The 72,089-nt window shown below is 31.4% G+C and overlaps 2 pseudogenes; both read left to right on the top strand.

Annotated features, from left to right (window-relative positions):
• The first annotated feature begins 38,675 nt into the window (after positions 1-38,675).
• Positions 38,676-40,278, top strand: LOC146888438 (uncharacterized; annotated as a pseudogene).
• On the top strand, positions 40,278-41,791 carry LOC146888437 (uncharacterized; annotated as a pseudogene).
• Positions 41,792-72,089: the final 30,298 nt, after the last annotated feature.

The raw sequence follows: 72,089 nt of genomic DNA, 5'->3' as shown, positions 1-72,089 counted from the left end.
CTCAATAAGATAAGATTATTCCAATTATATATTGTGAATTGACTTTATTTATAATAGATATATTTAAAGTCACCTTTAAATATGATTCAACCTGATTCAATTCTTTTAAGAAACATTAAATTGTATTCATTATTTATGATTTTTCTGTACAAATAAAAATTGAGAGTTTGAATACACAAATAACGAAATTCTAGGCGATTAAATCAGATTCGAGTATTAAAAGTGAAATTCTAAAAATTAAATCAGATTAATTCAAACAACAAAACAATATGAAAATCAGTTTTCCATATATTTCATTCAAGTTTGACTATTAATCAATTAAATTAATTTATACAAAATTAAATCTTAATATCATTCAACCCAATTTGGATTAAGTTATCAAATCAAGATTTAATTTTTAATCTGAATTCTAATTTCAAAGACACAAATTGGTATGACAACAGCGCAAAGAAAAAAATGAAAAAAGAGAAGAACAAACTCAAATCGATGAATGATAGTGCAGAAATCTCATTTCATGTTATTGATTTTGGTTTCTTTGAATTGATCTCTCAAATTTAGTTTTATATTAGAAAATAACTAAAGCGCACAAAAAGAATCATAGAACAATATGAAAAGGCAAAAATAGATAGAAAAGGAGAAATTATATAACCCTTGAAATTATGCAATTGTTAATTGTATATTGTTTTGAGCATAAAGCTTTGAACCGAAATCTTACTTTTTCAAACTCGAAAAAAAATTATGGATCTCATTTGAGCCTAATCAGGTCTAGAAGCCTAATTAAAAATGTGTAAGAAAAAACAAGTAAAAATAATAAAAATTATGCAGGGTTCTCTTTTCAAAGATTCAGGAAATCTCCCTCAACTTCTAGAAATAATAAAAGTAACAAAGGATTCCAAATCTAAATATATATCCATTTTAAAGTCCTAAAGATATGGAATTCAATCGGTTGGTGATGTGCAAAACATTAAATTGAGTGTATTAAAACTAAACTCTTTTGAATAATGATAGAAGAAACATAAAAACTAACTTTTCCAAAGTAGTGAGATTCACTTTTAAAAATAAAATGTACTCACAATTGTTGATTAAGAAAATTAGTGGTTGATAATCATGCTAAGATCAAAGACATACATCCACCATTAGTTTTCTAATAAATTATGATGAGTGCATTTTATTGAATAAAGTGTGTTCTCTTCACTTAATCAGAATCGTTTTCTAAACAACACTTTTAGTGGTGAGAAAGATGTTCTTGTCAAAAATCTTATGGGTAATGTTTTTATTCTTAACAAAACTTCACCTTACACTTCTTGGTGAGAAGCTCACTTTAAAGAGTAAAGTAACAAATCTTAATGATATAATGATGAAACAATAAACAATTAGTAGTACGTGTATTTACATAATAATAATAATAATAGATTAATTACATACTATTGACTAATTTTTTAATCAACCACTAACATTAATTACTCTAACTTTTAAAGCAAGTTATGATCACTTTAGAAAAGTTAAATCCTCACTTTATAGATGAAATGAACCTTTATAAAGGTGAAAATATTTAATGCAACTGTGTGTCACGTGATGTGGAGATGTCCAAAGACAATAGTTAGATGAGAGATTAGGTGACACCAACATATCAAAGATTTTTATCTTTGTCTAATCATCCGAATATCATAGGAGAAAATAAGTGAGTTTCATGTTCCATGAAAATATTACTCATTGTGAGTAGTTTGGGAAATAATGTGAACTTCAAAAACTATAAATAATGTTGCGGATTTTGGTGTATACGAGGGTAGGCAAACTCACCTCCTTAATTTTGTTCTCCTAATTCTTTACTTTTATTTTAAAACAATTGGATTGAGATCAAATAATTTTTAATTGCTCCATAGCTAAGCCAAGAAAGATAGTTGGACTTGCCAAGGTAACTTTTTTTTTTTTTTATTTAATGGTTGATAGTTACTTGTTCCAAATCTATTAACCAAATGGCTTCAATAAAGAGAAGGAGAAAATTGGATTCTTTTAAATCTGTTGTCGGTACTCGATCTTTAATATTCAATAATATTCGCATTATTTTATAATATACAAAAAGAAACCAAAATTAGTTAGTCATTACAGTGACCAATTTAGATATCAATTTATAAAATTTAAATTATTGGTTACTAAAATAGTCATTATTATAAATAAAAAATTATAATTAGTTACTAAATTTGTCACTAATCACTTAGAGACTAATTTAGAAACTAACTCCTTTTGGTAGTCATAACTTAGGTAGCTAATTTTTAGTGACCAATTTCGTTTGGTAGCTAAAACTAAGATAGCTAATTTTAAAGACCAATTTAGTAATCAATTATAATTTTTTATTCATCATAGTAACTATTTTAATAATCAATAACTTTTAATTTTGTAAATTAGTATCTAAATTGGTCAGTATAGTTACTAATAATTATTGGTCACTAAAATTGGTCATTATTTAGAAATTTTCTTGTAGCATTCGACTCAAGTCCAAATCTAATATCAAGAGCAAATGTAAACATATACTAGTAGTTAGCTAGGTTTATGAATGAAGAATGCTAATATTTGGAGAAACTAAATTAGGTTCACTTTGTGAGTCATGTATAAGATTTTTTAATAAGTCGATGTATTAAAAGAAAATAAGTTAATAATGTTAATATGCGTGAAAACCTTACTTGAGATTCTTTTCTCATAACATTGGACCTAGTATTTGGTTCTAATTTTCATTTTGAGTCTTTCAATTTATTCTCTTTATTTTAATTTTTAATTAAGTTCGTTTTTTATAAAAACGTCTCAATTAAGTCATTTTTTATATAATCTTTTTAAAAATTTTAATTTTTTTTTATTTAGTTTTTTTGTCTTTTAAAGTTTTTGTCATGTGTCAGGTTATAGTCATGCTATGTGACAATATCAATGTCACGTGTCGGTGTTAGTGTCATGTGTTAGTGTCACATGACATTGTCTTGTATTTAAATTCGACCGTATATTTACATATTTTATTCAATTGAGTCACAATATTTTTTAAAATGGAACAATGGTTTTCCTTTCTAAAAGGGGACAAAATTACTAATTAAACCTAATTACAACTTATATATAATATTAAAATAATTTTTTAAAATTTATACATCAAATCACTATACTTAAATATTCAAATTAATTATAATTTTTAATTGAAATTTTGAAAAAATACATACTTTAAACTTACAATGATTTAAAATATTAAGGATGTAAATGTAAAGTAACACTTATAATTATATTTATTATTTTTATTGAAAGGCTTTTTCACTCCTCTCTTGAAGTGCTTAACCCTAGAGCAATTCAAGTACGTGTTGGTCGAGCTTCATAGAGATCTCTGTAAAATGCATTCAAGAGCACAATGTATGGTTGCTAGAGTTATTCGAGCTAGAACAATAGCCAAATATGTGTCAATCCCTAGGCTCACTAAGTGCTTATAAAGTCTAAATAATAACTGAATAAACTCGGTTAAGTGCGAAAAATGACTTATAAACCCGTTGATTTAATAACTTGGTTCATCTGCAAAAGTTATCAACTTTTGAGCTCCGAAGGCTTGTGTACCTACCTGGCCCATTATTATAATACAGTGGTATAATTTGTCAAGGGCCAAAATAGGCTCAATCTACAAGGATCTAATAATAAGATCCATATGATACTTTGGTTGTCTGTTAATATATTTTATGAGATTATATATGATAATATTCATGTGATATAAACAAAATTCATTCATAATTAATATGTAGTAAGCATGTATCATATATGTTATTATACTCTATATATCAACAAACCTATAATGCATATAAATACATGTTATCACAATCATCTCATAATCACTCTCCCCCACAAATACTCATCCATATTTTCCTTGAGCATTAGAGTCTTTGTATGTGAATTTCTCCTTTTTGTGGTAATTCAGAGCTCGACCATACATCAACCCACTTCAAAAATTGATCGACCAAATTCAATAAGAAGACTTAACATTTCTTCGATCACATAAATGTAAACAAGTATATCTCGAAGATGTACTTATTAACTCATTTCACTTGAATTGAAGTGTACTTAAAGTTTCTTGTACATGACAAGTAACCTATAGAAATCCATATACTCCAACAAATCATCCCTATCCAAACAACACGTCTCCATAAAACCCATTCAAAGAGAAGAGGAAAAAAAATTAAAACCTTGAAAAAAAAAATTTATATACTTACGAAGCTCAAAAGTTGATCGGTCTATACTAATCTCTACCGTTTCCAACCATAGGAACAGTAGTAAAAATCATTCTCTAAAATTAAAAAAACTTTAGAGGGGTCAATTTTTGAAATAAAATAAAAAAATGTCTAATTTTTATTTAAAAAATTTCAAATTTTTATTTACTGAAATTAATTTTAAAATAAAATTTGGATTTCACAATCTACCTTCGTTATGGTTCTCCACACGGTTACCCTAATCTCATAAAGGACAAGACAAATCATCTAATATAATTTCCCAAGTTCGCAAATCCTATCATTTTATTTTCTACGCTCATAAAATAATGTTATTTGGTTATTTCGTATACGATTCAAATCCTCCAGAATAAATTGTCAGAACTTCCTTTATACAAGGATTTGGCTCAAATAAAAAGGATTTATCCTTTCTTATCGGGTTCAAGTTCTTATGTATTGATTATATGTATTAATTATCGTTTGATATGACGAATAATATTAGTATCTATTTGATCGTGATACGTTCAGGATTTTTTTTTTCATTCTTAAAATTGACAGAAAAAAAAAAAAACCCGTAAAATTGGTGTATGTGAATTTTTAATAAAAAAAACATTGGAAGTGTTTTTTTTTTTTTTTTTTTTTTTTCTGATTCAGGTGAGTATTTGATAGTGAGAGACCCAATGGATCAACTGGGCCGTAACATGGGCTTGATTTCTTCACTGAAACGTTGTGAAAAATTTGTAGCACATGGATTGTTCATGTTGAAATTGATGATGATGATGATGAAATAACGATGCATATGTGCTTTCTCTTTATTGCTACATTTGGTTTTCCGTTCCTTCTACTCTAAAGAACCTTCTCTTCTGCAAAATCAATCAATGGAATCTGCAAAGCTGTTGAAGCTTTCTTTTCTACAATGCATGAAGCTAGCCAGCATTGATTCCTGAAACTCCTACCCATGTGCTATTTATTCTCTTTATATAAAACCTAATTGCTTGATGAACAAGAATTTTCTATTACAATTCGCAATGCTGTATTCTTTTTTAATATTTCATTTTTGTTTTCAGCGTGAAATAATGTAACCTTGATTTCTTACAAGTAAATTTACAAATATCATATAATATTTATTAAAATGTTATGAAAATGTCAAAAAATAGTTTAAAAACACAAGGTAGGATTACGACATCATAAAAAAAAAGTATAAAATGAATATTAGTATGTAAAATATCGCGTATTCTTGATTTGTAAATAAAGCTTTAATAACATAGTAGTAAATAAAAACTTGGATATCATACTGTTGTGAACTTTCTTTATTTCATTTATTAATGGAAACTATTATGTACATGAAATTTAGTTATATTATTCAGCGAAATAAATCAAATAATTAGGGAGCCAGAGTTATGTTTTGTGAGTAAAATTAGATTTGGGTAAATATATCAATATAAAAGTCATAATGAAAATGTGGAATTTAAATTATGATGGAATTTGCAAGGGAGAGAAAAACTTTATAAGGTTTTTATTATAAAGAAGTTATTTCGAAGATCAAAGGTGTGTCCTCATTCTTATAGAAAAAAAGTTATGAGATGAGATTAATATTAGTATTTAAAAAATGTTCCAAGGAACATAGAGAGTTAAAACTCCTAACTGTATTTACTTCTCCGTATAAACATGGACAAGTGGGCCTTTAAACAGGGTAATTCTATTATAAGAAAATGTTTTCTATTATAAGAAAATGTTATATTAACAAGCAATTTTAATATTATAAATTTTTAGTCATTATAGTGATCAATTTAGATATAAATTTACAAAATAAAAAATTATTAGTTACTAAAATAGTCATCATTATGAATGAAAAATTATAATTGGTTTATAAAATTTAACTACCAAAGTTTTAGCTACCAAAGAAAATTGGTTATTAAATATTAGTTACAAAAGTTTTTGCTACCAAAGGAATTGGTTTCCAAATTAGTGTCTAATTAATTAGTGACAAATTTAGCGACCAATTATAATTTTTTATTCATAACAGTGACTATTTTACATATCTTATAAATTGATATTTAAATTGGTCACTATAGTGACTAACAACTTTTGGTCACTATAATTAGTTATTAGTGAGACATTCTCTTATTGTGTAGGCATTAAACAATTAAAAATGATTAAATAATGATTAAAAAATTTACACACACACACACACACACACACACACACACACACACACACATATATATATATATATATATATATATATATATATATATATATATATATATATATATATATATATATACATACATGTGTATATACATGTATAAACGAGAAAATATCGAAATAGTAACCAATTTTAGAGACCAATAATTAAGGACTATTTTACATATCAATAATTTGTAATTTATAAATTAGTCACTGAAAGTGACAAATTATTTTTTGTCTCTAAAATTGATTGCTATTTTGTAGTTTTTCTTATCAAGGAGAGGATGTATAATAGATGAAAGTGAAGAATACAAGAGTTGAAACATACTCCTAACGATAAAGCTTGTAGATAAAGAATTGTAAATCACAGACATATAGAGACACACAGAGACACATAAACACACACAAAGACACACAACAAAGACACACAGACACACACAAACACACATACACAAACACAGACACAAACACAAACACAAACACATACACAGACATAAACACACACAAACACACACACACACACACACAAACACATAAACACAAACACAAACACAAACACACACAGACACACACACACACACGCATACAGACACAACCATAGACACAAACACACAAATACAAGCACAAACACACAAACACAAACACACAGAGACATAAACACACAGACATAGACACAAACACACACACACACACACACACCAGTGGCAGAACTTGACCAAAATTTTAAGGGTGCCAAATTATATTTGTTATATATAAATTATTTTTTCAATTAAAAAAAATTAATTTCTTTACATCAATTTTTTATTCAAAATAAGCACTCATGACAATAAAATTCAAACAATATAACAATAATATATATGAAAAAGTAACATTAAGTTCATCATCAACAATAATATATAAAAAAACAAAAGTTACCTTTAGTCAGAGTGCTCCTGCAACTTTTAAAACCTATAAAAAAACATTCGAAAAGTTAAAACATGTTGATGACAATCAATTTATTGACAATTAGAATTCAATGAAAATAAACTCAATTACTTGTAACAATGAAAACATCTGAGTCAGGTCATCTGCTCGATTTTTTACTAAAAAGACAACACAGTAAGCAATATGCAGCATCTTTTAATGGCGAATATTCTAACCATGAAGGAAATAAGCTAAACCATGTGTACTGAAATCTTCTTGGATGATCATCTTTACCAGACAATGAATAATTTTCTAGATGCATTTGATATGGACCCCATTTTAGATAAGCCCTTCATACCTCATCAATTTGATTTGGTGGATATTGCCAAATTTGAAGACGCTTCCCCAGATCACATTCTAAAATATTTTCAAATTCATTATATGTAACTTTAGGAACCATAGAGAGTTATTTTTCGTTTTCTTCAATATTTGGATTCTCATGAAGTTTCTCAATTTTAGATGACGTAGATGCATTTTTTTCATCTTCATCACAAGCCTTCCTCTTGAAAAAAGAATCAATTCTTTTACTCTTTATCATAATTTTTCTGATATAAATTTGTCACCTCTCACCTATTTACAAAAAAATAAAATTATGAATACTCCAAATTAAATCTTAAAAGCAAGACTCAATATTTTAAGAAACTAATAACTTCTAAATGATTAGGTTCCCTTACCTTAGAGTAGATTCCTAATCTTGTTCTTTCCTTTCACAACTTCAAAGCCTAAAATAGTCCTATTTACACAAAGAAGAGTTTGATCAACAATTAAAGCATGATTTTATGATCTCTAACAGATATAGATATGTCTAGAGCATAGAAAAGCCACATGCAAGAGGGAAACAAATTGCTTCAAAAAAAAAAAGGGAAAAATGAACTTACTTAAAATAAGAAATTGTTCGGTCCAAAATGTTCATTAACTCTTCAATTTTATCGTAGTGCAATTTGATTTTGAAAATAATAAGAAATTGATAGTGAAAATTAAGATGGAAATAAAAAACGAGAGAAAGAGATGGAGGCACGAAAGAGAGAAACCAAATAAAAAACTATAAGAAATTATAATAGAGAAAAAAAACGTGATTTTTAAATTTTAAAAAACATTTTCCAAACTAAATTAATATAAATAAAGTAATAATATATAAATATTTTTTTTAAAACATATAGAAAATAAAATAAAATAAAAATCAATTAATATAAATAAAGTAATAATATATAAATATTATTTTTTAAATAAATAGAAAATAAAGAAAAAAAATGGTTGGAGGAGTCGTGGCTCCCCTCTATCACAACCATCTTCCGCCACTGGACACACCTAGACATGCAAACACACACACACACACACACACACACACAGACATAGACACAAACACACACACACACACACACGGAGACACACACAGACACACACACACACACACATATACACACACAAAGGTAGAATATCTTTCATTACATTACCTTTAACTTTGTTCATGTGTTTGATTAATTTTGAGATCCGTTAATTCTTAAGAAAACTTCCTATAATGTTGTTAAATGTAACATCCCAGGTTTTACCTACATGATCTATACAGCTAACATGAATATCCCTATTCAATTACATAATTAAAAATAAACTTTATCACTATTTTATTTGAATCTCAATGAAAATTATTATTTTACAACTAGAAACGTTACTAAAAATGTAAACTAAATGTATAACATAAGACTATAAGCTTGCACAAACATATCCTGATTTTTACCATTCTCTCTTGTGTTGTGCATCACCACTTGAGTTATCGTTTGGTCCCATGTATTATACATGATCATCATATAATCAAACACAAAAATAAACAAATAGAAAGGTAAACTAACATAATGAAACATAAATCATATCTTGAAAATATAAGTCACATGGATCAAAATCCAGGCCATACAAATTTGCATAAAATATAAATTTTCAGAAAATAAAAATTTAAATTTGCATAATTTCATTTAAACTCAAAACAAAATCACCGCTCACACAGACCTACCAACTTCCTCGACTATGGAACAAATCTTGTTCTCACAAAGTTACAAGCCTCCCTAGTTATGGAACAAATATTTGAAATATCATGCATTGCATAATGGATCAAATGTTAACTGAGACATACTCATATGCATTCCCATTAGTGTTTATGAAAACCCACCACACACGCACATAACAAGTTCATAAAATCACAATTTCCTATTCTTTTAATACACATTATTGCCCCACAAGCAGCACATCAAAACAAATCCCAAACTAACTTGATATCTATATCAGAAAACACATATTTCCAGCATATGATCACAACACGAACTCAAATCAACACACATGTAAAAATCTGGTTAGCTTCCCTCATAAATAACAACAAACACAATTCAATACATGAAATGAATAATATCACACGTTCTTTATCCCATCATAGTAACATAATTCCAAATTTAAATATGTAAGAAATTGATAACACGCAATTAATAACATGCATTTTCACCACATTACAATATATGAACACAAATCACCCATAAATGAATGATAGAAAACTAGTTGGCCCCTTACATACACATGAAAGAAAAACTAGTTGGCTTCCCTTACTTGACCTTAAAGAGTTATCCCTCCGTGATGTAAATAAAGATGAAAAATAGCTTGTTGAAGAAATATAATAAGAGCTTTAAGGAATTCAAACAAGAAGCGTGGCAAAGGAGAATAAAGAAGAAAAAATAAAAGGAAGATTCTCATGAAGGCTAATAAGAGGAAAACTCAAGGCTTTGGAGGATAAAATTAGAGAAATTGTAAAATGAGTAGATTCATTGATTTGAAAGGAACTTGAGAGAGGTTAAGAACTTAATGGAAGCTTGGACAAAATATAGAGATTAGAAGTGTCTTTTAGAGTTGATAGACTACCGACATGCACTAATTTCATGAGCACATGGGTAGTTTGAATTTCCATTCAACCCTTTTAACTTCCAAGAGTCTTGTTATGCCTTTTAAGGCACTTCTTAAGCGCTACGTGGAATGTATTAGTCTAAATCATCATTGCTTTCCACTTGTAATCATTACATTTTCCTAATTTATAGGAACTAACCATGTGCATTCCCTAATTTTGCGGTGTTATGTGTTTTAATCATCATTAGTGGAATTAACTCTTGATTAGCAAAGTTAACTCCAAATTTTGGTCCCTTCTTTTACCCAAGGTTGAGTTCCTCCATTACAAATAAAAGTCTCCTTCATTTGTAAAACACAAGTTTAGTTTGGAATGAAATTCTCCATTGAACAATTTTGAGAGTTAGAGAGTTCTATTCTCTTGTTTTGGTTCTTATCTTGAGAAGTTTTCTCAAGTGGTGAATCTCCATGAATTTATTCTTTGGCTCTTGGATTAAAGGTGGTGTGTTTTTCTTCATTTTCTAAGCTAAGTTCATTTTTACTTTCATTTCATTACTTATTCTTATAATTTCATTCATCTTGTTCAATTCACATGACTCGTTCCATGGTTGTTTTGTGCTTTCATCGTTGTTACTCTCTCCTTCCCTAGATTTCATCTTCCTTACACCTTCATGAGATGATCAAGATCCTTCCAACCTTCTAAGGTTCATATTTCTTTATACATCTCTTGAAATATACCTAACAACGCTATGATCTTATCAAGTTATCTCTTTGTTTTGCTTTAACTTATCCATTAGCATTCTATCTAAAGGTTGTAACCCTATTTTTTTATTTCCTCACGTTTTATTTCTTTACATCCACAAGGTATCGTCTAATAGTTAAGTTGACCTGCTATTATTTACTAGAAGGCATCATCTAATAAAAGGAAATCTAACTCATCTAACCATTTAAATGAATCATTTGCTCAATTTGATTTCTTAATGATAAGGAAAAGATGTTTCAAATATTATGATTGCTTATGAAAATATAATACATTGGGTTCATCAATCTTAGACATTACACCACCATTTGAACATAAAGTTTAAGGGTTTAGTTGCACATTAGATTCAACTTAAAACATTAGAAGAGAACTACCCCTTTGCTATCCTCCATAAGCATTTAATCCCTTCCCAATAATGCGCTAACCTTAGTTCTATCATCTACTCCCATGTAAGACACGTTTAGAACAAGATAGTGCCAACAAAACACAAAAAGAGGGTCAGCTAATCATGAATAAAACATGATTGTTCGTCATGTTATTATACTCAAAGCACACACAAAGCACCACTTAAGCTAAGCTCATGTGAATAGTTATACGTGTGATTTTTTAAGTATTCATGAATCATAAATTTACTTATGAAAGTGTGAATTGAATTGGAACCACATATAAGCCATGCATTTGTTACATGCTTTAATCAACGGTAATTAGGCCTCCTTGGAGCTTAGTCCATATTGAACAAGCAACATATTCCTAGGGTGTCGTCGCGATGGTGGAGATCTGGTGAATCAACATTTGTGACGAACAACAAATGGCTGCTTTGAAAGATAAGGTTTTGGGGCTTCAAAATAAGACATACAAGAGTTGAAAAGTAAGGAAAAAGTGAGGATTGCTCTGTAGGAGATGAGAAGAGTAGGAACTTCGCGAAAAGTGAAAAGAGGGTTTCACGTGGTAAAGAAAAAGACATATTAGATCGATTATTTTTTCTAATTGGTCTAATATGTACATATTAGATAGATTCCTACTACAATTGATCTAATATAGTTCTTAGTATTTACAAAATTACAATTGCATTTGGCATTACATTGGTCAGAACCTGTTGGCCAATCCGGCCTATCACGGGTTTGGGCTGGGTTTGGTTTGAAATATTTTTACAAATGTCAATACGGATCAATTTTTGACCGGCCCACCAAGAACTTGGCTCACCCGGGTTGAACCTGTGGTGAGCCAGGTTGGCCCACCAACCCGTATGGTCACACACATTATGTTAGGTTGTTTTTTTAACCAAACACATTAGTGGGTTGGCAAATGAAAACCTATCTTCAACTCCAAATAGATAAGGATAAAGAAGAAGCTTCAAGAGATTAAAATATTATGGATCTATCCATTCAAGACTCTAATATTATAGCTGGATAAGTGACAAGAATGCTTTGATCTTAGATAATAATTTGTTTTTTTTTTTTAATTTTGGTTTGTATTGGAGTTTAACATCATTTTGAATTGTACTTAGATTGTATTGAAGTTTATTTAAATTTTAATCTGAATTATAAGTTATAACTTAAGAAAAAAAATTATATTTTATTTTAATTAAGTGGGCTAGTGAGCCAATCCGTTTAATCCACCAATCTGTGGTGGGCCGGATCGGGTTCGAAGTTTTTCAGCTCGCTTATAAGTGAGTCGGGTTGGGTTGGTCCACCAAGTGACCAACCTGTGGTGGGTCAGGCCGGGCCGGGCGGCCCATTTTGACAGCTCTATTTTTTTCTTGTCTTGGAATAAATTTTAGACTCATAATTACTATGGAAGTCAAATGTTTCAAGAATGAGAAACTTTTAAAGACTTTTAATAAAGGAAAAAAAATTAGAGGTCAAAGGAGTGTTCTCATGAATGTATATGTAATAAGAGGATTACTTTTTAATGAATCAAAAGGAAGGTTTCATACTCATTTTTAATTGAAGAGATTGAAAAGAATATAGGAGAGTTAAAACTCTCATTGGACCTCTCTTTCCACCTACAACGAGTATTTGACAAACCTAATGTAAGTATTATGTAATTAAGAGTAAATAAATAATTATTTAAAAAATCTCTTTCTCTCTCATAAAGGAATGAAGGAAGGATTAAATGAGATTACAAAATATGAAGAGTTCCCATATTCCGTATGCTTATAAACCACTTGAACAATATTGTTCTTTGATCCAAATGCACATATTAATATATATACACATAATTTCCCAAATCAACTACAAATCCTGACACATTGAATTGTCCTTTTTTTCCCATTAAAATGTGACATATATATTAATGCTTATGTTGTTAATTGTATAATAATGGGTTCTTGATAACATATGTCTTTAATTTTATTCCAAACTACTTCTTCCAATTTTCCAGGTTGAAGTTCCTATATAATATCTCCTGCAAAAATGTAAAACATCAACCATAACAAAAAAATTGTGAAATCAATACAAGTAATTTTGTTTACCAACTTTGTAATAAGTTTCTTATAATTACAAATTTAAGTATCAAATTGAAAGTCACAAATAACTAAATCTCCAATACTTATAGTTTTCCTTTTACCCCTGATATTCTTTTTCCTTTGTTCATTACTTTCCTTTTTATTGTTTCGATCTTATTTATATAAACGCTTTAAGTGGATTTCTTGGTGATTTCTTTTTATTATTGTTTTATGTTTAAAATTTCCTTTCAAACTACTTTAGATTTTGATTCAAGATTGTGCTTTCTTCATCATTTCAATTTCTAATAACCTTTTTAAGAATAAAGTTATTTTATTTATCTATTTTTTATTCTGATAATTTTTACTATGAATTTTATGTTTATGTACATTTTAAATGTCTAATAATGTCTTATCAAAATATTCATAAAAGAGTTTTTTATATAGAATCGATCTGTATTATATAACTTTAGTTTGCATGCATTTAGATAAAAAAATCTCTACAAATTACTAGTTAAAAAAAAAACATAAAAATTCATTTGTCTTAAGTTCTAATAATTTACTTCATATTATCAAAACTTCAACAAACGAGTTTACATTAGCTTTATTTTCTTCACAATGAGAGAAACAAAGTAGATTGAAAATCATTTTTTCATTCTAGCTATTAATAAAAAAAATTAATTTCATTTGGGACACCATTCCCTGCTTTGAAGAAATTAGGTCAACAACTGGGCATACATGTAATAATGAAAAGAAAGAGAAGAAGCTTTGGACGCACATACTTTTCTCTTGTAATTCTTTAAAGAACTGACAGGCACTTTCTTCCACTTTGCCCTAGTGCTGTCAAGATCATTTATCATTATTTTTTTTTGGATGTTCTTCAAAAAATGAATTATGTTCATTGCTATATGAACAAAATTCATATGCTTAAAGAAGTGCAACACTAATGATAGAAAGCAAGACTGCAAGTGTTCAGTTCATTGAATCAAATGGTGGATGCAAAGTTCTCATGTTATTAGCACACGAATGAATGAGTAATATATAAAAAAACCTGTATATTTATTATTTCAAGATTTTGAATAAGAAAAAATGTATTAATTTTTTAAAAATATTAAATTATGTCTTTGATTTTCATTTTTGTAGAGAAATTTTAATAAGATCTTTTTTTTTTATGTGTCTCGATTTGCTCTCTATTTTAGAAAATTTGACGCAATCATCCTTTCATTAGTACTATACTAACAACATTAAATAGGTGTCATTTGTCAGTTCATTATTATTTTTTAATTTTTTTAATTTAAAAAAAAATTGTCACATGTCAAATTAATGTCGTGTTATGTGATAGTATTAATATGATGTGACAGTTGCAATGTCACGTGTCACAATCATGTCATGTATCATTACCTTAGTCTTAGATTGGCCTATCTATTTTTTCATTCGGTTCTAATTTTTTTTAAATTGATTAATTTCGCTTTTTTAACAAATTTAACTTTTATATAAATTTTATATAAATATTTTTATTAAACTTTTTTAATAAGATTAAGTTTATTTAAATTTATATTTTACATTGAATGTAAGGCCCATTAAGAACATTTCATTTATTCATGCCCTAAATTAAAGGGGTTGCCCTTGTAAGTGGGCCTAAGGGCTGACCCAGTAAATAAAATCATCCTTCGTTGCCCTAAGTCACACTTTCCTCTCATTTTCACAGAACCTAGGACTGCAGCCGCCTTCTCTGCTATGGTTCCACGGTACCTTCAGTTCCCATTCAGCTTGGTCGTCCTTAGCTCACGTAAGTGCTCTCCAACTAGTAGTTTCCCTCCTTGGTCTATTTTCGTAACGGTTGTCAGGGTTCGGTAATGACCCGCTCTTACTCACTATTTTCCAGCTCTGAGTCAGTTTCTGGAAGTTGTTCGTGCTCCACAGTTTGGGTGTCGAGGTTCCAACTAGCTTTGTCTAGGTACGGGAAGCTAGAACCTCTTTGTTTAATGTGTTTGCGAGCTGTTTTGTGGTATATTTTTATGATCCTTGAACTAGTATGTTGCTGCGAAGGTATGAAATGGTTGATGTTGTTGTTGGTATATGGAAAATACGAATGATACAGGTACGACAGTGGCGGAGACTGTTAAACTCGCCCAAGCGAGCTTGTCTCGCCTAGGCGAGGTGAGCAGAGGCTTGCCCAGGCCTTCTCGCGCAAATGGTCGCCCAGGCGACCCACTCAGTTTTGAGCAAGCGAGCGTCTCGCTCAGGCGAGGCGAGTCTCGCCTAAGCGAGAACGTGCAGAGGCCACTGTTCTAGATTTGCGAACTCTCGCCTAGGCGAAGAGAACTCGCCTGAGCGAGAGTCTCTCGCCTGGGCGAGGCTCCTCAGCCTGAGCGAGGGGTTGAGCAAAAATGTGTTTCAGCTTGGTGTTCTTCTTGTCTTTTGATGGTTGGGCTGTACTTTATTGTACTATTATATGATGGCATGGGGGAAATGAATATGCATGATTGGGAGGGGATTATTTGTGGGGAATTGTGAGCTTGACATGATTTCTATATGAGTTGTACATGAGAAGTTGGATACATATATATGTGCGTGTGGTCACAATTTTGGAATGAGCAACAATGGACCTTGATGGTTGGTAAACCAGTGGCATGGTATTGGTATGAGAGGAAGCATTTTACTCATGATTGGTAACGACGAATTGGTATGGATTTAGCCGTGAGAAATGAGGATTTGTTTATGGATGTTGGTATGAAATTTATGTGTAATGTATGTGTAAATTCTTGGTGGTTATATATGTTGGTCCGTGTCAGTGCGTAATTCCTTGGGGTCTCTAGGTGAGACTCTTAGGGTCGCGCTTCAGTGGTCGGAACGTAATTCCATAACCCTTGTTAGTGGGTGTTCATGGTGGTGCCCCATCTGTATAGTCTAGTAAGGATTCAAGGTAAGGTTGCATCCTGACACTCTAAGGTGTTAGTTAGTCTCACTTAGAGCGGACTGACTCCTGTGGTAAGAGTAGCAGGAGGCCTGAAACTCATTAAGGGCTAACCTTGTGGTGAGGGAAAATGATTCATTGTAACACTTGTAACACATAGCTCGGGGGTGAGCAGCTCGAGGGTGAGCAGAGGTATCCACCACGAGTGCAAGCATCCGCTGAATCCGACCAGACTATACGTATCCGGATGAGTCGAGTCAGGGTCTAGTGTATTGTTTGAGAAGTCAGAACATGTTTGGGTGATATATGAAATGCTTGAATTGGGTGATGATATGTATCTATTTGATGAACTGTTTTACTCTAGCTTACCCTATTTGTTGTATGGTTGTCTTGTATGTGGCTCTTCTTTCTTGCGATGATCATCAATTTAATTGGTGGGAGCAGATGGGTGAGGTTCTCACGGTCAACAAGGAAATGGCGATTCCGCTGCTTAGCCATCTAGACTGGACTTTATTTTTTTTCTTCTTGGGCTTTCTTTAGGGCTATGGCCCATGTATTGCTTTATGCTTTACTATTCTACTCTCATTTGTTAGACTTTTATCTGGTTTCCGTTGGCATCGTGGTGTGCCCAGTTTGTAGGGGTTGTGTTAAAGACCCCAAGACTACTCTACAGTACTATTTTTATGTGATGTTTCTTTTAATTTCGCTTAATAATTAAATGGAACGTTACATTGAACTTTATCTAAAATTCTTTTAAATTTATTAATAGAAAGCATGTAAATAAAAAGAAATCCAAAATTAATTTCAACTAACAAATATGCTAAATTTGTTTATCAATTGCCTTTCATAAAATAAAATAAATTTATCAACTTTTTCGATTCTTGTAAAATTTATCTTTTACATTGAACTTTATTTGTATTGATATTTTATTACATCATGTTTTAATATTATTTTTTATTTCAAATGATTGAATATTTTAAATAGTGTAAAATTCAGTAATTTTATTATAAATGTTTGAATTGGTTTAAAAAATAACAATTTTATAAATTTAAATGTCAAGTCTTAAAATAATTTTAAACAATTTTATAAAAATTTAAAAGAAATAAATATAAAATTTGAAAAAAAAATTAATGTAAAATATGAATTTAATTGTAGTTAATTTTGTTAAAATTATTCAATTTGGTAAGGGATGGAACTGTACAATTTTAAAATAAATTGGAACGGGATTGTCCCAAAATAAAAAATATAAGGATTAAGATGAGACTGAGGTAATAACACATGACATGATACGGACACAAGACACTGTCATAGTCACTATCACACTGTCATTATCATGTGACATAATGTCAGTTTTACACATAACAAATTATTATTTTTTAAAAATTTAAAAAATAAATAAAAATTTTAAACATTTTTAAAAAGAATTAAAGAAAAGTAAAAAAAAATAATGAAATGTGACACATATTTTCAAAATAACACAATATTAACGAAAAAGATATAATTGCACCAAATTTTCTAAAATAAAGACTAAATTGAGAGGCATAAAAATAAAATAAAAAAGTAGTTGAGATTTTCTAACAATAATAAGACCAAAGATATAATTTTCAAAATCTAATATATATTACAATGAAATGAATCCAACATGTGAAATCTTAATAAAGGAAGAATAATATATATAAAAAGGGAAGACCATACATTGTTTTAAAAGAAGATTCACATAAGATTGATAATAAAATGTAGTAATAACCTATCATGCTAATGTAATAACATCTCATAATTAAAACTGGAGTTAAAAAGTATAAAAATCGATACACGAATAGAAAATCTTTGATAAGGCTGGAAAAATTCACAGGCTAGATTTGATACATAACTTTATTATAGTACATTATTTTTAAATATGAAAGGATATAACAATTGCATTTTCCAATATCCTTCTCAATAATAGGAGAGAAGAATTTTATTTGTTGAATCACATTAGTCTGAGGTCAAACTGTGAAAGATTGGTGATATATGTGCATAGATAAAGAAATAAAGCAAGAATCAATTAGTAAAATTTTACTTTTTATTAATCAGGTTAATATGAAACAAAATTAGTTACGATTTATTATACTAGAATTTTCACTTTGTCCAAAAGCGAAAAAAAAAAATTCTATGAATAGAACATTACTTTGACTTCTAAAATTACAAAAGTGTTGTATTATAGATAACATTTAACTATCAACGTACGTAAGATGGTTTTGGTATTGTTTACACTAAAGGGGACAGAAAGTGACTCCAAATTCAATGCAAAGTAGTTCAATGGATTTCAATTATATTTAATCTAGTGTCTAAGAGTTTACTACATCCATGTAACTCTCATTTTTCTTGGTAAGGTAAGAAGATTCCTTTATTTAAAAAGAAGGTTAAAATACTTTTTTTATCCCAAATTTTTTTTTATACTTAAATAAGTTTCAATTTTTATTAATTTTATTTAATTTAGTCATATTTTATTAATACCATTTAAATTAATAATGACTATGAACGATCATAACTTCATAGTTTTTAATTAACTTTTTTTTACTCTGCCAAGTCTTTAAAATGTGCTTACAAACACTAATTTTAATCTTTAAAAATATATTAAATATTTTTTAATATATCAATATTGGTGCAATTTGAATACCCAGTAGAAAAACAATACCAAAAACTCCTCAGAGAATCTAGTTTCATTATCAACAATGAAATTATCCAGAACTCCTTCAAGCCTGAAATACATTATACCTAGTTTCATTATCCATAAGCATTAAAGTATTATGTTTGGTTGGAGTAAACCCTAATTTGATTGAACAACTCATTCTTCAAGCATTAAGGTTGGGAGGTGAAAGCGCTTAAGTAAATTGTTGGACTGAAGACAGGACAACATGCTGTCAATCAAGTGAGAGCAATATAACCAACCTACTATCAAAACCAATAAATTTTACACAAAATGGTTGGCACAATGTCATACCACAAGAACATTATTATGCTATTTGATCATGAACTCAATATAACAATATCCAAATTCTTCTGACAAATCTAAGACATTATTCACGCCACCATCAAAAGGGTTAGAACTTTATGTAGGCGTGATCTTATACATGTTAGGTTGCACTTATTGAAGCTTATTCAACTCTTAAGAGTCTGTGTAGAACATCATAATTGTTTCATTCTCCTTTGCACATTCTTTATCCCTATTTTCATTCTCTAACATCAAGAGATTTTTCTTCTTGTAATATGTTGTTGTTATTTGTGTTTTTGGAATTCTCTTCCCGTGTTCTAGATGCCACAAAACATATATGCTATATGGCTTGGTTGTTCTTTGGTCTTTGTAATTTTTTTTTATAATTATTTTCATATTCAATTGTTCAAATTTTAAAATGTATGTGAGATTCATTCAAATCCTTCTAATGTTGCATCGTTACTAAACTCTAACCTTGTGTTTGGATGGAGCATTTCAACAATGCTTAGAAATTGAAATGTTTTGCATTTGAATTGCTTGCAATTAAATTTCATTCATTTTTTAAATAATTTGTTTGGACAAGGAAATTAAAATACCTTACATTTCAATTTCATGTTTGAAAAAAAATTGAATTTATTGTGAGATAAAATTTAATTTAAAGATATTTATTTTAGGCTTAATTATGTTTTGAGTTCATGATACATTTGGAAACATACTCGGCAACCCAGATGGGTCGGGCAAACCCAACTACACAACCAGATTGGTTAGACCCGATGACCCACCCGAGCTGGAACGACTGGGAAGCCCAAACAAGCTGGGTGGCCCGATGATATAGAGGCCTGTCCAGGTCGTCAATATGGCCCGGTCCAACCTGTCTAGGTCATTGGCCTAATGCTCCAGATGGGTCCGATGACCCGAACGGGCCCGACGATCAAGACGGGCCCGACGACCTGGAGGAGCCCGATAATCTGGACGGGGCCTAATATCCGGACAGGTCTGAATACCCAGACGGGTCCAAATACCCAAACGAGCCCGTACACCTAGACGAGCCCATACACCCAAACGAGCCCGAGGACCCGGACGAGCCCGACGACTCGACACGTTCGACGACTCGGACATGCCCGATGACCTAGACAACTTGAACACGTTCGACGACTTGGACATGCTTGATGACCTAAACGGGCCCGACAACTCGTACGAGCCCTTTCAAATCGTCGGGCCCGTCCGGATAGTTTGGCTCGTATGAGTCCTTGGGCCCGTTCAGGTCGTTAGGCCCGTTCAGGTCATCGAGTCCGTCTAGATTGTCGGGCCCGTCCGGGTCGTTGGGCACGTTCGGGTCGTCAGGCCCGTTTGGGTCATTGGGCACGTTCGGGTCGTCAGGCCCGTCTGGGTCATTGGGCACGTCCAGGTTATCGTGCTCGTTCGGATCGTCTAGAATGTGAGGTTGAGTGGGAAGAATTTCAAATTCCACCTATTTTGAGGATATTTGAATTTCTACTAATTTAGCTAATTGAAATCCTTCAAAAAAATACTTGAATTTGAAATGCTTTTTAATTTCTCTATCCAAACAAAGCATTTCATTACAAAGAAATCTAAATTCTTCAAAAAAATGAATTGCTTCATTAAAATACTCTATCCAAACACACTCTAAAAGTAAAAATGTTGCTAGAAATAGAATGCAATTTTGTATTTTTTTTCTATTTTACTTAATTATAGTGTTGAAGTATTGAATTGATTCGTTATTTACAAGTGCTATATGTTTTATATTTTATTTTTATTTCAAGTAGACTTAGGAGACTATATAAGTCTAATTCTATACTTTATTAATAATCTTATTAATTATATAAATAATAAAATACACATGCAATTCCTTCTATGCTTTTTTATTTTATTTTTTAAATAAAAATAAAGTTTTACTTCAACAATATCGGCAAGATCTTTGGTACAAACGTTTCCTTATATACAGTACTAAAATAAACCCTAATTTTTAATTAATAGTAACCCTAAACCCTAAATATCTTAATTAGCATGAAATTATTAAAATATAATTAGTGATTACAATTTACAAACTATATTTTAACAAGAAAACTTTTGTCATCAGTAATAATAAAAATTGTCTCTCACAAAAAAAATGTACAAAAGAAAAAAGAAAATCAAAGGAAGTTGGTAGTGCTATATATAATTAATCTTTCTGAGCTTTGTAATGGGTCCCATACAGTAGTCTACTTTATTACCATTTGCAAATTTTCAGGTGGTTCAGGCAAGGCAAGCATCACTGAAAAAGAATCCAATACCAGGTACACCACCACCACAATTCTTCTTAATTATGCCAACCAAGAAAACAATCTCATATATCCTTTTCTTTCCTTCTTTTTTCAAATAAAATTGCTTATTATATATTTCTAATATTTTTTTTTGGAACATCATGTCTATTATAAGGTCAAATGAATATTTCTTTTATGAACTACATATTATTCCAAAATTGATAATAAAGAATTAGTTTGTACTTAATAATTTTAATATTGCGAAAATTAATAAGGCAAGCACCATGCGAAATGAGGACAATGAATCGTAATTGTTAAATAAGAAAAAAAAAACCTCACATCGTTAATACAGTTTATATAAATTTTAGCGAATTGTGAAAAGAATTAGATAAATGTTCGTAACTTTTGCTTGCTAACTTTCTTTGATTTACCGAATTTCATCGTTAATGGCTTTTTCTAGTGAAGCATCAAATATATCCCTAAATATTATGTCACGCCTGTATTATTTTTTTCACATCTTTTTTGTTCGTTAAAGTTTTGTTTATAGAAATAATTTCACATGGGTACAAAACTTATAAAGGGCATCATGGATACACAAGCATCAAATTTTCTATCTTCTTTCTCTTAGTTCTCTATAAATCTACCGTAGTCGTTCTTTTGTTTGAAGATCTAAGAGCATCACACGAGTTCATGTGTTAAGGACTATCATTTTAATTGATTAGAAGTTAAAAATGGAAGTAAAATACATGTACTTGTGAAAATCAGATAGTTTGTAAAATTTGTGAAAACTACACAGTTTAAAAAAAAAAATTTAATAAAAACTTGTGCAAGATTTACCAAGGGAAAAGCAAATTTGAAAGTTGTTGTTGATTCATAGAATTGTGTTTCTAACAAAGTTGGGATTAGTTATAAACATCTTTCTAAAAAGAAAGTCAAGAAGTTTTCAAATTTCTTCTCCACAAACCAATTGAATGAAATGCCTTTTGTTTCATGATGTCATTATTAATTAAGAAAAGGTCATGTTGTTAAGAACTGCAATATCAAAAGATTTGATGTTCCTAGAGGAGTTCTCAATTAATGGATTCCAAAAAGAAACGAGAGGCAATAAACCCTATTGGACCCAATTTAGCAAAGGAACCACATCTTGTTTGAATTTGTTTTGCAAGAATTAAGTTCATAAAAGGATCTTTGATACCTTGATAGTGGTTTTTCTAGGCACATGACTAGTGATGCTAAAAATTTTGCAAAGTTAAGCTTTAAAAGTGAAGGTTATGTCACTTATGGAGATAATAACAAAGGTTGAATTCTTGGATCTAGAACTATCAGTAACAAATATGCCTTCAACATAAAAAAAGTGCTATATGTAGAAGGGTTAAAACACAATTTGATCGCTATAAGTCAGCTTTGTGACAAAGGACATAAAGTGGTGTTTGAACCTGGACATTGCCTCATTTGTGATGAGAAAATTGGCAGCGTTGTTCTTGTTGGTAAAAGAGTGAACAATATCTATTTACTTTATCTCAATCTTGTATCATTTAGTGTAAAATGTTTTCTTACTAGGGAAGATAATACATGGTTATGGCATAAAAGACTTTGTCACATACATATGGATCGTTTGAATTAATTAAATAGAAAAAAAATCTAGTTAAAGGGTTATCGAAACTCAAATTTTTGAGACAAAATTTTCCTTTAAACCAAAGAATTGTGTTTCTACTACCAAACCGTTGGAATTGCTACACATAGATTTGTTTGATCCATCACCAACCATGAGTCTTAGTGGCAACTTTTATGCATTAGTCATTGTTGATGAATTTTCTAGGTATACATGGACATTATTTCTTGCATCCAAGAATGACACCTTTCATGCTTTCAAAAGACTTACCAAAGTTGTGGAACATGAGAAAGACTATAAAATTTGTTCTTTACGAAGAGATCATGGAGGAGAATTCCAAAATGAGAAGTTTGTAAATTTTTGTGATAAATGTGGTATAAAACATAACTTTTCTACTCCTAGAACTTCTCAATAAAATGGAGTAGTTGAGAGAAAGAACATATCGTTAGAGGAATTAGCTAGAACTATGTTGAATGAAACTATTTAAATCGTGTGCTAATAAGACCTATTTTGAAGAAAACTTCAGATGAAGTTTTTAAAAAAATGAAAACGACAATTAGCCACACGAAAGTGTTTCATTCTCAACAACGACAAATAAAATATTGGAAAGTTTGATGCCAAAACAAATGAAGGCATCTTTCTTGAATATTCTTCAAATAGTCATGCATATAGAGTGTATAATAAAAGATTAATGACTGTTGAAGAATTTGTGCATGTCGTATTTGATGACACTGACCATACTTTGCTAGAACTGAAGGTTCATGATACATATGATGAAGTGTTTCAGGAAAGCAGGATTGAGCTCGAGGCAGAAAAGATCAATAAGGAAGTTCTTAAACCAGAAATTTTTGATTCACAACAATCTACCAAAAGATTAGAAGACTCCAAAAGGGATATCAAGAGACAACATCAATGGTGAAATAGATAAAGGAGTTTCTACTAGACTTAAATTCAACCGTTACTATGATGCAAGAAGAACTAAATCAATTTTTAGGAAATGTTGTTTGATGTCTTGTTCCTAGAAGCAATAATATGAATGTGATTAGTACAAAATGGATTTTTAGGAACAAAATGGGTGAAAATTATCATTAGAAACAAGGCTACGCTTGTTGCAAAAGGCTATAATCAGGAAGAAGGAATAGATTTTGATGAGACATATGTTTTTATGGCGAGAGTTGAGGTTGTTAGATTATTATTAGCCTATGCATGAATGATTTTAAACTGTAATAAATGGATGTCAAAAGTGTCTTTGTAAATGGCTTTTAAATGAGGAAGTAATTATCTCACAACTCCCTGGATTTGAAGCTCATATTTCCTTATAATGTTTTCAAATTGAAAAAGGCTTTATATAGTTTGAAACTAACGCTACCACTACGAAATGAAAGATTTAGTAACTTTCTTCATCAAATAACTTAAAATGACACGATTATTATCCAAGTTTATGTTGATAACATTATATTTGGTTCAAATAATAGCTCTTTGTGTGAAGATTTTGTTTCCGCTATGTAGGGCAAATTTGAGATGTTTATGATAGGCAAGCTAAACTATTTTCTAGGCCTACAAGTTAAACAATTTGGTCATGGGACCTTTTTAAGTCAGTCAAAATATTGTTTTGACCTGTTGAAAAATTTTGAGATGGATAAGTGTAAAGAAGTTGCTATTTCTATAGCCACAAATTGTTATATGGACTTAGATGAAAAAGGCCAAGCAATTGATTTTACGAAATATAGAGGATTGATTGGATCTTTACTATACTTGATTGCAAGCAGACTTGATATTATGTTTAGTGTGTGTATGTGCGCTAGATATGAATCAAATCCCAAGAATTTCATTACAACACAACAAAAAGGATATTAAATTATATTAAATGAACAATAAATGTTGGACTATGGTATCCATGTAACTCTTCAATAAAGTTTAGCTAGGTATTCTAATTATAATTTTGTAGGTTGCAACTTAGATCATAAAAGCATAAGAGGAACATGCCACTTGCTTGGATAAAGTATTATCTCATGGAATGGTAAAACGCAGCCATGTATTACCCTTTTCTATAGCAGAGGCTGAATACATAGCAGTTGGAAGTTTTTATGCACATATTATATGGTTAAAGCATCAACTCCTTGACTATGGCCTAAATTTTGTAAAAGTAACCTTTTTCTGTGATAATACTATAGCTATCAATCTTACAAAAAATCCCATTCAACATTCACACACTAAACACATAGAAATCAAACATCATTTCATAAGAGATCATATAAATAAGGGTGACTGTGAAGTTCAATTTGTCGAAATAGAAAAACAATTGGCTTATTAGTTTACCAACCCCTATCTCGTGACTGATTTAATAGGTTAAGAACTTATTTGGGTATCTTAGATTTAAGTAATATTGCTTAAATAAATTAGAGAATCATTTTGATCATCATACGTGGCACTTGTGTTCATTCTTTAATAAAAAAGCTCATTCGTTTTCCTTTAACTAAGCAAAAAGTGTTTCAGTGACCAACTCTTTTTTGATTCTCTTTGACCATAAGCAATGTGTCACATTTTCCAATTCAAAACGGTCACATTTCTTTTAGTTACACTGATCACTTCATGCATTCAGTTCATTGCATCATAAAAATAAATAGGTGCATGCTCATTCTTCATCAATTTCTGTAGAATTTTAACTTGTTGAATCATTATGTCAAGACATAGTTCTTGCCACAACTCTCAAAGGAGGAGGATCAATTCACTAACCTTCTTACATCATCTAGAAATCCCATTACTGGTTGATTAGAATCATGGTTTACTAGAAATGAAGCAAAAATCCAAATGTTTCTACTAGAAATGACTTTGAAGCAGATCAACATTCCTAAAGTTATAATGTTCTGATGGCTCAATGTTGAAAATCTCAATAATTTGTACAAACTGCTCAAGCACCAACACTTAAAGACCTTCTTGGAGTTGTTAGGAAACATATATCTTAGCTTGGTGAAATAATTCTATAAAAATCTTTAATTTTCTGGACAAATACTCAAGTCAAGTGTCAAAGGTATTAAAATGGAAATCGCATATGATGTTTGGAAGCATGTGGTTGATCTTTAATAAAGGGGTGTTTAGGTAAGCAAGAGAAATACAGAGGTTGTTGATGAGTTCAATAAAGTCTAGTATTACCATCACTGCCTTTTAAGGCCAAGAGAAATCAAAGGCTTCCGCGTAGGAAACCTTAAGATGGAAGATATATTACTTGCATTCGTAATGACTTGGCAGCTCACACCTAGGGGAAATAATCATTCAAGCCTTAATGAAGGGGTTATAACTCTTATGTACCATATCCAGAATAAATTCCAAGTGGATTAGACCTTTGTGATTAGAGATCACATGATGAAAGCCAAATGATTGGCGGACTTTAGGTTTCGCTATGTGGTTTTAATCTCTAAATTCATATAGCATTTTGGTGTTCAACTAGATGATAAAGTTCAAGAATCTACGGGAACAACCAACACATCTCATGTCTTACCTTACACAAGATAGGATTCACCAAAGAAAAAAATAAGTGAAGGTGTTGTTTCTAGTGCAAATGATGATGAAACAGACCCGAGTAATGCTCCTAACCAAGAACAAGTTGCTCCTATGATTACATATCTGATTCCATAAAATCAACCAGAAGCCAAGAGTCTTGCCTACTCTCCCTTTGAACTTGCTATAATAGATCAACTCCAGGTGTTAAATATGGCTCAAGATGAGCACCACAACTTTTGCAATGCATGGTTTCAAGACTTGGATGAGTAGATCACCAATGTTCATGAGTTGTTAGCTGAATTGTACTACAAGGATCTACTTGGTGATTAAGTTGGCTAAATAGAACATGCCTTTATAAAAATTCTCATTTCCATTCTTCTTGGTTTAGTACCTTCTAAATTACTATGTTCCTGCTTATGTGATATTTGATGAATCCAAAGGGGGAGAAAAATATGTGTCTTCTTAAATGTGTTGTTAAATGTCTCCTGTTGACAAGGGAAGCTTGCTTGATTTTCCATTTATATGCATGAACGATTATTCTTCTCTTTCTTGTATGTGTATGTGTTTGTTTGCTTTTTTTTGAAAGGTGTAGGATTATTGTCTTCATCAAATCAAAAGGAAATTGTTAACTAGAAGAAATGTCGTGCTTTGATGAATCCAAAGTGTGGCTCTTGAAGACTTGGTGAAGAATAATGAAGAATTTCTAATAAACTATTTTAGGATTACGTTAGTGTCTCTAAGTTTGTTAATCTATTAAAACATATTTTTAATAGGTTAATTAACTCATCTGTAAAAGAAAATGTATTGACACGGTAACCAATTTAAATTTACTAACAATCAATTAATTTAACTAGTTAAGTGAAACAAGCCGATTGATAGTTAGTATTAATCGACTAAATATGTTAGTGCACACATACTTTTTATATCAAGACCTATAATCCACGAAGGTCACATATTTTTTTTAATAAAATTTTTTGAAAAATCACTGATGCACTTTTTCATGAGATCACACAGTTCCTAGAAAGGTGTTCGTGTTTGTGAAGAGTTCAGTTCATCTTCAAGATTTCCATTGATGTAAGATGTGAGTGTGAGTGTATGAAGAGTAAAGAAAGCATTCAGGAGTTGCTTTTTCTCATCCTTAATGTTGTTTTTTGTTATGTGTTGTTTGGTTTTGGGTTTAGTCCCGATTGCAACAAGGTGTTACTTGGGTAGGTAGTTTTAGTAAATTTCAAGAAAGGTGTCTTAATTTTGCAAGCTTGTGTGTGGTAAAACATTGAATGTTTCTCTAGTGGAAAGCTATGCTCAGGTTGCATATGCTAACTAGATGTAACTTGCAAGAGTGAACTAGTATAAAAATTTGTGTGTCCTGCTATCTTGTTCACATCTTTATATTTCCTTGATTTTTCTTTAGCTTTAACTCAATATCGTGTTATACAACTATTTCAAGATGTTTTTCATAAAGGTATAAAATCAAAATTAAATAAACAGTTGTAGAGCGTGCAAATTATTTTACTCTTTAAGAATCATTTTATGCTTTTATAAATTGAAGATTAACTCTTGTGCTTTATTCCTGTAGTAATTTGACTGATTGATTTTTGTGTTTTAGTTGGTTTAGCTGCACAGTTATAAGGCATCAAAAATTCATTTGGTCATATAGATTTTAAAAGTAATTTAAGACCAATTACCCCCCCCCCCCCCCCACCCCTTTTGACCTTATTTGCTTTAAGTCAACATTACCCACTCGCATTACACCCATATAACATCATTAAGAATTTAATTTGTCATATCTCATCTTAAACCTATCATACAAACTTCATACATATGCACCACTATTTGTATTATTTTTAACTCTTTTCTTGAGGCTCATTACAATGTTTTAAAGTATTTACCTTCTTGTATATTGTCCCCATAATTTGCATTAGTATTCATGGTTGACATAGCACAATTTAGCTACTAAAGTTAGAGTTTCCTTGGATTGACACCTTGGTTTCCATTCTACTACATTAAAGGAAGAATTTAGGATTTGGTAAACTTCTATGTGACTAGGGGTTCTTGTAACGTCCCTACTAGAAATTACTTAATTAAAATAAATAAATTATAATTGAAAATCAAATGTCATAATTTTATTGTTCCCAAACACGGGAAAATTTGAAAATTATTTATCGCGCTTAAACTTAAATAAACCAGATTATAAATTGTTTTACAAGTTCCAATAAACCACCAGTCTAAAACGAAACATAATTAAAATCTCTACTCAAGAGTCCCAAGCTAGCCCCCTCTCCGTCACTATGCATCAACAGCATCACCGGGAATATCATTTGCTCCCGTGTAATAAGCCACACGATCATCGCCAAACACAAACAAAAAGGGTGAGCTCATAAATAATTAACACATAAGTTAATAATATCAAAATACACCCAATTGTTTTATTCTAATTAGTTCTTGGCCAAGACCTTAATATCAACCTTCAATTCACACAAAATATTGACCATGGACTCATGATATATGATGCTCCCACAAACCTGCCCGCTCGTGGTCCTGCCTCTACGAACCTCCTCGCTCATAGTCTTGCCACTATGGACCTCCCCGCTCATAGTCCAACTCTACGGACCTCCCCGCCCGTAGTCCAACACACATGGTCTACCAGCTACGAACCTCCCCGCTCGTAGCATCTCTCAAGTGTGAGTACGAAACATACGAACCTCCCCGCTCGTACCCCCACATGAGAGTGTGAGGATATGAACCTCCCCGCTCATATCATCACGTGTTCATCACCATCCATGAACCTACCTGCTCATGGCACAACATCTCCTGATCCAAGTCTCACATCACAACATGATAACAAATTTAGGAAATATCCCTGGTTGTAGCGTTATCACCTGACGCTGCCTAAGCGCCGCTAGGCGACAATCCTGCGTAGACCGTCGGGTGAGACACCCTTATCGCCAAGCGCCAGGCTTCACTCAGACCCACTGTCTCAGGGTCTATCGCTTGGCGCGTCACACCTCACTGCCAGGCGCCACTCGTTGCAGGGACGCCCCTGATAGTCCTATCGCTTGGCAGGCTTCCTCGCGTCGCTAGGCGCCATACTAGTAATTGCAATTTATTCTGGTTTAGCACCCCATGATATCGCATATGTCGTTTAACTGACTCATCACATACCTCCAATTCACAGTGCCTAATTCCCAATGCCATACATGCATCTATGCTTCATTCTCGGTTACACACCCATTTTATTCGTCTGATTAAACTTAACTCTAAACTGAACCTTGGAAAACAGCCACCGCCATAGTCCATCTAAAACTCATAACATAACCTAATTCTTACCTTAATCCCTGCTACCAAATTCAGCTCATTACCAAATCCGATACTTAGCCAATTTTAATATATATGGGTTCATCATTCAACTTCTATGTCTAAATTCACCAAACTTCATGTGCACAAAACCAACATTCCCAATTTAGTTATCCTCCTTTTTCCCATTCTCCCTGTTTCAGATTATCAAGCCATCACCAAGGATTCATTACCAATCCCTACATTAATTTACCGTAATCGCATCATCCCCCTTCCAAGCTTACCTAGTTCATCGCTATCCACTAGTCACTTATTTTTATATCATTGTCAAGCCTAATTCCATGTCCACCCATCTCACTCGTATCTCTCTCAACCATCAGCCCAATCTTCCTAGAACTATACTGGTTCGCCACTATCGCCTGGTGGCCAATAATATGCCGCCAGGCGGCACATCAGTACTTGGGAAAAACCCAGGTTTTTTTGTGCCTTTAAACACCATTTTGTTTAACCTACAAAAACCAGTAATTCATACATGAACCAATAGTTCATAATTATTCCATTTTTTATGCCTACTCAACCAATAACATCATACTAACCCAACCAAATCGTAATTGATTCATAATTATACTTAAGAAATCGAATCACTAAATCATCTCCCAAACCCTAACAAGGTTACCGCAAATGAATGCTTCCCATTCAATCCCCAAGATTCATACGCACACATAAACCTTCGTAATTTCACACTTTTCATGAATTCACATCGTGCACATAAACAATTCCAGAGAATTCAACCAATCACAGAATTCAAAACAAATACAGAACACTTCAACGCTTGCATCGCCTAACGGACTCACCCTTGCCGCCAAGCGGTTTATCTCAAAAACCCAAAATTAGGTTCATCACTCATGCGTCGCCTAGCGGCACACTAAAAACCGCTAGGTAGTTTCTGGGAATATTTCTAGAAACACAAAAACGAGACGAGTTTGAGTATGCAGAGGCACTATATTTACACATTACAATACGAAAACAACTACAACATATGTATACACGAAAAGGAACTCCCCTAACCTGGATAATTCTTGCTCTATTTGAAAGGATTAGAACTTCTCTTGTGCCACCACTATTCCAGCCTTTATCTCTCTTTAATGGACTCTATCTTTTGGTTTCACTGCCCTTTCATATTCATGCCAAAAGAAATTTTGGCAAAAAGAAAACTTAATTCGTTCTTAGCAAGGTTTAAATACACAACCATTCAATTACCAAACAAGTGCATAACCAATTCAACCAATTCAAGTCTCGTGATAATTTTTACACCTTTAGGAATTTAATATCATGCACCAAGATAAAATATACTACTAAAACAACAAGCAATTAAATTAACACACAATTTGACATACATAGGACTCAAACCTAAGTCCTTTTATAGTAATCAAGTACACTCAACCACTTGAGCTAGTACTTTTCCACGTCATAAAGACTAATAATTAATGTCATAAAGACTCTCATTACCCGTATTTATTAAATAATTATTTATTTAATTATTTGAATTTCTCGGGTCTTACTGTTCTCAATTAAGGTTTTTTACTTCCTTGATGAAGAGGACTACAGGTTGACTTCCAAATTAGGGTGTTGACTTGTTGCATGTGGCATCAATTGTCCAGTGGTGAAGACCAAGTGGGCCGAGTCACAATAAAATCGTGGCGCTTGGGCTTGTGTTACACTCTTAAGTAAAAAGAGTTACGCCCTGACTAATGGCTATAGCTTTTGGCCTAGTAGTAAGCACTTGATCTTAACAATTGGTATCAAAGCCAGGTTACGAGTTCGATTCTTGGTGGCCAATTGTTAAGGGGAGATTTTCATGGGTTGCACAATTGTCCCGTGGTAGAGGCCAAGTGAGCCAAGTCACAATCCAAGTGGGATTCCTAGTAGGACAATTGCTAAGGGGGAGATTGTTGCATGTGGCATCAATTGTCCCGTGGTAGAGGCCAAGTGGGTCGAGTCACAATCGAATCGTGACGCTTGGGCTTGTGTTACACTTTTAAGTAAAAAGAGTTGTGTCCTGACTAATGGCTATAGGTTTTGGCTTAGTGGTAAGCGCTTGATCCTAACATGACTTCCACAATTGAAAACCTAATTAAGGCGCAATTGCGACTAACTTATGCTTCTAACTTTTTCAAAGGAAAATTACTAATCTTATACAAAAGAGTTTTAAAATAGGGACATTAGATGATATCTTTGCTTCAAAGGCAATTCACTTGAGTGATGGTGTTAAACAAAACACTCACTAGAGTGACTAAAATGAAATATTCACCTAATCACATATGTTTTCACTAAGTGAAGGTATCAGATGAAGAACTAGATGTAGTGGCTCACATGAAACATTCACTTAGGTGTGCCTATTATCGCTAAGAGAGGATGTTAGATGAAATAGTAGCTAAGTAACTTAGATGAAACCTTTGCTTATGCACTTATGTTATCTCTTAGTAAGGGTACCAAATAATACCTTCAATTACTAGCTTATATGAAACCTCAAGTATTAACTAAAGCATCTAGTATATAGACACTTATTAAAATAAGATTATCTCCCTTTAACTTCAAAACGTGTTCCTATCCTTCTTTGTAAAACAATTCCTTTTAGATTCGAAGGGATGAAGGTAGAGAAAATGTAGAGTGAAACTTAGAAAGAGAAAGAAAGAGAATGATGCATGTGGGTAAGAGAGAAAAAGAGAGAGATGAAAATGGAGTCTTCCAATGTGTGCATACGAGTCTATACATGCATGCGTGTGTAAAATATTAAAAAGAATTTATGTAAAGTGTCCTTGTGGTTTTTATTGTTTGTTATTCTTGAATTTATTTTTAAGGTGTCAACTTTAATCAATTTATTTTCGCACCTCCTTGAATTCAACTTAGCTACAACTGTATTAATACACCAAAAATTATCCAAAGAATATTTATGCAACTAAAGATATTTTAACATGTTTTTACATCTGATGCTCATTAAACCCAAATATAACAAACCCTAATTAAAACAATCTTTAAAATCACAAAAATAATTAAGAAATCAAGATTAAAGTCTAAATAAGGGCATAAATATGTACTCATTGCACCCCACCCTTATCCTTTTATACTCCTGGGAAAAATTTCGTAGTTTCAAAATTTTTATGTCAACAGTAAATCAAAGGAAAATAATTTCACTAGAAACTAATCAACCTTTTAAAATAACCAAGTTTCCATGAATCATGCAAAGGAAAATTTTTCTCTTTTCAGCACATGAGTCAATCTTTTGAATTTACATGAAAATCAATTATGAAAGAGATCACTCATGTTAAAATGTATATTTTCCCTCCAAAATTCACTCAAGTGTTTAGACTTGTGTTTTCACTTAAAATACTTATATAAGTAAACACTCGTGATATTTAACAAGACTTTAATATCACATACTTTTACTTGATTAAAAGATAAAAGGCAGATAAAATAAATCACAATAATTAAAAGAACAAACAAATTTATTCATCTATCCTAGGAATCTAGTTAAGAAATTATAGTAGAGTCAACCCTAGAGGCTTAGCACCCCATGAAACATAAAAGAACATAAAAATAGGAGAGAATGAAGGGGATGGCATGAAAGATGGTGGAGAGGACGAAATTAGGTCCCCTAAAGGGTTCCTAAGCTCCCTTAATGTGTTTCCATAACTTTTTTTTTTATATAGAAATTGGATTGGGCTTTGTATTCCACTTTTCTATTGTGTAATCTTCTTTCTTATAATGTAATATCCTCCAATTATCTTCTAAAATAATCCAATATCTTCAAGATATATTTCACTGTTTTGGAGATCTAAAAGGATTTAAGAAGATCTTATTAAACTCAAAAAGATTTGGCAAACATTATCTTTTGATATAATTAAATAAGATAATTATTTAAAAATATCAAATAAAATATTTGAAGATATATTTTCCCCAAACTAGCTTTTATCATAAAGATTTATCAATTATCAAAGCTCTTTTTGTAGAAAAATAGAGAAAACCAAGAGGTCAAATTTTTGTTGCTCATTCCTTCTTCCTGGCTTAGCCAAATTTCTTCAATTTTTCATGCTTTTCTTGCCTTCTTCATTGACTTCAATTTTTCTAGTTTTGATTATTTGTTATTTGTGGCTTTATCTTTAAGGTTTTATAAAGCTTTAATCAATTTATTTTCACACCTCACAATATCCAAAGAATATTTATGCAATCAAAAAGTTATTTTTAACATGTTTCTATATCTAATGCTCAATAAACCTCGTTATAACAAACCCTAATTAAAACAATCTTTTAAGGCATAAAAATTAATTAATAAATCAAGGTTAAAGGATAAATGAGGGCATAAATATGCACTCATCAATGTATTGAATAGTATTTTTCTAAAATTATATTTTTTATAAAATATACAAGTCTATTGTAAACCATGTGTTTTTTGTATTGTTGAAAGAGATAAAGTCAGTGAAAAAAAAAAACATAAATGGATGGTTTAATGTAAGTGAAACTATGAGTATTCTTTAGTTATTCACAATGGCATGAAAAACCTAAGTCTCCTTGTGCATGAATGGTGCAAAGATTAATGTTACAGAGTTCTTGTGCTTGTACTTTATTGTGGTGTTTCATATTCATTCTTCGCGTACAATTAAGAAGTTGCAGTTGGAGAGTGTGTGGCGTTATTATGTGTAGGATTTATCTTTATGGCTAGTGATTTTCCAAAATTTAGAGTGTGTCTGGTTTAAGGTTTAATTATGCCTTCTTCTTTGAGGTTTAGGATTGATTACAGAATCATGATCAGAGAAAACCATCTTCCTCTAAATCTTCTTCAAATGTGTGCACACAAAAACTTACATGTCCCAAGTTCGTAATATTTTTTGTGATTTTCCTTTATCACAATTAGCTTTTCCTTGTATAAAGGAAAATGTGTTAACACAAGTGACCTAGGTGCATGGGTTTGATGAAGCAAGTGCATGAGATCATATGCAGATTGATGAAGAATTGGTGAAGATTTATTGTTGATCAAGCTTTTGATTTGTTGCATCTGGAGTTATCATGAAGATCTCAGAGCTTGAAGATTGTATTGTATTCGTAGACTATATGACATAGGATAGATGTATTTTGTCTTATGTGAGCCCTTTTCAATCTGTAAAAAAGTTTTTAACAGGTTAAAAGGCTTGTTGCATATAGTTTTAGTATGAATGTCTTCAATCAGTTGAATTGTTATTCGATTGATTGTTTTCACTTAAGTAAAGTGAAATCAGCAGATTGTATGGACAAATCAACTATTGAATTCACTTGTGACCAAGCTATATAAGTTGGTTTTTCAGAGAGTGGAGTAACACTTCATATTTTTTAGTACGAAAAATAGTTATACGAATTTGGAAAACTCTCTCTAGATTACATAGTGTGCAATTGGTGTTTGAACATCTTGAGATCTTGGAGAAAATTTTTGCTTACTTGAAGCTAGAAAAATATGTGTTTGATTGGCTAAGGAGAGCCTCCATCAAGCTTGGTTGCTCTTGTGCTTTTTGTGTGGTTCGTGGTGTGATTCCAAGTCTGTAAGTGGGATTCTTGCAATGTAGGGGATTAGATTCTTATGGGATTCAAGAATCTTGGTGTTTTTCTTCATTCAAAAGTTTAATGTTTAAGGGATTTTGTAAATCTTTTGATATAGTGCATAATCAAGCTCAGGTTGTCTTGAAGAATTAGATGTAGCTCATGTATTGAGTGAACCAGTATAAAAATCACCGTGTGATCCTCTCTCCCTCATCTTGTTCTTCATTTAAACCTCAAGAAAACTCACTAAATCAATCTTTGTAATGTGTGCATGTGTTTTTACGTTATTTGGTAATACAACTAAGTTCGATATATTGATTGGAACGTATCTTGTTTGATAAAGAATGTTGTTTGAATGAGTTTGGTGCTTTTTGCATTTGTGTATAATTTTCTAGAATATTAGTTGATAGATTTCATCTATTAATCTATTGAATCATATTGCATGAACGAATTAATATGTTGTTTTTTGTTTTTAATCTACTAAAAAGTGAGCACAGGAAGGGTCAATGTTGGTGATTTGGGACTTATGAGATGTCCTAAGATGCCGAGAGGGAAACACTCGAAAAGTGAAATCAACGCGGGAGGGAACAAGCCACTTAGGTTTTTGCAGTCTAAAAATGTGGGAGTGAAGAAGTACTATTTTGTGTTTTTTCACTGTCAAGAGAGGGAAGAAGAAATTTTTATAAGTTAAATTTTTAAAATTTATTTAAAGCAACATTTTTATTGCATAGTTAATACATTTTAAAAGCAACACCTAAATAAATGTAGTATAAAGTACCAACTTTTCAAAAGTTGTTGTCATTGGTAGTCTTTAAGTCGTGTCCATGAAATCATTGCTTATATTATGTTTAGGCAACAATTTTGTACTTGTGGTCAAGTTTAGTGTAGCCTGAAGTAAAAAATTGTGTAGTGTGTAGACACTAGGTCATTTTGCATTTTAGACCACACTAAAATATAGTACAAGTTTATAAATGTTGCTTAAATATATTCAATACAACAATTTTATAAATGTGATATAAAGCAAATCAAGACCCACATTTATTTGAACGTTGTCTTTAAAACACGTGGGCTAAAAAAATGTGGTCTGAAAGAAAGTGAAATCCACTTTAATAGTTTTTCTTCCTTTCCCTCCCTTATGTTAGATCGAAAAATTTCTCTCCCATTCTTCACTGTTGCATGTTCACTTATTGTCTCTCTCATTCACGGTTGCACACCACTGCATCTCCCCCGTTGACTGTTGCCAGTCCAACTACATCGCGTAACTTCCTCTCCAGTTCAACCATTGCGGCTTCCTCTCGAGTCCAACTGCGTTGTGGCTTCCTCTCGAGTCTAACTGCGTCGCAGCTTCCTCTCCCATTCACTGTTGCAATTTTTGTTTCTCTGGTAGCTGAGCCATCGTTTCTCTGTTCTTCATTTTCGTTTATTGCTCGTCGTTCTTCATCGTTTCTCTCTAACACTCATTGTTCTCCCCTTTTGTAATTTTGACATCTCACATTCCTGGGTTTATCTCTTTTACATCTACATTGCTTCTAGTCTCTTCACAATTGATCAGTACAATCAAGGTTTTTCTCTTATCTATGCAATTTAGTGTTTAGTCCCTGATTTTGTTAATTTCTTTGAATTTGGTTTAATTAATTTTGCTTGTGAGTATAATTGAGGGCTATTGTTTTTGTTCTTAGTATACCTACTGTAGTTGTTCTTAGTTGAACTAATTAATTAATCTTCCCTCTTACACTAAGGCTTATAGGCATATTGAACACTCTAAATATGATTTTTATTTAAAATAAAAAATGGAATTACATGCTGAACAAGAAGTCAGATTTTATTGTATGAAACTAGGACTCTCTAGATGAAGAATTAAGAGTTCAGTGTAATGCACTTTGGGCCATTTCTTCCTATTTTTACTACGGAATGACCAAACTATTGTTCATGATTATGTATTGTCTTATAAAAACTTAGGGTGCAAAAGGTAGGAGGTGTAAGAAAGAAAGATTTTGTATATATAATATAAATTAAATTTGTAATCATATTGTAATAATTAGTTTATAAGTAAAAGAGAAGTAAAGTTGTAATCATATTTCTCTGAAGATACAAAGTAGTTTCTTCAGAACCTGTGATTACATCTAAGTTTTTCAGAATATAAATTGTAAATGATGTTAAAACCTCTGTGTGCAGAAGCTATTACTATAACCAGTGAAATTGAAAAATAACCATTAGTAGTTGTTATCATATCATTAGTATTTGTTTAAAGTGAAGTAATCATGTTTTGTTTTAATAGAAGTGATAAAGTTGAAACGGTGACAGTCATGAAACAAATTTCTCTGACGTTTACTACACTGGTTCTCTTTTGTTTACTCATCAAAGGTTACAAAAAGCCTAAAAGAAAACCAACATAAAAAGGTTGTAACTAACCATATATTAGAAACAAAAGGAAACTAGAAAAGTAAACTTGTGGGTAGATTGGTAATTTCTTCGGGTTTAATGATTATCATAGTCTAATTTCAACGTATTGTTGTGTGTGGTGTTAATGTGTTAGATAATGCAATTCATCACATAAATTCTGAGGCAGACACCATAACCTCTGCTCCGATTTCAGAAGCCTAGTCACAATAGTACTGAAAGATCCATAGATGCACACTCCTTTTAGAAAGAGAGAGAAAATGTTATTTCTGCTTTCTTTCTTTACTTTTAACTTTTAAGCTCTCATTTCTTGTTCCTGCATTTGCACCTTCCGTTTGAGAACTCATTTGCATGAGGTGAAGGAATATTAACATGTTTACAATGTTTACATTTTTAATTTCTTAATTATTCTTATTGATTTTTAATTGTTTTAATTTTCATATTAGTTTTTAATTTATTTGTTTAAAATTCTTTAATTTAGTTCATATTATGTTAGTGATCAAAAAGAGGAGTACGATTTCTGAAATTGTTGTGCTTCAACTATTACAACACATGTTGTGGATTCTACAATATCAGGTTTGTTATTAGCTTACATTAGCAAATTATGGAAGATGTTATTCCTATTGTTATTTAAAATTGTTAATTTTAGAGAGACTTATAATATGTTATCGTCTTTTAGATTAAAGATGATGGACAAAGAGTGGACTAAACTTCCAAGGTTTAGTAAAGAGTATGCTAATGGTGTAGAGTTATTTTTAGATTTTGCATATGCTAGCAGAAGAGCTCAAGGGAATGAGATCTTATGCCCTTGTTCCAAGTGTAGAAATCTTTATTGGGCAATAAGAAATGTGGTATATGATCATTTAATAGCTAAAGGATTTCTAAAAGGATGCAACACTTGGGTAAACCATGGGGAGTCAATACAATCATTGTCTGCTCCAAGTCATGACGACATGGAAGATAATATAGACGAATTATTGCATGACACATTTAGAAATGTGGTAGAAGGAAGTGGGGACAACACTGGTCCTAATGAGGAAGCAAAAAAGTTCTACAAGTTGATTAATGAAGCAAAACAAGAGTTATATCTTGGATGTCAACGTTTCTCTAGTCTTTCTTTCATAATCTGAATGTATCTACTGAAATGTCTTCATGGGTGGAGCAATGCCTCATTTTCTTACCTTTTACAATTATTGAAAGAAGTCATGCTAAATCTAAACATTCTTGAATCTTTTAATAAAACAAAGGCCATGATTAAAGATTTAGGCTTTGATTATAAAAAGATTCATGCATGTCCAAATGTTTGCATGCTATATTGGAAGGATCACAAGAATGACACTTTTTGTGAGAAGTGTAAAGTTTCAAGATGGAAGGAATTTGGTGAAGCACATGGTGATTTAGAGCAATAAAAGAATGAGCAGAAAGTGCCTGCAAAAATTTTGAGACACTTTCCATTGATTCCCAGACTTCAAATGCTATTTATGTGCTCAAACACTGCAGATTTAATGAGGTAGCATTAAGAAGAGCGCTTAAAAGATTGAAAAATGAGTCACCCTGCCGATGGTGAAGCTCGGAAAGACTTTGATATATGCCATGCTAATTTTTCTATTGAGCCTCACAATGTAAGACTTGGTCTAGTTAGTGATGGCTTCAGTCCATTTAAGACAATGAGTATATCATATAGTACATGGTCAGTCATGATGATGGTGTACAACTTTCCGCCATGGCTATGCATGAAACCCGAATACACAATGTTGTCACTATTAATTCCTAGACCACAATCACCTAGAAATGATATTGATGTCTATTTGCAACCACTGATTGAGGAACTAAAGCAATTATGGGAAATAGGTGTAGAAACATATGATGCCTCAAGAGATCAAAAATTTCAAATGCATGCAGCTCTTTTGTGGATGATTAGTGACTATCCTGGGTATGCTATGTTGTCAAGCTGAAGCACTAAAGGGAGGTTGGCATGTTCATGTTGCAATTATGACACTCATTCGTCATACTTGAGACACAGTCATAAGATGTGTTATATGAACCATCGTGTGTTTTTACCAACAAGTCATCCATGGAGGTTGAATAAAAAGTCATTCGATGGAAAGAAAGAACTTGGGTCTGCACCAGCTGTGTTAGAAGGGACTGGTATTGTACAAATCTTGAAGGATTTTAACAATGATTTTGGAAAGTATAGAAAAAATAAGAAAGATGGTTCATGGAAGAAAAGATCAATATTTTTTGGGTTGCCCTACTGGTCACAAAATAAATTACGTCATAATCTTGATGTAATGCATATTGAGAAAAACATATGTGATAATATTATTGGGACTCTTTTGGACATTCAAGGCAAGACAAAAGATCATGTCATTGCACGCTATAATTTACAAGACATGGGAATTAGAAAGAATCTTCATCCTTGGGAGCTTGATGGAGGACGCGTACAGTTTGCAAAATCTTGTTTTTCAATGAATGCACATGAAAAGTCAATTTTTTGTGCTATTTTAAAGTATGCCAAATTAGTAGATGGGATTGCATCAAATATTTCAAAGTGTGTGAATGTTAGAGAAAAGAAAATAAGTGGTTATAAGAGTCATAATGCACATTTCATGCTACACTACTTGTTACAAATTCCAATAAGATGCACAATGCTTGATGTAGTGGTTGGGCCTTTAATTCGTTTGGGGTCTTTTTTTCACTCTTTGTGTCAAAAAGTGATCCAAGTGCAGGATTTGGATTACTTAGAAGCCAATATTGTAGAAATACTTTGTCAAATGGAGACGATATTTCCTCCTAGTTTTTTCTGACATAATGGTTCACTTGCCTATCCATCTAGCAAATGAAGTAAGATTGGGTGGGCTAGTTCAATTTCGATGGATGTATCCAATTGAGAGATATTTGTGCAGACTTAAAAGTTATGTTCGGAACAAGGCTTATCATGAAGGTTCTATTGTCGAGGGGTATTTAGCAGAAGAAGCTTTGACACTTTGCTCAAGATATATGCATAAAGACGTAGATACAAGATTGAATAGAAAAAAAAAAGAAATTACGAAGGTAATGATTTATGTGATATAGATGTTTGTGATTATTTTTCAAATAGAGGTAGTGCTTTGGGTGGTAAGAAAAAAGGTAAACTATTCTCTTTGGATTTGACATCTAAGGATCAAACTCATCGATACCTCTTATTCAACTATGACGAAATAGACATATACATCAAGTGTGATACTAGTTTATTTTTGTTCATTCTAATCTTTTGAATTATAACTTAAATCATTAATAAATAATTATTTGTTTTTATAGAGAGTATGATGAGATTTTAAATAGGAAGACTAAAAGAAGAAAATGGATCAAAGCTAAAACCCAAAGTCAAGAGTTTAGCGAATGGTTCAAAGATAGAGCCATGAGTTATGATGTATCACTTCAACTTAAAGAATTCTCTCGTGGTCCAAATACTGTTGCAAAGAGGTTGTCAGGCTACCACATCAATGGTTATAAATTTCATACTACAAAGAGAGATGTTAAACACAAAACTCAAAATTATGGTGTAACTTCGGTTTCATTAACACCAAGTTATGCAAGTTCCAAGGATGAAAATCCTAGGATAGAACCCGTCACTTATTATAGGGCAATAAATGACATAATTGAGTTAGACTATTATGGGCATTTCAAGTTTGTGATGTTTAAGTGTGATTGGTTTAAGAGTGATGCAGACAAATATGGGCTTACATGTGTTTATTTCAACAAAAAATGTTACCAAAATGATCCCTTTGTGTTGCCTTCTCAAGTCCATTCAAAACTCAAGTGATTCTGCAGAACAAACATTTAAATCACTGTTTGAAAAAGAAAAGCCTGGGAGGGTACATTGTTACAAAAAGACTATGACACCATCACAATTTAGGAAAAATGAAGAAATTGCTGCCATCAAGAAAGAACATGCAAACACAATTAGTGGTATGGCAAAGGAAATACAAGATCTACAAGCAATTGTAAATTTTGTGGTAAGGCAACGAAATCCAAATTTAGATGAAGAGGACTTAAATAATATGATGACACACATTTTAGGTAAAGAAAGTAGTGCAACAGGGCCATATTCATCTGCATCAACCCATGATCCGCAGGTAAAGAAAGTTTTTAATTGTACTTCCATCATTAATATCAATGTAAAATACCCAAAAGTTTAATACTAAATAGGATATGGTTAGGATGTTGCAATAACTACTTATTGATGCTTTAGAATCTTAGCAACAAAAATATTGGTATGTTGTGCTTATTAGGTGTTACATTAGATTAATACTATACTATAAACTCTCAAATCATGTTTGTTATTTAACATCTATGATACATTATGTAAGAGAAGAATCATGATGAGTATAATGTTACATTTTAGGTCTCTACTTCACTTATGAACATGCATTTGTTGGAACTTAGAAATGATTGAAAACATTTGAGTCAGCACATTTACATGTTAAATTTGACTTAATTAACTTGTTATAATGTATAATATGTTGGAAAAATGTGATAATATATTTTGGTGTTGTTTATAGCTAGAAGACAATGAAGATCATGAAGACAATGAAGGCTATGAAGATTATGAAGACAATCTTATAGAATAATGATCTTTGTTATGTAGTAAAGAAACATTAGACATATTATATTTTTAGCTTTCTAGCTTTAACTTTGAAAGGTCCATCCTTAATAATGACTTCAAGATAGTTATTTTAATAGTTTTCATTCTAACATTGAAATATATGTATGAATGACATTTAATATGCATTCAATTATGAATATTTTGCGTACGAATATTGTTTGAAGTGTTGATATATTGTGGTGTCTAATTGTGTAATATTGTGATTTGAAGAGGTACAATTTTTTCATATTGAACCTTTCTATAAAAACAAATTTTAATAAATATGGCTTAAACTCAAAGACAATATTTATAAGGGTGTTGTCTATTGTAAGGATATTAAGCCACAATTTTAACAATGTTGTCGTACTGAAAACCGTGGCCTAATACCTACAACAATGGTCACCTAGACTACGCCTAAGAAACCGTTGTCTAAACTTTAGCCCTACGATTTTTATGGTTAGGCCATAGTTTTGTGGTGTTCTCTAAAATAATTTTTGCTGTAGTGAGAGCTTGTTATAGAGCTTGTGGTGGGGGCTATGGTGGAGGCTATGCTGCCTGTGGTGAATCATGTGGTTCCTATGGTGGACCTTGTAGTGGATCTTATGGGGGAGTTTATGTTGGAACTTATAATTCAACCTATTATGATGTACTCTCTTGTGGTACTGTTTGTTGCTCAATCACAAACAAAGTCAAATCATGATAATGTTTGTGTTGTGCGTGCATCTTGTATCTGAATGTTTCCACTAATTATGGTGTACCAGTGGATTCTGATGTTAGAATTATGGTGCTTGATTTAGTCCCACATCGCTTAGAATAGTGAGATGTGGTTCTCTATTTTACTATATAAGAGACTCTATGTAAAGCTTTTAGATACACCAAAAATACAAATACTTCCTAGTGTAGTCGTGGACGTAGGCATACACATTGTAGCCGAACCACGTTAAATTCTCTGTGTCTATTTTTCTCTCCTTTATTCTTTCCTTTATTGCCTTGTTCCTAACAATTGGTATCAAGAGCCATTTTTCTTAGTATGCTCTGTGGTTGCAGCATTGTCTGATCTTCCACATCAGAAAAGATTTGGTTTCTATTTTTTCTTCTTGGGGATCTCAGTTTAGAGAAGTAGTGGGAGCTTTGGTCAAAGGCAGCAGAAGCTTTGGTCAAAGGCAGCAGAAGCTTTGGTCAAAGGCAGCAGAAGCTTTGGTCAAAGGCAGCAGGAGCTTTGGTCAAAGGCAGCAGGAGCTTTGGTCAAAAGCCGCAGGAGCTTTGGTCAAAAGCCGCAGGAGCTTTGGTCAAAAGCCGCAGCAGGAGCTTTGGTCAAAAGCCGCAGCAGGAGCTTTGGTCAAAAGCAGCAGGAGCTTTCGTCAAAGCAGCAAGAGCAATGGCATTGGAAGAAGGGAAGGTGAGGATTGAGAAGTTTGATGGCAGTGACTTCGGGTTCTGGAAGATGCAGATAGAGGACTACCTGTATCAGAAGAAGTTGTATCTACCCTTAACAGGGCAGAAGCCAACTGACATGGAGCAGGCGGAATGGGATTTGTTAGATCGGCAGACACTCGGTGTGATCCGGTTGACATTAGCCAAGAATGTTGCGTTCAACATCATGAACGAGAACACAACCGTAGATTTGATAAAGGCATTGTCAAATATGTATGAGAAGCCATCTGCAGCCAATAAAGTGTATTTGATTCGCAGGCTAGTCAACCTAAAAATGGGTGAAGGTAACTCGATTACTAATCATATTAGTGAATTCAATACAATTATTGCGCAGTTGACATCAGTGCAGATAACATTTGATGATGAGGTGAAAGCATTAATTTTATTATCATCTCTTCCGGAAAGTTGGAGTGCAACTGTTACTGCAGTTAGCAATTCTGCAAGTAATAGTAAGTTGAAGCTTGATAACATTCGTGACCTGATCTTAAGCGAAGATGTTCGCAGGAAAAGTTCAGGGGAATCTTCCAGTTCTAGTTCCGGTTCAGCATTGAGTACTGAAACTAGAGGAAGAAGTAGCCAGAAAGGTCAAAACCAAGGCCGAGGCAGATCAAAGTCTAGAGAGAAATCAAAACCAAAATTCCGGAAGGATATCACTTGTTGGAATTGTCAGAAAAGGGGTCACTTTACAAGTCAATGTAGGGCTCCAAGGAAGAACAACAACAAGAGGCAAGATGATGATCAATCAGCAAATGCAGCAACTGATGAAATTGAAGATGCACTATTATGTAGTCTAGATAGTTCTATTGATTCATGGATTATGGATTCAGGTGCGTCATTTCATACTACACCTTCTTTAGAACTATTATCTAACTATGTTCCAGGAAAGATTGGGAAGGTCTACCTTGCAGATGGAAAATCTCTTGATATTATAGGAAGAGGTGATATCAATATCAGAACCTCTAATGGAAGTGTGTGGACTTTGAAGAATGTCAGACATATTCCAGCCTTAAAGAGAAACTTAATATCTATAGGGCAGTTGGATGATGAGGGGCATTACACCACCTTTGGAGATGGACACTGGAAAGTAATGAAAGGTAATCTTGTTGTTGCTCGTGGAAAGAAGCGAGGATCTCTTTACATGATTGCAGATGAGGATATGATATCAGTTGCAGAAGTTGGCAACAGTTCCTCTTTGTGGCATCAGAGACTTGGGCATATGAGTGAGAAAGGAATGAAGCTCATGGTCTCAAAAGGTAAAATACCTAACTTGAAGCATGTTGACGTTGGACCTTGCGAACATTGTATCTTTGGAAAGCAGAAAAAGGTTAGCTTCTCCAAAACAAGTAAGTCATCTAAAGTTGAAAGACTTGCACTAGTGCATACAGATGTTTGGGGGCCAGCTCCAGTGAAATCTCTTGGAGGTTCACAGTATTACGTAACCTTCATTGATGACTCTACAAGAAAGGTATGGGTTTATTTTCTTAAAAATAAATCTGATGTGTTTTCTGTGTTTAAAAGGTGGAAACAGGAGGTTGAGACTCAAACAGGTTTAAAGATTAAATGTTTGAAGTCTGATAATGGTGGAGAATATGACAGTAATCAATTCAAGGAGTTTTGTTCAGAGAATGGGATCAGAATGATCAAGACGATTCCAGGAACACCAGAACAAAACGGTGTGGCAGAAAGAATGAACAGAACCTTGAATGAGAGAGCAAGATGTATGAGAATCCAGTCAGGATTACCCAAGGTATTTTGGGCAGATGCAATAAGCACAGCAGCCTATCTCATAAACAGAGGACCATCAGTTCCTTTAGGCTATCAGTTACCTGAAGAAGTATGGTCTGGAAATGAGGTAAACCTTTCACATCTGAAAGTTTTTGGTTGTGCTTCATATATTTTGTTGAACTCTAATAGTAGAGATAAATTGGACCCTAAGGCAAAGCGATGCTATTTCATTGGCTATGGATCTGACATGTATGGCTACAGGTTTTGGGATGACCAAAACAAGAAAATTATCAGAAGTAGAAATGTTACTTTTAATGAAAACATGTTCTATAAGGACAGGACTGCAGAATTTGCAGATGCAAATAAAAAGCCAGAGCAGGTATCATTAGAAGAAGTTTCAGAAAGTGATGTAGCCAACAGAAGGCAGAATATAGATGTAGAGCCTGAGTCAGAGCCCGAGTCAGAGTTTGGGTCAGAACCTGAACAGATAGTAGAGTCAGTAACTCCTGAATTACCGACTAGAAGGTCTAGCAGAACCATTGTAGCACCACAAAGGTACTCCCCTTCATTGCATTACTTGTTGTTGACTGATGCTGGTGAGCCAGAGCATTTTGCTGAGGCTATGCAGGGAGGTGAATCTATTAAGTGGGAGCTAGCAATGGAAGATGAGATAAAGTCTCTTCAGAAGAATAAGACATGGTCTTTAACCAAGCTTCCAGAAGGAAAGAAGGTTTTGCAAAACAGGTGGGTCTATCGGTTAAAAGAAGAACCAGATGGCAGCAAACGATATAAGGCCAGACTCGTAGTGAAAGGGTTCCAACAGAGACAAGGAATTGACTTCACAGAAATTTTCTCTCCTGTTGTCAAGATGACTACCATCAGAGTTATCTTGAGTATAGTAGCTGCAGAAAATCTTCATCTGGAGCAGTTAGATGTGAAAACTGCATTCCTACATGGAGATCTTGAGGAAGAAATCTTTATGGCACAACCAAAAGGTTTTGAAGTACAAGGCAAAGAGAATCTTGTATGCAAGCTTCATAAAAGTTTGTATGGGTTGAAACAAGCACCGCGACAATGGTATAAGAAGTTTAATGAGTTTATGAGAAACTCAGGATTTCACAGATGTGAAGAAGATCATTGTTGTTATGTGAAGAAATATGTTGATAGTTATATCATTCTTGCCTTGTATGTTGATGACATGTTGATTGCTGGTGCTAATATGGCAGAAATTGACAGGTTGAAGAAACAATTGTCAGAAAATTTTGAAATGAAGGATCTTGGTCCAGCCAAGCAAATTCTTGGTATGAGAATTTCCAGGGATAGATCTAAAGGTATTCTAAATTTATCTCAGGAAAAATATATTGAAAAATTGCTTAGCAGGTTCAATGTTGGAAATGCTAAAACCAGGAATACACCTTTGGGAACTCACTTAAAGTTCTCGAAAAGGCAATCTTCTCAGACAGAGGAAGAAGAAAATCACATGTCTAAAGTGCCATATGCATCTGCAGTAGGGAGTTTGATGTATGCTATGGTTTGCACCAGACCTGATATAGCACATGCAGTGGGAGTTGTGAGCAGGTTTCTATCCAATCCCGGAAAGGAGCATTGGGAAGGCGTGAAGTGGATATTGAGATATTTGAAGGGCACTTCAAAGATGCATTTGTCCTTTAAAAAAAAGTAATCTCACTTTACAGGGGTTTTCTGATGCAGATTTGGGAGGTGATTTGGATGGTAGAAAGAGCACAACAGGTTATATTTTTACGTTGGGTGGCACGGCTATCAGTTGGAAGTCCAAACTTCAAGGAAGAGTCTCCCTTTCAACCACTGAAGCAGAATATATAGCTATCTCAGAAACAGCAAAAGAGATGATATGGTTGAAGAATCTTCTAAAAGAATTAGGAAAAGGGCAAGATGAACCTTCATTGTTCAGTGACAGTCAAAGTGCCATTTGTCTTGCTAAAAATCCAATTCTTCACTCTAGATGCAAACACATTGAATTGAAGTATCATTTTATCAGAAACTTGATAAATGATGGAGATTTGATTTTATTGAAGATTCCAGGTGCAGAGAATCCAGCTGATATGTTGACCAAGACTGTCACAACAACTAAGTTGAGGCTTTGCATTGCCTCAACTGGCCTTCGAGAAGATTGATGATGAAGGCACTACACTAGGTGGTAATGTAAATCAAACCCCAAGTGGGAGAATTGTTAGAATTATGGTGCTTGATTTAGTCCCACATCGCTTAGAATAGTGAGATGTGGTTCTCTATTTTACTATATAAGAGACTCTATGTAAAGCTTTTAGATACACCAAAAATACAAATACTTCCTAGTGTAGTCGTGGACGTAGGCATACACATTGTAGCCGAACCACGTTAAATTCTCTGTGTCTATTTTTCTCTCCTTTATTCTTTCCTTTATTGCCTTGTTCCTAACATCTGATTCCTTGGCGGATATGCTTTCTTTGAAGGATATCACTTCTATTGTCAATAAACATTTTGATTTATCTCATAGTAATTTTGAGGCAATTCCTAATTACTTTACCTATAACAAAAATCGTTCTGCATAATAATTTAAATTAGCTTCTAAATGAGCTAATATGCTTAATGAAAGTGATGATTCTAATACCGAAGAGGATGATGAGCTAGTTCGAAATACAAAGAAACCTAGTAGAGGTAGGCCAAAGAAAGTTAATACCAAAATATACCAAAGCAAGGATTTCTAAAAAGTGATAATGAGTTTTAAATATTTTTTTTAATGTGAGAGAGTTAGTTAATAATAAATCTCGTTATTTGCTGATGAATTTGATTACTGAGGTGTTTGGTGTTGCACTGGTTTACTAGTTTTCGTTGATGTATTTACTTAGTTTTTCTTTTCATAATAGGTATTTTTGTCTATAGGTGCAATGTAATTTTATCATGGGTTTTGTGTGGCCATCCATAGTTTTCCTTTTTTTTTAAATAAAATTTAATATAATGACAAAGATGTCTTGCATTCTATAAATAAATAGTAGTATCCATTACTTTATTGTACAAGGAAAAGAAAAAAAAAACTTGAAAGTTAATGCAACATATTCTACCATACTAGAAAACATAAACTAGAAATTTTCATGGTATATAGTTTGCTCTTGCATAGAATTTTGTTCACTTCTTCTTTTTCTTCATTTTTGTTTTTATTAATGTTAATATATATATATATATATATATATATATATATATATATATATTAACAAAATAGAAAATAATCATGATAATAAATAATTACAATATATTAATAACATAAATAGTAAATTCTAATATTAATAAATAACAAACTGATTTTACAAAAGTATATAATTTTAAAAAATAATTTCGAATTTATTTATTTTGTTTTGTTTTTTATCTAAAAAAATTCTATTTTCATCCATTGATTTTTTTATTTTTTTTATTTTCAACCAACAAACTTTCCTTTTCACTCACTTTTCATTAATTGTTTTCTTTTACACTCTCATCTGTTCTCTTTTTTCCCTGTCTTCCAAAATTACAGTAGACAATAATTTCACCAACATTTCATACCTCTACTATTATCTTTTTCATTGTATGATATTAATAGGAATGAAGTTCGACATAAAATGATCAACAAATGGAATTTTGCATTCGAATCTTTAAAAATAAAGAAAAAAGGTATTGAAGGTAAGAAACTTCAATAGGAAATCATCTCATAGAAAAATGTATTTGAAACTCATTGAAATATATTACTCATTGAAATATTTCTCCTTTTTATTTGAGAACTTCACTAGTGAGTAATGTGCAAACAAAATCTGTGTTCACACATATGCTGAGACTGAGAGTCTTGTGATCTATTTTAATTATAGTGAATTTTGGAACCGAAACTCGTCTAAAACGGGGTGATTATGAATAGAAGCACTTCAGAAATGCATGAAAAAGAAGTGCAATTAAAAGGGTGTTCCAATAAAACAGTAAAAAAAAAAAAAAAAAAAAAAAGTGAAGCAGCAGAGACAGTGTAGATAAGGTGGTAGCAGTGTAGAGTTCGGTGGTTCAGTGACAGTGTTTGTCTGCAACACAAAGGAATGGAAGTGATAGGAGAGCAATGAGAAATCGACAGATAGCCTCTGCAATCTTTCACACAATGTCTTCTTTATGTGTTTTGTGTCTGATGAACTTGTCACCCTCACTCACCAAAATTTATTTATTACATTATTAATGTACCCTACTTCTAAACCTCCTTCCTACTTTTACTTCCTCTCATAATTGTTTTCAGAATCTTTTTAAGGTTTTACAATCTAATTCTACTTAATGGAGCAGCAATAATGCACACTTATATACATCATAAAAACATTTCTCATGTAAGAAAGCTACAAATAAACTGATTTTTTTTTAGTTTTCTTCACGACCTGACGGTTTTCAAAATATTAGTTATGATTTTGTTGTGTATGAATTTAAGGGGATAGATAAAAGATTATGTTAGTTATTTGGATTAAAAAGAAAGATAATATGATTTCAGTAAAAGTTTATAAAAGTTAGTATATAAAAATGTGTATGATAGATTAAAAAAATATTTTAATGAATAAAAATAAGTGATTATCCTTTTAATTTTTCTCATAAATGTGGTATAATTTTAAAGTAAATAGTGAAAATGATATGAAAATTAAATAGATATTCATATTTCTAATTAAAAATAAAGTTAAATTTGGAAAGATAAAATTTAAATTAGTTGGGAATTGTAGAAAAAATTTACGATTATAGTTTTTAACCACGCACCTTTTAAAAGCACAAGAAATATAAATTTCACAGTGGATTTAAGGATAAATTAAGTAAAATACTCGTTTTAGATTTTTAGCAAAAGAAAGCCTAAATATTTTTTACTACTAATGTTTTTTTATTAAATTAATTATAAATTAGGTCGCAATTTGTTTTTACTAATATAATTCTATTAAATTAATTATAAAATTATTTTTAAGAAAAAAAAGCCTAAAAAATATGTAATTACTAATATACTCTATTAAAGTAATTACAAGTTTTTGTTTGAGAATAAATTTTAATTAAATTATTATTAGTGTGTGTTAACTTTTATTGGTATTAAAAATGATAATTAATGAATTAAAGCTTTTAGTTAGTAAATTATGATTTCAGTTACAAGAAGGGGAATAATTAATTATGTTTGTTCTCTTGTAATCCATTTGGATTCTATATTTTTTTTTATCTTTTTATCTCTCGGGGGCTTCTCTCGTCTCTTCTTACTCTCTTCTCTTCTAAGAGTCTTTTTATTTTATTTTTAATTTTGACAAATTATATTCCTCGAATCTCATATTACTCGTGCGTACCTATTTTGTCATCTCATTATTTCTGGTTGGTATTTTTTTTTCTTTCTATTTGTATTATTGTTGTTTTTATTATGTTTTTTATTTGTATTAGAATTATAAATATGTTTCTTTTCTCAATTTTTTTTCAATACTTTTTGATTATTATGAGTTTTAAGAGCTTTTTTGTTTTTTTGCATATATCTTGACTAAAAATTGAAAATTTCTACAAAACTATTAATTAGATTAGGGGTTAGTCTTTTGATAAATAATAGATTAATTGGAGCATAATTCAAAGTTAGGTTTTTTTTAGAAAGATAATTCAAAGTTGAGAACAACCTAAGTTTCGTAAAAAAACGTAATAGACATTGAAAATTAAATTATAAAATCTCTTTAATAATCATTTAGAATTAATTACTTCTTCTATATCGTAGATAAAACAATTATCACACTTCAAAGTAGATTTGAAAAATTTAAAATATATGAAGATTTTTTTATTTTTTATTTAGTGTTAAAAAATTAAAGTCACTAGATTGTACATATTTGTTAGAAACATGCTTAAACATGGAAAAATCTTTAAAACATGATCATTTGTTGGATATTTATTAATTTTATTTATTTTTAGAATTAAATATCTTAATAGAAATTATAGATTTGAAAAATGATAAATAATTTAACATTCTTAATTATATAAAAAGAATTTATTATTTCAAAATGCACCTATAACTTATAAAATAATATTAATAATTTCAGTGTTAGTTGTTTCAGGCAAAAGGACTTTCTCAGAATGCATCTATAATATCATTGCAATGATGTCTTAAGAAAAATCAAATAGATTAGTCATATTATCTATAAAAAAAAATGTTAAATAAAATTAATTATGACAATTAATAAATAAATTTTGCATAAAAAAACTCAAAAAATACATTTTAAATAAAAGGCCTTATCATTTAAATTTGTTTTTAGTCTTCCAAACTCTTAAATCGCGCTTGATCTCTGTCAAGTTTTACAGAGGGGGTTTCACCGGGGAGAACAACACCAATGAGACCTGAGCCCAACCACATAAGACATTGACACCACTCTCAACCCAAAACCTTAAGGCAATGGGTTTATGGGTCTTTATTCTTATATAGTGCTCTACTTTCTCATTTCTGGTCAATGTGGGACTTAGACTCACACTTGAATTCCTAACAATCAGGTGAGTCCCTTCAACCACATTGGTACACTCCCCCTCCAGCGGAAGCTGCCCAACCACGAGTACTCCTTTTCTGCCCTTTTCAGTACCGCCGTTCTTTTTAACGGGACACGCTTACCTGGAACCCTTATCTGGGACCCTTACCAGGAAGACTTTCGATACTAGGACCATACTGGTACTGCACTCGTCTGAGCCGGTATTAACCATCGGCTCTGATACCACTTGTCAAGTTTTACAGAGGGGGTTTCACCGGGGAGAACAACACCAATGAGACCTGAGCCCAACCACATAAGACATTGACACCACTCTCAACCCAAAACCTTAAGGCAATGGGTTTATGGGTCTTTATTCTTATATAGTGCTCTACTTTCTCATTTCTGGTCAATGTGGGACTTAGACTCACACTTGAATTCCTAACAGATCTCACATAAACCAGATGCATTTTCCATTTTCTACCACTCCAAAGTTGAAAACCTAAAGAAGATGGGGTTTCTTATCTCAAGAAATTTCGACTAGAATCTCACAACATTATTTTAAAATAAAGCAAGGACAATTTGAACGTTGTCATCTTTGTGAATAGTACACACTCGCAAATCTCGTCTACCTAAGCAGATCATTCTCACGTAATCAATCGTGCACAAATCCACCTTCAATAATAGTGTTTCTTTATCAATAATAAGAATTGAATAAATAAAAAACCGCTTAAAATCCTTTTACATAAAATTGATATCTATATATATAATATATCACATTTTTTTTAAACCTCGTATTACCTATATCTCTCTTACTATCTAATCTGATAACTCATTATATGTAAATAACAAAAGAGAATATCCAAGTTTAAATAGAATAATAAAAAATAAATCTATAATATATTAATATAAATACCTTAAATATATGTGACCTCAACAAGAATATTAATATTATATATTGTACCATCACTAGTTTTATGATGAAATTTTATTATTATATCACAATATTTTGTCTATTATATTGAATATTGCTTCTCTAAAATTTTCTCAAAATTGAATAGAAATATAAAAATTAATCAAATTATTAATACGTTTAATCTTTGAAAACTCCATGCCTTATTTGTAAAATTCCCACTCTTTATTTAATATTTTATTATGGATTATAATTTCTTTTACAACCATTAAAAGAAAATATTCAGTGTGATTACATTACATTTAGCTAATGAAGTAGCAATGTATAAGTTGTGTACAGTTGGGTTAAAGAGAGTGATGTATGGAACCCACATAGTGATTGTGACACTAAAGAAATTATGGTGTTCCAGTTTGCAAAAAATAGAGTAGTCACTGATGTGGTTTTTGGTAACATGATGGAGAGACTAACACAAGTATTTGGAAACTTTTATTTATGTGAAGAAGACTATAGAAGCTCCAACTTTATGTTATGCCATGCCATGAATATTATTTCATGCTGCTATTACTACTTTTAGGAGGTAAATATTTTTAGAATAATTGTATTTTCCTAAGAAAGATTGGACAAATATATGAGTACACTTTTCTTCCTTTACTTTTAATAAAGTGAAAATGGGCTATATCATGTACAAAAGTTTGTTAATTAATTTATTTAAGGTATGGTTTGACCTAACTCTTTTTCTTTAGTAAAAAAAAAGTCAATCTATATATTTTTTTTATGAAATAAATCTCTTAGTAAGAAAATATTCAATTATGAATGTTCAATGTTTTGATAAATATCAATCATTATTTCAGAGGAATTAATTGCTATTTTTTATTTTAAGGTTCATTAAACCTATTCACTTATTTAATATATCATCATTCATCTATTTAAAGTTTTCGATATAAAATCAGTCTTAAAAGGTTTCATAAGTTAAACTACACTTATACAAGGAATATGCTAAATATGCCAGATATAAAATATTATTATAAAAAATATAAATTTAGCTTCAAAATATTAGTATCGGTTAAATTGCAGTGTTATTAACATTGATTTAGTCACTATAATACGGTGCAAAAAATTAATATAAAAAATTTAAAATTATAAAACTATTTTTTAATTTTTTATTAAGCAAATATTTGAGTTAGAATCGCTTTAGATGATAAATAAAATAAATATTAAAAATAAATAAGATAAAATAAATTTAAAATTAAATAATGTTAGTGAATATTAATCTTATTTATTTTTAATATATATGTTTGTTTAAGTTAGCGGCAGTTAAGCCAACAATAAGTTATATATTAATTTAGAATTTGTGTACATTCTTGATAACATAATGATAGATTATTTTTAATCTAAAAACTTATATTTAAAGATGATAAATCTTCTCACTTAATTTTTTTATAACATTTTTTACATAAATATCATGACACTATCTTATTCATTCACATTCATAAATTTCTCCAAACTCATATCTTTCATCTATACTCGTTCTTTGCCCACATTTATCTTTTTCATCTACATGTCTTATTTGTCTACATATTTTATTTCAACCCTTTCATCCATATTCTTCTTAATATCTTTTGCATTCACATTTATCTATTTTATTTACATTCATCTATTATAATCTTTATTTATTTATTTTTTGTTTATATTATTTTAAAATGAAGGTGTTGTACGATTTTTTTTTTTTTACGTTAGTGTGATTTGTTAAGAATCCAAGTGTGAGTCTAAGTCCCACATTGACCAGAAATGAGAAAGTAAAGCATTATATAAGAATAAAGACTCATAAATCCATTGCCTCAAGATTTTGGGTTGAGAGTGATATCAGTGCCTTATATAATTGAGATAAAGTCTTATTGATATTATATCTTTCCAGTAATACCCCTCCTCTTTTTTCAAAAGTCGGGGCTAACAAATTAAGATATATGATTTTAGCATCAAATACCTGTACGACGCTAAAATAATTATGTATCGTCAACTTTTGAGTGATACTAAATACATTTTTTTTTTCTCGTAATTAAGAGATTGACAAAATTATAAAATGGAGTAACTGTTATACTTAGCGAGTTATTAAGAGTAAAACACAAACTTAAGTAAGGTTTAGTTCATCTTAAACTATTTTCATTTAATCAGATTAGTAATATTTAGCTAGTTTCACATCAAGTGTCTTGTATCAGTAAAAATTTCATGTGGCAGACTAATATTTGGCAAATAAAGTCTTGGAGTTGAATTGAAAGTCAAATCACATGTTTATTTGTTTGCATCAATTTTGACATTATTGGGAAAAAAGTTTGGCAAAAGGTCACATAAGCATTAATATATTTTGTACTAATAACTGCGAGACAGCGAAACCTGAGAGTACTGTATATACCTGCTCTAATAAAAACATGACACGTCAATTGAATAACCATTCTCTCATTTAATTTAATTTGTACTATTTTTTTCTAGAATATGCCCACACATAAAATATACAGAGAAGTATAATAATAATTTTTGTTATTTTTTATTTTTGTAATTTAATTCCACTATTTTTAAATGTTTTAATTTAGTTTGATATTTTTTAAATAATAAACTTGTTTTCTTTATTGTTAATTTAGTGTTACCATTTAACAACTTCAATCGAAATTACCATTGAAAATTTGGACTATCTATTTGTCCAGTAGTAAAAATTAAAATGAAAAATGAAAAATCAAATTTTAAAAGAGAACATTAAAATTGTATTGGAGAAATATTTGTCATGTATTTGTCCTCATATCTGTACGTTATTTCTTACGCGGATATACGCATATTATTTTAATATTTTACAAAAGAAAATCTAAAAACCTTTAACAAATAATTTTAACCACAAATTCAAATAAATCACAATCATAAGTTTCAAATAAAATCTAAAAAAATTTAAATTTATACAAGTCCAAATAAAATTACAAAAATAAATATTAAATAACGTTCAACATAATAAGAGTTGTTTAATTAATGTTTGGATATTATGATAAAGTAAAGCTTAATGGTACGAGTATCCAGAGATTTATTCATTACTCGTAGATATCTATTTATAATATTTATTTTTTACTCATTATAGATTTTATTTATGGATATCCATGGATCGAAATTTTTTTACATCCCTGCCATGTTCATGATTCTAACTGCAAAAAGTAGATTATTGTTTTGAAAAGATAGATTGGTGATTCCTTCATATGACCAACTAAAAACATTTTTTTATGAATTTCATGTGAGTAAAATTGGGAGCATGCAAGAATTACTAAAATTGTTGCTAGGATACCTTCTCAATTTTATGGGACAAATATGCGTTATGAAATTCGCAGGTATTTCTGGCGATTGCTCCATATGTCAGCAACCAAAATCAGATTATGTTCTACCAGCTTTGTTAATCCTAACTTATTCCTAAGGTTTAGGGTGATATTGCTTTGGACAATTGAAAGCAAATAAGGCCAAGAAAGGGTATTGAATTGGACTTATAGAAATTGTTAATCTTTTAAAAGATTTCAGAAATCATTTTTAAATCTAATTGACCAAAGGAATTTTTGAAACCTTGTAACTTTCTACTACCTCGCAATGTTACAATTACACACAAACTACAAGATTAGAACAAACCTTTTGAATCCTACAACAGACAACCTAACCTACCCAAGCAACACCTTGTTGCAACCTGGACACATCCGAAAATCCAACAAAACCTTAATCCATATATAAATAGAAACAATTACACTTGGAACATTCCTTAACTTTCCGAAGACATTCAACCTTGTCTAAGGAGACAACATGTTAAGATGATCACTACTCTTCTAAAAAAAATATTTCACTTTTTCATCAAGCAAAGGTCTTGATATAAAGGATATAAATGTTGACATACTTAATTGATCAATTCTACTTATCAATCAATTGATATGATCATCATGTACCATTTGTAGAGGAGACAATTGATCTATTAAAACTTCTTTCTAACATATTAAAAGACCCAAGTATATATGTATGACCCTAATTACAGTTTCTATGATTCTAATTTACAAGTTGGATCCTTGCGAATCTTTTTTCCATTGATCTTCACTAAGTCTTGGAGGGTCCATGCATTCATCACATTGTTATATTTTCATTTTTACTATTAGCTTCCTTTTATTATTTTTAAAAAATGAATTTATTCTTTTATTCTTTGTCAATATACTTATTTAAAAAGAAAGATTTAAGACTAAAAAATAATTTATCATAATTTAATAAAAATAGATAGATGTAATTATTAAAAGAAAAATTTATGATAACCAAGTCACAATAAAAAGTTGGTTATGCAAAAAAATTGAAAACCCACAAATTTTATTAAATATATAAACAAATTTTAAAGTGCCAAATATATATATATTAAAAATATGTCAAAACTTTTAAATGATATTTGAAGTTGTATATTAATTTATATATAAAAGGTAACAAATTTGGGGGCCAAGGCCGCTCCCTGTCCTTACTAAGCTCTCCCATATATATATATAAATTTGACAATTATTATTCTTCAATTTTTCTTGTATATATAGTAAAAATATCTCATAAAAGGTTAAAATAATGTGCCTCAACTGTCTTGCACATATATATTGTATCAGTTAGTTTGTTTTAGAAGTAAGATAGATGTATATTGCTTGCATATAGAATGATATCGTATGAAAAGTGGAAGTAAAAGAAAAAGAAAAAGATTGTGCAGAGCATTTTCGGAGGAAGAAGTTTGAATAGATAGAGAAATATATAAACGAATATGTGTGATGATGATTTCCTTGTAAGTTGTTCTAATAAAGAATAAAGATGTTTGCAGAGAAAAGTAAAGGGAAACGAAAAGTAGATTACAGTTACTAGGTGTCAAGAAGGCCATGTTGTTGCAGAAGAAGTGAGATATGCGAAGGACTACTACCCTACGAAGAAGACATTATATCATAAAATCAGTGTATGTACAAAAGACATCCTATCATATCATGTCTATTTGAAAGGACTGTAAGTTTGTTGTTACCTCAACTGACACCATACATATAACATAGAATAGGTGCCCAGGGCTAGCTGCTGCATGCCTCAGTACAATTTTTCTTCTTAACAAAATTTTTAATCACAACTTTACATCGCCTTAGTTTTAACTCTCATCTAACCATAAACATATTCTATCGTTGGATTTCCCTAATTCATTTAAAACTTATACCATTTTTAGTTAATTAGTAGCATAAAATCTTTAATGTTCTCTGTATGTAATTTGTTTTTTTTTTAAGAATGGATTTGAGGAAGATTGAATAAATTGAAAAATGCATTAAAAAACACCACTGAAAATGGATCTCAACCCAGGAGAATTGGTTCCCTTCCAACAATGTGCCCCACAACCGATTCCCTTCCAATGCTAAAATATTAATGCGACTTCTAACTATGAACAAGTTTGATTGAGTGTAGGAGAATCTTTTTGAAGAGAGGATTTACAAAGATAAACAATTTTGATTATGTGTAGTCTTTTTGCATTTAATGTTTGTAATCAAGTTCTATTTTGCGTGAAAGTAAACATCTCCTTTTACGAGGATCTTTAGGGATGACCTTTGGAGATTTAGAATTAGGTGGGAGTATGTTAGATTTTTCATGTTTTCCAAAATTTCAATTGTTTATCACCTTTGAGACATTAGATCACCAACCTTTTGTATAAGGTTCTACTAAAACATTCATTAATTTAAAGGCTTGTACTTTTTGTTTGAATTAACCTCAAAAACTAGTTGCTCAACTTCTGTTGTCGTCCGCAAACTATCACTTGTATATGTAAATAGATCATATAATCTCGTCTTTGCCTTCAATATTTAGTCCATAAACTATTTAACACACATGTTTATAGAAGTTTAGATATGACTTCCTCATTTTGCTTTAATCAATTTAATGTTTTGCACTACAAGAAAATTCTTAAGTAATAACCAATTTTAGTGACAAAAAATATGTTTAAAGACCGATTTTCTAATTAGAGACTAATTTAGAGACTAACTACTTTGATAGTCAAAACTTTCGTAGCTAATGTCTATGACCAATTTAGATATCAATTGATAATATAAACTATTTTAGTTCCAAATTTAGAAATCAATTATAATGTTTTATTCATAATAGAAACTATTTTTAGTCACTAAAATTGGTCGTATTTATGATTTTTCTTGTAGTGTTGTAAGTTTTATTCCTAATAATTGTTCATTATAAATGTTAGTACTTTAAAACTTAATTACATTTATTATCATGAAAATATTAAATTAACACTTTTCATTAGGGGTGGCAATGAGGGCCGACCCAACCCGTTTAGGCCCAACCCATACTTGGCCCGCAAAATGTGGACTGGGCTGGCCCGCCTCGCATATGTGTGGGCCTGCAGACTAGTTCGTCTTTTTGAAAAAAAAAATATCATAAAGCTTTCAATGTTCAACAAATTCTGAAACTTTAACAAGTTCACAAAATTAAGCAAAAATTTTTGAGGAGTTGAATGATAAATTGATAATTCAATATTTTCATCATATTCATATTCGTACTTTGACATACACGATGTATTCTTTAATTTTTTGTACATTCAAAAATATATAATACTTGTATTTTCAAGTCATACAAGAATTTGAAATATTCATACAGAAGTCCAGAAGAAAAATAACCGATATACAAAAGTGCAAGTTTTTGGTTTTGTTTTGTTTTTTTGTTTTTGTTTTTCTCTTTTATGCGGGTCGGCCCGTGCGAGTTGTAGACCAGTCTGCGCGCGCTACGAGCTTTTGCGAGCCGAGCTTCTACAAGCCACCAGACTTAATATCTTGGCTCGTCTGTGGTTTTTTGGCGAGCCTACAGACTAGCCCATCGGACTAAGCTCACATTGTCACTCTTACTTTTCATTTCTAAAGTGCTTTAAGTTTTAAATCTTTATAAGACATTCTCCAGTTATACCCTTTTAACAAGTTAGTAAGATTTCACAAAAAGTCTTTCATTTAAGACTCTTCAATTAAAAAAATGTTGTTCTTTTTTCTTTCTCACTCAAGCAAGCAATATATCTTTCTCAAGTAATTAAAATTCCAAATAATTTAAGTGAACAATAACTATTGTTTAAGTTAGGAGTTGTTCCTTCACCTTTCTCCCTTAAGCCAATAATAAGCCTTTCTTAAGCAAAGCTATAACCTTAACCACCATCATCCATTAATTAACTAAAGCCTCTAAATGACATAAACCAAAATCTCACAAACATCGGTCTTATTGCATATTATAAATTTCAAATGAAACATATTTCAAATAAAAATTATACAATAGCAACAATAATATTTACGTAACAAATATTTGCTCTGGAACATAAATATTTTCAACTTCTTTCACTTCTTCTTTTTATATACATGTACAATGTTAGATTTTAGGTTTATGACGTGGTCAAAGTCAAAGTCAAATTTCCAATAAAAGTCAGACAAGTTAAACTTTGGCAATTTCCCTAATACTTTTCTGCTTCTTGTGCTCTACATTAAAAGAAATTGAGAAAGTGACGAGTGTGAATAGATTGATGGACTGTATAAGCCATGGAGGTAGAGTTTCACTTTCACCTCCAACATCTTTAATTCCTTTTGCTTTTTCCTTCTAAAATTTCTTTTCATTCTCATTTTTCAAAAAAAAAAAAAAAAATCTTTCGCAATTAGAGGTATTGGGAGGTGACTGTTTTTTATGTGTGTATCAACTTGCAAGCTGCAGTGTCATGTAATCATACAAAAGGATTTAAGAAAGTGGTCAAGTGTTTCTTTTTTAAGCTAAACAAGGTTTGAGTGTGCTAATAGAGTGTGCTGAAAATGGCGTGATCTATTTGCATCATTACGATTATGACTCCAAACATTTGAGTTAATCATAACCCCATTTAAATGATATTGCTAAAATGAACACTCATCACTGAGTGTTACTTTTCATCAGCACCACCAAGTGCTAATTTTCTTGATGGAACTTGGAAGGAATCTTAAGACAATTTTTTTTTTATCAGAATCTTGTGACATTAACCTTTGCGACACATACTCATTACCGGTGCATAACATTATTGCTCAGGTCTTGATCAAAGTTTATTATGTTTAATTTACAAAAAATATTTCTTACATGATAAGGACAGATTTTTCGTTAAAACAAATGTTTATTCTTTCTGTCTCTCTCTATCTCTCTCACTTTTTCTTATTTTCTTGGCTCACTTTTTTGTTTTTAGACGACAAAAGAATGGAGAAGAGGAAAAACATGGATAATACTATATTTTTAGTAGAGAGAAAAATGAATAAACATTTCCAATTTTCCTTTCTTTAATTTTTATTTAATTTATATTTTCAAATGTTTCTCTCTTTCTTTACTTTCTGTTCTCTCTGTCAAACATAACCTTCTGGCTAAGTTAAATAAACAAAGCGTTTATATGCAAAAGCGTAAGCATGAAAGGCCATGTTGCATTATAGCGGATGTGATAGACTTGATCGAAACCCTAACCTAACCACGTTATAGCAAAAGGCTATAATTATTCTGAGAAAAGTACTGGTTCATATTATTAAAGTTATTTTAAATTTATTGGAACGGTTGTCTATTTGTTTATTTGTTTATTTCAAATTTTGATTAATTTATTATATATATATATATATATATATATATTTTTTTTTTGTTGAGATGTAATTACTTTTTCTTTCCTTTATATGTTTATTTTTTAATTTAATTCATTATCTTTAGAGGTCTCAAATTCATTAAAAATAATTATTTTGATTTTTTATTAAATTAACATTAATAATGTTTATTACACAAGATATTCTATGACTGTATAATGTGTGTATTTCTTTCCATTTCATTTTCATGTCTTTAATCTCTTGAAAAGAGAGATGCATTTACTATCTCAACTACTCTAAAACCAATACTGTTTAATCGGTCAGAAGTGAGTCTTTTTAAGTTTAACTCAATCCCAAAAAATTGGCATTGTAAGATGAGGATTGCACCCACTTATATATTATGAATTGACTTTATCTCTAGTCGATGTGGAACTTCCAACACACCACTCACGCCGAAGTATATTCATCTCGTGCGTGGGACAAGAAATTAGTGGGTGGTCGTTAGCGGCCTGATACTGGGTGGAACAGAATGTCCAAGAAAGTTTGCTAGGATAAGCTCTAACTTGGCTCTAATACCATGTTGGAAGTGATTTTTTAAACCCAACTCAACCCCACAAGATCGGCTCGTAAGGTGAGGATTGCACCCACTTATATATTATGAATTGGCTTTATCTCTAGTCGATATGTGACTTCCAATATAATCTCCACACAAATATAGTCAATTAATTTTTTACCCGTTGCAAGCAGCATGAGTAAGTTTCTCTTATTGATCACTTTTATCTTTCACGTGAACAAATAATATAGAGTTATTGCACATCTCTTGATCACTAACAAAACTAAACCGTGACTATATTCTTGAAAAAAAATCTTCAAAATTAATGGATATGGCTATAAGGTTTGGGGCCTAAAGCTACCATTGACTTGAGAAGCTCCACTTTTTGAAGAAAAATCAAATGAAACACTCTTAAACTTAAAATTCGCTTCTTTGTTAGGAATGTCAACATGGGATAGACCATGCAGGTTGACTTACTAGCCCATTTAAAAAATGTAAGGCGGGTGTAGTATTTTAACTTGCTAGTCTGCTTAGGTCTATCCCATATAACTCACAACCGTATGACCCAATGATGGGGCAGGACATGCCAGCCCACATAACTGTAGTCGTTAGAGTCTTAATAATAGTTAATAAGTTAGCCATTGTGGATAGTTAATGAGTTAGCCGTTGTGGATAGTTAATATACTAGCCATTGTGGATAGTTAATGTATTAGTAGTTGTGGGTAGTTAGTGTACTAGCCGTTGTGAGTACAACGAATAGAAAAATGAGTATATATCACAACAGACAGAAAAATGAGTTTATAAATTATATTGTGAATTATATGAATGAAGAACAATAAGAGGTGAATCAAGTTTTTTCATAAGAGTAGAGAGTTCTTGTTTATAATAACTCATAATAAAAATAACAATATTTTAATCTTTAAGTCAATCAACTCTTTTTTATTTTATTTTGTTTTATTATTCCTTCACTTTACACTTGAATCCCTAAGAATTTAATATTGGTTCTCAAATCCTCGACAAGTGTGGCAATCATTTTTTGCTTGAATATGTGGAAGGATTTATTTGTACTTCTAATAACAACATGAATTTTTGGGGTAATAAAATCTACTTAACTGATCTTATTTTTTTTATGTATATTGTTTTTATTTTAAACTAGGAGACTGACCCGTGCGTACACACGGATTGTATTTTTTTTATTTTGTATATTAAGTAGTAAAATATTATGTAATAAAATATCATGAAAATTACATTATATTGTTGTAAATGTTATTATTAAAGTAATGAAGTAGTAAGTAGTAAATCTAAATGTTGTAATAATAATTTAAGTTTTAAATATAATAAATAAAATTGATATCTGTACCACACCTAGCCAAACTCGACCAAATAAGTAAACAATGTGTATATCAAGGCAGCCAAGTATCCAGCCTAGGCCGACTTAGCCTAACTTGTACCGGTTTTGACCTAAGCTAAACATCTAAAGGGATAACCTACACCAACATGAGCCATCAAGACAAGTAGCCGGCCCAGACCGACTACTCCAGCATATCCGGTAAGATTAGAGCCTAGGCCGACCACTCCAATGGACTCAGTATGATAGAAGCCCCCGCGTTCAATAAACCTTAAGGGCCTGGGTTAGGGCCCAGGCCCACTCATAGCCCAAGCTAGAGCCCAAGTCAAGGCCCAGCCCATGAAATGGTCAAACATTATTAAATGCTCTATAAATACACGTGGATCCCAGCAATTAAAGGTACGCATTTATTAATCACTGATTTGACTCTCTGAGAGCTTTGACTTACTTGAACTTCGGAGACTCTTCTGCAGGTAACCCCTCCTGGGTTCAAGCTGACATGTATCGACCAGAAAGAAGCCAACCGAAGAGATAGCGGACTACATGGTAAGGTGACGCTTGTGCCTAACTTATCTTATTTGTTCTCTGCAGGAACAATATCAAATATAGTGGAGTTAATTGATTTTACAAAATAATTATAATAGCTTGTGACCCAAGTAGGGATGACAAATAAACTCGTCCACGTGGGTATTGCCCGAATCCGTACCCGTCTTGACGGAGAATCCCGACATTGACTAGGTATGGGTATGGATATGAAAATGTACATATTTGTCCCGTCCCCGTCTCCATACCCGTCCCCGATTAAATTATTAAAATATTTATAGTTAATTAAGTAAAATTTTATATGTATATATATATATATATATATATATATATATATATATATATATATATATATATATATATATATATATGATGTATGTATACTAATACACGCTTTTTATTTTCTATTTCTTCTTATTGTTTGGTTTGCCATAAAATTCATTTGCAACTCCAATATATATTTCATTTTATCATAACTTTTATGCAATTATGTTCAAATGATGTATGTCAATTAAATATTTTTTATGTCTCACATTTGAATATTTCTATTTATTTTAATATTTTTATTTACTGTATAGTTTCTTTTCACATGAGAACGTTTAACACTCTCAATTCAAGTGTTCAATAGCATAAACCTTTAATTTAGTCCGTAATATAAAAAATTTATCTTTTTTACTCTATTATTATTATTATTTCATTTGAAGAACTATTTTGTTTCGCTAAAACAATTTTCGTTATTTCTAAACCATTGGTTATGTTGATATTTAAAAAGTTTTCTTAGATCTCTAAAGTATTCTTTATTTTATCATACCCTTAATTATATAGTTGTTTTCCTTCGTATGATTTCATTCAATAGTCTCTCAAATTGTTTCTAAGACACACATTTGATAATTTTTTAATATTTTTATTTGTTTTTTTTTTTTCATAATGTAAAATACTATTTTGATATATTTTATATAATTATCTTTTATTTTTTAACTCATTATCATACTTTGATTTTGTCACTATAGTTGTATAAATAAATTTTATTTACTATAATATGAAATTTTAATGTAATTGCCATGAATTTCCTTTTACCACCCCCAACATATATTGAAGTTCAAAAGATACAATATCTATGTTAAAATTTTATTATTATTAGTTTAATATTTGTTCTTTGTGTTATTTGGGTCAAGTGATTTATTATAACTTTTATTAGTATATAAAAGAAAGATTCATTATAATTTAAAAACTAAAATTGAAGTAAAGATACATTTAACATATATTTCAATCTTAGTATTTGTTTTCCTTTTATATTTTTTTAAACAAATTAAATTTTATCAACTACAATTCATTAATGTTTGCAAATTTAACAGAAGTTTTGGTTCTCATTAAATTTTATTTGGTTTTCTAATTCTAAATATATACAATTATAATATAATTTCTTTATAAATATTTGATATTGGAGAAACAATCCTTGTGTTAATATTGAATATTTAATAATATTATGTTTCAATTACCATAATTTTTTATTATTTTATAAAAATTAAATAATTAATATTAAAACAATAAGAAAGCTGGTATGGGTATGAGTACAAGTATATACCCGTTACCCAGTGGGGATGAGGATGAGACAAAAGTTTGATACCCGTTGGGTTGGATAGGGGGATGAGATGAATTTTTTCGATAGGGATGGTTATGAGATAGCGAAACTTGTCTCTGCCCCGTCTTGTTGCCATCCTTAGACTCGAGCGTGTACGCACGTTTTTTTTTTTGTTTTTTGTTTTATTTCAAATCTTTGTAGAATAATAATATAATTGTTATTATATTTATTTAACCATTAATAATAATAATTATTATATTATTATTAATATTAATATAAATTATCAAAATTTAAAAGAATAAAATCTATTTAGCAAAAGTATTGAGTATAACAACGTTTTTATAATTAAAAAAAACTTATATTAATAACACCACTATGAATAGTAATAATAATAATAAAAATAATAATGATACTAATAATACAAACTAATGATAATAATAGTAATAATAATGTTTATGCTATAAATATTAATGTCAATGTTAATACTAAGGCTAATTTTAACAATAATAATAATAATCTATAATTATATATAAAGATATACATCAGCAACAAAACAAATAAAAATGATAACTAACTGAAATATGATCTTGTAGTAAATAAAATTAAGATTTATGTCTAACTATAATAATAATAATAATAATACCATTATAATAATATCTCGTAGTGCTAATAATAATAATAATAATACAACAACTAAATATATAAAAAGATACACATTTTTTGTGTTCTTTTTTGTTTTTACAATTTTATCCTGTTAATTATAATTTGTTAAATTTAAATAATTATTCATAATAAAAAATTAGTTCTCAGTTTTACCATTCTACTAATATAGAGATAGAATGAACAATATTATATTATTTTTATTTTTATTATGACGGTAATTATATTATTATTATTTTGATGATGATGATGATGATGATTATTATTATTATTATTATTATTATTATTATTATTATTATTATTATTATTATTATTATTATTTTATGTGCTAGTTCTAAACACGCGAAACGTTGCAAAATTTGGATTTGTGACCCTTGATACTACAAGGAAGAATTCCTTATATTAGATTTTAAATGTTGAAATACATTTAGATGCAATGGATATTGAGATACCATTAAATAAAGAAATAAAGCATCTAAGCAACTAATTTTGCTCATGCCACAAAAAATATTGTGAAAAAAGATTTCACAAATATTATGAATTTATTTCATGCTTATGTATGGCTGACTAGACAAAGCAATAAAGCTTTTGATGAAAAATCATGAGATCCACCTAATCTGCTCCATTCCCAGAAGTGAATGCAGCAATAAATATTATGTATTTATTTCATGCCTTTGTATGGCTGAACAAAGCAATGAGCTTTTGATAGAAAATCATGAAACCTGTCCAAATTGGTTCTGCTCCATTTCCAGAAGTGATTGCAACAACATTTGATTTATATTTTCATGATTGTGATCGTGATATTGATTATGGACATGGTTATAAAGAAATTTTCAAAGATACATTTTGTCACCAGAAGTGGCACAATAATGTGAAAAAGAGAAAAAGAAAAATGTGAAAATATTGACAAAAAGATGAAAGTATATATTATCATTATGGTGGTAAAGGCCATTTGAGTTGTACTTATTGTACACTAAAACATCTTACAAGTAACGAGAAGAACATAGAAACACATTTAGCTCATGAAGATGGTGATTCTGATTATGGCCATATGGATGCTACTCATCTTGATATTATTATTTCTTTGCTAAAGTAAATAAAAGCATTGATCACCTCATTGATTATGCGAGTGTTACAAAAAAAAAATCTCATATTGAAATTTATGTTTATATGAAAAATGAATGTTTGCACTAGTACTAAAGGATATGTGTCTTATTGATAGTGCAACAACTTATACAATTCTCAAAAGTAATACATTTTTCTCTTGTTTGATAATGTGAGACATCAATGTTTGTATTATTTATAGTACTACAAATATATTTGAAGACTCTAGAAGAGCTATTATACTTTTACCAAGAAGTTGAATAAAAACTTATTAAGTTTCAAGGATATTTGTCTAAATGGATATTATATTGAGACAAACAATGAAAAAGATGTGAAATATCTTTATATCTCTATGATTGAGTTGAAAAAGAAAGTGTATTGGAGAAATTATCAACATTCTCTTATAATTTGTACTACAAGTTTATTAGTACAATTGAAATGCATGTCATGGTAAACCAGAAGTTTAGAAATCAAAATGATTGCCTTGTTTGACATGATCAGTTATTATGATGCGAAAAAAAAAGGTTGAAAAACTCATGTGGACACGTTTGAAGCATGGTAGACCTATTGGTTCCAAAGATAAAAAGTCTTAAATGAGAAAGGGAGCTAAAATGCAAAATGACCTAATCGAAAAGGTTGAAATCCCAAGAGATTCATTTGACATAAGTAATGGTTCAGCTTCAGAAGAACCTCAGGTACTTGAAATTATTGAAAATGATGAGATCTCAATAAATTATGTCATGAATCATATAATATGGAACCAAAATGAAGTTAACATTGACGAAACTTTTACTTATAACATAGCGATGAATGTTATTAATGACAATGAGGATCAATAGCCAATGATCATTGAAGATTGTCGACAAAGACATGATTGGCCAAAAGGAAAATATGCAAAGAAGCATAATTATATTTGCTTACTAAACGAAAGGTTTTTGGACATATAGTTCGCACACCTGAAGTTGTGAACCCGTTGAGTACATATGAATTTTTGCACAAAAATCAAATTAAGAATGATGAAATTGTTAGATACAAAGCATAATTGGTTGCTCAAGGTTGTTCACAAAACCTTGTATTGATTTGTGAAAAAACATATTCACTAGTATTGGATGCAACAACATTGCAATATTCGATTATCCTAGTTGCACAACAAGGTTTGCATTTACATCTAATGGATGATGTTACAACCTATTCGTACGTTTCTTTTGAGAATAAGAATCATATTTATATGAAAATCCCTGAAGGATTTTATTTGCTCAACAAGACAAATTCTGAGGGTTATTCAATAAAATTGAACATGCTCTTTTATTGATTAAAACAATCAGGATGTGTGTGGCATAATCGTCTTATTGAGTACTTATTAAAATAAGGATATAGAAATGATCCTATTTGTTCTTGTATTTATATGAAAAGATCCGAAAATAAATTTGCCATAATTATTGTTTATGTAGATGACATAAACATCGTTGGAACTCCTAATGAGCTCACAAAGGCAATTGATTACTCAACTAAATAATTTGAGATGAATGATCTTTAAAGGGCAAAGTCTTATTTGAAATTAGAAATTGAGTATTTAAATAAAGGTGTTTTTATACATCAAGAGGCTTATATAATTAAGGTCCTTAAAATGTTCTAAATGGACAAGTCATGTCCATTATGCACTCCAATAGTTGTGAGTGAAACATCCCAAGGGAATATTACTTAAAAATAAATAATAAAAGAAATAAATTCATTAATAGTCATCTCGATAACAATCCCAACGCGGGAAAAACTTAAATTCATTAAAATAGTGCGCCAAATCTCATAATTAAATCCATAAAATGTTACAAGTTTCCAAAATTTGTATTTAAATCATGAAATATAAATGAGCAAGACTCTAGCTCTAATCCCATGCTAGCCCTCACTCCGCCATCTGAACATCCTCAACACCACCTGTATCATCATCTGCTCCCGTGTAACGAATTACACGATCATCGCCATACACAAACAGAAAGGGTGAGCTGAGAAAATAAAATAACAAGCATATAAAAACACAAGATAGATCATTTACCCATCTTATTCATTATCTATAATTCTTGGCCAAGACCTTAACCCCAAGACTTATCAGTCTTCAAATCATACAATTTGTTAGCCTTGGACTCGGGAACCTGATGCTCACACGAACCTGCCCGCTCGTGGTCCTGCCCCTACAAACCTCCCCGCTCGTAGTCCTGCTCTACGAACCTCCCCGCTCGTAGTCCTACTCTACGGACCTGCCCGCCCGTAGTCCAACACATGTGATCCACCAGCCCCCGTACCTCCCCGCACGTGGCATCTCTCAACGTGAGCACGGAACATACGAACCTACCTCGCTCGTATCCCCACGTGAGAGTAACTGGATATGAACCTTCCCGTTCATATCCTCACATGTCAAACACCATCCATGAACCTACCCGCTCATGGCCCAGCATCTCCCGATCCAAGCAAAGCATCATTGTCAGTTAAAACAACACACCAGAAAGCAAAGAACAACAACATTTCCGCCTGGCTCGGCCCACACGCCGCCAGGCGAAACTGTTCCAGACCGCCTGGCGGTATTCACTCACCGCCAGGCGTCAGCGTCCTCCCAGACCCACTGTTTTCTCGTCACCGCCTGGCGGAGCACATCGTGCCGCCAGGCACCCCACGGTGCAGTATTCCCTCACGCTAAGTCTATCGCCTGGCGGTGATCAACAAGCCGCCAGGCGCCATATCAGAGGCATTTTGCAGCTGATATTTGGCACTCTATTTTAGTTAATTCTACAGTCCAAGTTACTCGAAGAGCAACTCACCTTTTGGTCTCAGTACCCCATTCTGATTTATTGCCAATTCCCATCCTATTTTAATGTCGTTATAGCCCAACCTCATCCTTCACACATTTCAACTAGAGATTTATTTATTCTTAAGTCATGCCATCAGGTCTTAATTCACAAATAACAGATCCTATTCCCATATCTCCCTTTTACACAATCATACTCATTCATAAACCCCATATACTCAATTGACAGTTCATGTATCATTTCATCCTTCACTCTATCTTCCCACTCCTTTTGCCCATCTCACGCGAATTCTTAGTTCCAACTTTTCTACCATTCTTCTCAACCAACTCCTCTTCACTATCATTGACCCCACAACATCCACTAACAATTTAGGGTCATGTTCAGATTCTATTAAACATCAAAACATTCCAATTGCATTTTCCTCTCACTCATTACACTACATATAATCTTAATCCACTTCCTATCCCCTTTACCTTGCCTCCTTTCAAGCCACCTCTCCTTTCCAACTTCTCACTCATAATTCTCTCCTTTCCACTACACCAACCTTTACAATCCCCAAGACTCTCTCTCTCTCTCGCAGAACTCCCCAGTACAACACTCAATCAGGCTGCCACACATCATCGCCTGGCGGACAAAACAGCCCCGCCAGGCGGCACACCAGTATCAGACCATCTGCATGCGTTTCTGCACTCCCCACAAACCTATCTTATTTTTCTCCTTCCCCGATAACCACCACACATACAGTTACAACCTTTTCAGCGCCCAAACTCAACAATATTATAATTATCACATTCCTCAATTCCAGTTAATTCCTAATCAACCCAACAATCCCATATACAAACCCCCAATATGATCACAAACATTCCCACAAGAAGTCTATGACAATAATCCATCACACAATTTTATACAATCATTTGACACTCAACAATTCATTACATTCTCCCAATTTGGCATCAAAGCCATCAAACAGAACACAACCAAGGTTACGCCGCCGGGCAGGAACTCATCGCCGCCAGGCGACTCAAACCAAAACAAGAACATACGCTCACCTCTAATGAGCCGCCTGGCAGTAAGGATCAAACCGCTAGGCGGTTTCTGGGAAAAACCCAGAAACCCAATCGAACAGTGCAGAAAACAGGTGAAAGGCATGTAATTTCAATCACCAAAGCATAATACAATGTATATGTATCTAAAGCATCGAAAACAACTCCCCTTACCAGAAATTCGCGCTCCAAATTGAGATTCCCACTCTCCTTGCACACCTTTTCCCTTTGCTGAGAGAACCACTCCAACTTTTCTCTTGCTAGCCCCCTTCACGCACCAGAATTGTCCCTTCTCACTCTCAGAACGGTTTGCACCTTTCACAGACTGATTTTTCCTCTCCTTCTCTCTTCTCTCCCAAGCTTAATGTGCCCTAATTATTCTCCATTTTAATAAAACGAATTTTATTAAATAAAAATATGATTAAGGCCATTCAATGGTTATCACCCATTATTTTTCAGCCCCCCACATTGCCTCTCCAGTATCTCAACAAGGTTTGAACCCACACTCATGCACATACCAAGCCAAGGCCAAACCATTCAACCAATCCAGATTTCATGATAACTCCTACAATTTTAGGAATTTATCATCACACCACGCATTCAATAAATGAGTACACAAAAACGCATAATTTAAATAACATCCAAGTTGCACACATAGGACTCGAACCCAAGTTCTCACACACAATAA

The sequence above is a fragment of the Vigna unguiculata genome, chromosome 2, assembly GCF_037176805.1.
Source record: "Vigna unguiculata cultivar grain cowpea cultivar isolate G323 ecotype 2 chromosome 2, ASM3717680v1, whole genome shotgun sequence".
Classification (NCBI taxonomy): Eukaryota; Viridiplantae; Streptophyta; class Magnoliopsida; order Fabales; family Fabaceae; genus Vigna; species Vigna unguiculata.
The sequence above is the reverse complement of the archived record's forward strand: the minus strand, read 5'-3'. Positions and strand labels throughout refer to the sequence as shown.